The sequence below is a fragment of the Saccostrea cucullata genome, unplaced genomic scaffold (assembly GCF_032062105.1).
Source record: "Saccostrea cucullata isolate Sc308-1 unplaced genomic scaffold, CSIRO_AGI_Scuc_v1 ctg220, whole genome shotgun sequence".
NCBI classification, from domain to species: domain Eukaryota; kingdom Metazoa; phylum Mollusca; class Bivalvia; order Ostreida; family Ostreidae; genus Saccostrea; species Saccostrea cuccullata.
This window is the reverse complement of record NW_026931323.1, coordinates 158144-229562: the sequence shown is the minus strand read 5'-3', so window position 1 is coordinate 229562 and position 71419 is coordinate 158144. Positions and strand designations below refer to the sequence as shown.

General features: G+C 32.2%; 1 protein-coding gene across 1 annotated transcript; it reads right to left on the bottom strand.

Moving 5' to 3' along the window:
• Window positions 1-14861: 14861 nt before the first annotated feature.
• On the bottom strand, window positions 14862-42311 carry LOC134232183 (alpha-1A adrenergic receptor-like). Its single transcript, XM_062714128.1, has 4 exons — window positions 42203-42311; window positions 37944-38140; window positions 36379-37510; window positions 14862-16270 (listed from the first exon to the last, which is right to left on the bottom strand). Exons 3-4 carry the CDS (start codon window positions 37250-37252, stop codon window positions 15813-15815), a joined length of 1332 nt encoding a protein of 443 aa, XP_062570112.1. The 5' UTR covers window positions 37253-37510; window positions 37944-38140; window positions 42203-42311; the 3' UTR covers window positions 14862-15812.
• Window positions 42312-71419: the final 29108 nt, after the last annotated feature.

Below are 71419 nucleotides of genomic sequence, written 5' to 3'. Positions count from 1 at the left end.
AATGTATTCTTTAAAATATGACCTGCTAAACGTGTTTATGTCTCCCAGCTTATTTACTGCTCAATAGTCAACATCTTTGAGTTTGAACAAAATTGAAAACGAGGCAACCCGCTCACTGATAAGTTGATTTTACACGGATTTTAACATCTTCCATTTTAATCAGCATTTTATTAATTGAAGGTTCACTTTTTATTACCTTTTTTACAAATATAACTTTTCAATAGGCCTTCTTGGTTGTCATGTTTTATACATTTATACATGGCCTTTGCTTTTATAACTTAATTGATTACGAATTTTTTCTCTTTACCTGATCCATGGGGCTCAAGATCAATCCTCTTGTCTGATCATACCTATTGTATGGCCTTCGTTTTGATATCAAATTTGATGAAGGAATTTTCCATCCACCTGATAGATTAATAGGGCTCACGGCGGACGTGAGCGGCTAATAGGGGATGTTTACTCCCCATAGCTTGGCATTGATCTGATGTATGCAGGTGTGTTCTATGGACTTTTATCATATTTGCATTGTTCATAGATTTTTCGAGAAAATTCACAATTCGTTAAAATCACCTCTTTTAATGTCATAATAAAGATAGAAAAGAAAACCATGTACTCTGTTAAGCCCCAGACACACTGTCACGATTTTAGATCACGGTAAGCTACGATCTAGGGATCCGTGAAAATTGTTAGACATCCGCAGTCAGTCTGTTATTATTATCGTGGTGAGCCCTGTTAACTCGGATTACTCCTGAACGATCCATAAATTGCTACGACTGTTTTGAACTGTGCAAAACAGTCGTGGAAAACCACGATGCAACTTCATTTCTTGTATATCGTAGTTACCCCGTACTGTATGCCCACCATAACCGTGTGACCACCGTATAGAATTTCGTCACGTTTCGGGGTCATCCGTGACACGTAGGTCTACGCTTACGCAAGGATTTCGACGAATGCAGTAGGGAAAATATACGAATATAATCCGTAACTAACCGTAAGCCCGGCACATTTTGTCTCGGTTGTAGTAGGAAAAGACAGGGAAACAATATACAGACTCACGAAAAATGGCGGCAAACCGTCTTGTCTTACGTTGTAATTACGGCAGCAGTAAGAGTTTTGACGTCTAATCACTTGTTTTAACGGTACTTTTACGGTTGGATACGATAGGTTACGATTTTTTAGTTATTTATTACACATTTTTGTCACAATGTTTGCTTGTTATTATTATCTGTTGTTGTAAACCTATAGGGTTTAGCACAGACATATTGTTTGAACATTTTAAACTTAGACAATATTAATATTATAATCATTTTTAGTTATTAGTAGTGAAAGTAAAATGATATAAAGGTTTATTAAATCAGAATGTATATCATTAGTGACGCAAATTCGGTGACTTTATAATTGGAAAAAGGACTTTAAATTTGTAAACAATTATTATCTTGTCAAAACAAATTGGATTTTGTTGTTGTTCCAATGCACTATAATTTGGTAGATCATTTTGTAATGAAATTGATCCGAATAGACCGATCAAGCCCATTGATAGTAAGTAATAAAATTTGAACGGAAATACAATGGTATTATTAAGAGTTTTGACTAAGAGCAATAAAATTGGGAACTTTGAAGTAAATAAGCAAAAGATCTTAGGGCTAGAACTCCTGTGGTGCAGGGATGGGGACTGAGCCCATAAATATTAGTAACATGTATTTACCTGCATTTGAGGGTGGTGCCATGTTGGGTTTCATAGGTCAACGGACAGACTTACGGACAAGGCGTAGGTGGTTGGTGATGGTGAATTAGCCAATGAAATGCATTTTTATATCCGGGACCATGGATACCCACTGAGCACAAAAAACCCTGTTTTTGGTCAGAAAAGTGCATTCCCGCTCTCATTACTTTTCCTGTTCTTATTCCCGGTCTTATTCTGAAATTACCAACTCTCTCTTATTCTATTTTTGGGAATCATTCGTTTGGACTTTTGTTTGTTTATTCATTTGGAGTTCAGTCTTAAACTCTTTATATTTTGGACGGATCCTTTAAACATTATATCAGTGCATTGGTTTATACGGATCAAATTTCAAATTTCGAAAACTATAAAAATCTATACGATCACGGAAAAATTGTAAATTGGATTTATTTAATAAACTTTGAAAACAAAGATAAGTTTTCTTCATTGGCTTACATTGTTCATGACCATGAACACAGGATTCGACTTCTAAATCTGCACCTGTAGTTGAACAGACAGAATGCACAGAACTACATTATTGTGGCACATATATTTTTTATACCAGGGAAGACGGAAGAAGGAAAAGAAAGAAGAAAACAGTTTTGGGTATGATGAGTTAAAACTGGTATAACCTTATTCCTTGCATCACTGGACAATTACAACTCATTTAAGTATAACTTCAGAAATTTTTCGGACACTTTCTCTCAGGTACCCGTGAGATTTGTAAAGTCATCATCCAAAAATAAACCGAAAGAGAACGTGTCTACCCATCACCTCCAATGAATGGAAAACTATTGCCGATGGACCTTCGTGTTGATGGCTGTCAAACCATATGCATTGTATCGATGCGATTTAATTGATGACAAAGGTGAAGCAGTTACTATGAAAGTATTAGGAATGATTCCCAGCAACACATGCAATCCCAGCTAATGAAAACAAAAAGGTCTTAATTTGTACTTTCAGATGACCATATTGCCTTGAAGATCTGGCTCATTAATTGATTTTCCAAAGTTCAAAGTTTTAAGAGGAAGAGAATATTGACAACTACCACTGTTCGGGTGACTTGTCTAGAATTCTGGTTGACAGATTACAGTGTCCTGACTACAACAGAACCGCTTAAAGCTATATATGCCGTATTAGTGTTTTATTTTAAAAGTAATAAATATATGTGGTGTCTCATCAAGTTATATAAGTTATATACTTTCTGCAAATAAGACAATTCCACTCCATCACTTTTAAAAGTTATGAAATATTGTTTGGTAAAAATTATTTTCTCTCCGTGTCGGATAAAAAACCGCCTCTTATTGAAATATTCATGATCACGTTGTCTCGCATGTTTACAGCAAACAATGGTCCAATCTCGTGAATGAACCGAAAAGCATGATGGTCTACTACGTTTTTACTACAAACACGTGAGTTAGGGATTGTCAATATTGATAGCACCTAAGAGTTGGTTGCTTTTTTGTACCGAGGAATAATCACGTGCAATTGTCTTTTCGATGGACATTTTCGGTTGGGTGAAATTCTACAGCTGTCAGCGACTATGGATAAAGAAGTGTGGAAACCATGTTGTGCCAAAATGAAATAACCAATACAAACAAATGATATAATTTGATCAATCAAAATGGTTATTAGATACATTTGATTCTGCATTTCTTAATGGTTCAAAACAACAAAAAATATTCCACAGAATATCATGTATAAATCTGCACAATATACCGAATGCCAAAACCAGAATACTACTAAATAATATAATTATATTCTTTACATATGAACCACAGTATTTCTGACCCCTTGAAAATAATATAAAAAATCTTGCAAGTAGGTTATCAGCATTGGCTCGAGCTAATTCGAAAGTGAAATTTGGAGTTTGGCAGTACAGACACGTAGCATCGTTGAAAGTGTGGGGGTCCTACCTGAGAAAATTTTGTTTACTTACCTAAAAAAAAGTTGACAAGCCAAAAAAAAAGAAAAAAAAAAGGATAGTCAACAATTGCCCAATCTCCAAAATCCTATTTCGTGGGGGGGGGGGGGTGGGGGGGGGGGGTACTGGCCAACTTTTTTCAAGGCCAACTTCCTTTATACCAATTTTCCCTATATTTCCTTGGTATAAATATACTGTGGTAAAATGTGGGGGGGGGGGGCAACCATCTTTTCTATGAATATTTTGTATAGTAAAGGTAATGTTGGGGAAAAAAGTGGGGGGCCAGCCCCCCCCCCCCCCCCCCCCCCCCCCTGATGGCGTTCATCGAAATGCTTGGTTGTGCCCTCAAACTGGAATAGTTTTTAGAGGCCTGGAATTCCTTGACCAATTTTATTTTATTAGCCCAACTATATTTCTAAGAAGGCAAGATGTATGGTATGTAAGTTTCATCTACATATGTTATGTAGTTCATATTAAAAAAACAAAAGGGATTATTGACGATATCCCATTCAGGGTGTAAACATAGTAGTTTAAATTACTTTCCATAAATTGTACTTGACATAAATTATCTTTTGCGCATAATGCGCTCCATACTGAAGATCCGTAAATGTTCACCCAACCGAAAATGTCCACTAGCAGTACAGCACGGGGAAACTCTAAACAAACGGACCTGTACAATGGAGTGGGGAAAACTTTAATTTTCATCATTGTTAATAATTTGTATGCAAATATGAGCATGGGATTAGTTGATAATAATGTTCATAATGCATCAAGTCTTTCCGAGAGCGATTTAAAAAACTAGCCTTTCTGAAAAACACATGTAGTATTTTATCATGTTTATGCAGTAACCCATAAATGCAACTCATTGAGCTGATTGGTCTATTTGTGTCCCTCACTGAACAGACGTCACAAAAAAATATTTTCCTCGACCTGATGATTCTCGCGATACTTTTCCCACGCACATGCGCAGATCCAGGATAAACGTCAGTCCTTTATAAATATGCATGAGAATATCGTGATCTTTTCCTGATCAGTACTTTGTTAATACCGAATAAAATTTCGTCGAATTTGCAAGAATGCTTCATTTTTGGTAGCTTATCATATTCCAGAAATTTTTGTTCGGTTTCAGCTGTGCAAAAATACTGTTTAACACGGCATACATATCTTTAATAGTTCTATTGTGCTGACCTGTATCTGCATAGACATTCAGAAGAACCTTGAGTATCCGAAAGCACAGTGCCTTTCCTTAATCAAATCGAATATCATACCCTTATTACTTAAAAACAAGTTTATGAAAATAGAATATCAACAGTCTTGTTTACAGTCATAATTTCGTAAGTTATCTAGTCAAAATAACGACCTTGTCAGAAAATGCAATCTATCATTAAGTCATAATCTGATTGACATTTTTTTATACTTACTGTAAGACTATTATTTACTCATCCAATTGTCGACGGATTATTCCGTTATTTGCCGATCAAATCAAGGAGCACACGGCGGGTGTGACCGGTCGGTGGGAGCTGCTCGTTCCTTCATAGCACCTCATCCCAGCTCTGACATTTTAGAGGTCCATGTTTGCTTTGCTCCTGGTTTGTATGTTTGAATGGACTTTTGAGATTGAAAACCGTTCATTATCTCCATATCTTTCATCCGTTATATCATTTCTACTTCTAGATTGTTGAGAGATTACCAAATTTTGGTTTAGGCAAATGATACTTAGTAGTAGTAACCGCATTCCGCTGGCAAGTTAAATCCGAGTATATATCAGGACCCTAGCTACTACACTCAATTACAGGAAAAGTGTTTTGGCAACGTAACTTCATCTGAATATAAATCATAAAAAAACTGAAAGAAAACACCTTGTAAATGATTTTTGTGAATAAACAAGAATGTTAATATTGAATAGATCTAGAAATGTTGAATAAATTTTAAAAAGCTTTTTACACATCTGCATGTATTTCTCATATATAACAGTTATCTGAAAATAAGCCAACTTTTATAAGGATTTAAAAATAAAAACAAGCCACTTGTATTTTAAAATAAGAAATGAAATAGTTACATTTGATTTCTCAATGATTCCGCTTTATATCGGTATTATATTATTGCTGGCGTCCATGTACAGAGAGCCTTGATTACAACTGAATTTTTCCTAATGTCTTTTACTTGCTAAGATGTAAAATGTCTTTAAAAAACTTCATCATTCGTGGGATTCTCGTACAAGAACCGAGGGGCGCTGTAAGATTAACTTGATTGGCCTTAACCATAGCTTAGCAATCACTAGTGAGACCGTTGCATTATAATGTATCATTACGGGATACCGTGGTTGTCCGTAACAGTGTCCGTGGTGTGAATGACATGGTCCTTGATGAAACCGTGTCCAAACCTTGTTGAACCGTTCAATAATCTTGAAACAACTGCTTCGTTTGTTTTTCGCGCCAAAAAATCGTATTAGTTTTAAGATTTCATACGGTTTATAAAATCGGGTTGAAGCGTTGCAATCCGTGTCTATTACCGTGACAGTGTGACCTAGGCTTTACTGCTTTGTCAAAAGTAAACTCCTTTTGATGCATTGCTAATAGAAATTCTTTGTCCTAATACTCACGTTTATTTTTTACATTTCCTTTGACGATAAAAGAGATGTCTAAATAAAGAGATCTTAAGTACTGTCTATTTTCTTTTAATTTATCATCTGTCAAATTTAACAGATGGCATAATATTCTTCTTTGCATTTTTACCTAGTAGATGTTTTTGAGAGGTATAAAGAATTCTATGTTTTGATTTTAAGTGGCCATCAATTTTGCTTCTTTAATTAATAAGCTCAAAGAATTACGAGAAAATTATGTGCAGAAAAACAGATTTGTTCTCCAACAAAAAAGAGCACAGTCGTAAATCTCTCTAACAAAAGTAATAATAATTTTAGCTTTTCTTTTTTAAAGACTGTTATTACTTCTTCTTTGTCTCATTCAAACGAGAAAGGGTTCATAAATGGGATATGTGAGAATAGCGGAAACAATAACTGTGTAAAGAACTCAGTTCTTCGTGACTGATACACGACTCCGGGTTTTTAAACTGACATATTTTGATGTGTTGATGAAACCAATAATACCGAATACAGTTTTATTATATAATTTGTAACATACTAACTTTATTTTAAATGTATTTCATTATTTTATATTTCATTATCTATTGTTTCATCAAGGCAGCTTAAAAGTCTATTTTCATTGTTCAATTTCAGATTTATTACAATAAATTTGTTCAGTAAGAACCATGCTTTTTTACAATAATATTTCATATCACATCAATTGCCAATGCTTGTTAATTCTCTCATATATTCTTAGGATCTTTTTCAATCAATGTTCATAAAAAATCAACAACGTTGTCTGCCATTGAACAAAAAAATCTGATCAGTAATAATTTGCTATTACCGTCTTTTCAAATTAAGGCTGTAGACCTATTCTGGGAATGGAGAAAATTTCACTGTCAAACACACAGAACTGTGACATGGTGGAACTCTGAGCAATTATTTTCTTCCAATATTCACTTCGTCCGGACATCTGAACTAATGATCATTAGCTTACAAGAATGAGCATCACTTCACCAGATGAACATGGAAAGAGCAAAAGTGAAAGGAATTCCTGTCAATCACGGCCCCAGGGCGCTTATGGAAAGCAAAATCTAATTATAAGTAGCTTTCGTCTTTTATTTAATCTCCTTCCTAGATTTTTTAAGTAGGGTTGGTGTTCATGGAAAAAAATTAGCGTTCATTCCGAACATTTCAAAGAAAAGGACACAGTACATTCAAATCAAATGCAAAGTTAAAAAATGAATTTGATAAAAAGTTAAAAAAAATTAATTTAAAAAATAATTAAACATCACATACACACAGATTTATTTCTCTCTGTTGATGCGATGCACAAGAACATGCTCAATGTTTGAATAATTACAAAGATGAGGTATGTTATTGACAACAGGTTGATGACACAACAACATCAACAGTCTCGTTTGAGGTCATCATTTCGAGAGTTCTATGGCCTATACAAGGACCTTGTCAGCAAACAAAATTTATCAATATTTCAAATACTGACAGACGTTTTTCTTACTAATTGTTCAAACCATGAAGGATATAGAGATAATGAACAGTATTCAATATCAAAGTCTATAAAACAGTTCAAAATAGGAGCAGAGAAATCACGGACCTCCAAATCATCAGAGGTAGGATCAGGTGCCATGGATGAGTGAGCATCCCCTGCCGACAGGTTACACCGTATGTTCCTTGTCAGGATTGGGAAATAACGGAAAAATCCGTGGTCAATTCAGTATATAGATAATGGACTAACAATTAGTATGAAAAACATCAATCAGCATTTGACTCAATGAATTTGTCATCTACGTTTAACATTGGTTAGAGCCTCTGCGCTAGAGTCGCGGAGTAAGTAATCAATCCTTTTTTGAGGTTTCGAATTCCATTGTTGGATGTGGAGACCAGTGCCATAGATGCGACCCTTATAAACCGAGATCCCTTCTCGCAATAAGTGTGTGTACAAAAAAGAGTACTAATTGTTCAATGGATCTGATTGCCAAGCATACTACAAAATTTTCAGCTATTCACCGGTATGTCGTTTTTACATGCGTGGAAAATTCTCCAGAGGTATGTTAAGCAACAAAACCAAGCAAAAATCTATTGGAGTTTCCATGGGTACAAATTGCGCCTAGTTATTAGCTGACCTTTTTTCGTATTTATATGAAGCGGAATTTGTGCAAAATCTTATGTGTGAGAAGAAGAAAACACTTGCTGAGGCCTTCAACTAGATGTTTAGTTATATTGACAACCTATAATGTCATTTAACAATGGTTAATTCCATTCTCATGTCGATACGATATATCATGGTGAGCTCGATTTAAAAGAGTGACACATCTGTTTCATATTTGGACATTTCGCTTGAAGAAAAACTTAATGGTAATCTAACAACTAAGTTCTATGATAAACGTAATAACTTTACAATCGTTAACTACTCTTACTTATGAAGCAATGTACCTTTCATCACCTGCATACGGAGTTTATATCTCTCATTTGATTCCATACACAAGAGATGTTTTACGTATATGTATGATTTCTAAAATAAGGTACATGTAAATTATTAACATGAATGTTAATGAAAAAAGAATATCAGCAGTCTTTTTTAAAGGCGTCATCATTTCGTAATTTCTATGGTCGATACAATAATCTTGTTAGCAAATACAATTTATCATTGAGTCAAATGCCGATTGACATTGTTCATACTAATTTTCTGTCAATTTTTCATACTCTCAATTGTCGACGTATTACGTGATCATGACAAGGAGCAAACGGCGTATGTGACCAGTCGGCAGGGGACGCTCAGTCCTCCATCGCACCCTATTCTACCTTTGATATTTTGGAGGTCCGAGTTTGCTCTGTTCTAAATCTGTGTTGTTTAATGGACTTTGAATACTGTTTGTTATCTCAATATATTTCTTCAGTTAGGGAATAACTATCTTCTAGTTTGGTATTTGCGACCGTTAATGCTCATTTCACAGTCACAAACTGAGTTTTATTTTACCGGCGACGCGTAAGCGTTAAATCGGCATTAACGGTCGCAAATACCAAATTAGAAGATCAGTTATTCCCATTCTAATACAATCCATGCATTTTGTTTGTTGTTTACATCTTATTTTGTTGAGTTTCGTTAAATAAAATACGTCACGGAGCATTGTGTTTTTGCGTCGCTCTATTATGACGTCACAATGAAAAACTTTCTGCCTCGTTAATGCTCGTTTTACTGCATCAAACATCAGTGCATTAGCCAATCAAAACGTGTTTTACAAAACAATTGCATTAGAATAAGTTTTTTTTTTACATGTGCATTTCTGATAGACTTGCATTGAATGGGTATAAATTCGAAGCTTTTTAATCAAATCCCTTTCTCAAAGGATACACAAGAAAAAGCTTTAATAGATAAAAAGAACTGAAGGATGCAAAGATAATTTAATTCCACAAAGAAAGGAATCACTAGAGAATTAGATAACTCCGAATCGTTTGCAATGCAGCTTAATAATATCTTTTTACAGGGCTTAAATACAGTTCTATCAAATATTTCTTGAATTCTTGAATATATATTGATATACCTAGAGACTTAAACGGAAAATAGGGATTTCTTTTTTTTTTCCTTAATGGCTGCATTCTCAGATGAAATATCTGTGTTAACATTTTATCAACATCAGGTGTAGGTTAATGGGGTATTTGGCATTTGATGGATGTTTTATGAAAATACGTCCGGGGAATTCGACCGAATATGCTTCAAACAATTATCATGTAATGGTTGCTGGAGGAAAAAAGTAAGTTACAAACGTATCTACGATAAGTCAAAGTTAAAAATAAACAGGCGATTGGAAGTAAATGCAGGATTTCAAAGCATGTGAATCCGACTGGCAAGAAATGTATTAATGTATCATTATACAATGGTTGTAAAATGAAAAACAAAACAAAACCCAAACAAAACAAAAGATGACATGCAACACATATGCGTTATATGTCAAAGTTTTATGATATCGTTCTTCGACGCAAAGCTTTGACAAAAAGCATTATGTTAAATGTTGAGATGATTATTACACGTGGGGATCATCGAAAATCAGACAATGAGAATATATATTTCACATTTGTCATTTCCAAGTGGACTAGAATATGGCGATAAGTAACAATATTTTGGCTTAATGTACATTGAAACATTACAAATCGTTAGCAGAGCAAACAACGACCCCAAAAAGCTTTTTAAAAAATGTTATTTGTCAAGTTTAACCGTTTGGCAAGAACATCACAAATCATTTTCATTGTGAAGATAAAGAAAAGACATTTTTATTAATGCATATAAAACTGTTTTATCAAGGCCATTATTCACACTTCAAAATAAATTTCACAGAATATGATTTAAAATAAATTTTGGGCAAAATTTCTGTATTTCTGTATTTTCAAAAAACTCTAATTAATTAAATATTATCAGTATGTTGATATCGCTGATGGAGAGGTACGGAGCACGACAAAAAATCTGAAGCAAAGGCATGCGTAATCCAAAATTTAACTCATTAATTTTCTATAATTCGCGATATTTTTCGACAATTTTCTCAAATGTATCTATAAATTGTTCTGTTATTATAATGTACTCAGATTTCTGACATGATATTTGAAGTACTAACAGAAATAAAGTGGTTTTTCTCCGATGCGATATCCGTGAAAACATTGAAAATGACGTCATATTATTGACGGCGCACCACACTTTTGTAAAATTATGTATTATGCTCGAGAAACATCAACAAAATCGCTTTAAAAGCGCAAAACTAGGGCATACCTTACTTTGTTTTACAGAAACAAAAGGCTATCAAAGGACGCAGGATATTCCAAGAAAACTTTATCCGATATTGTACAAATGTTGAGAGTGCAATATCTCACTATATCTATTTGTGCAGTTTTTGGTTTTAAAACAAAAAAAATTCTTTACTTTAATAGATTTTAAGTTTGGCAAAATTTTTATCAATGTTGAGAAAAAGCAGGATTTTTACAGCAATTTTATTAATTTTAAGAATATTCACTTTAATATTATACATTTTATTTTAATGCCTAGTGAGGATAGATTTTGCTGCTCCGTGACTTGATTTTGTTTAAATCATGAAAATTGATACCAATTTACAACATTTTGATATGAAATTTTGAAAACCATATAATAAAGATTCTTTTATATTATGTGTAACATTTTGCATTATTAAACTATTTTTTCTGTATTCCGCGTAATTTTTGATCATAAAATCAATTTTATCAAGGCCATTCTTCATACATAAAATATACAAATTATAAATTTTCAGTAGCTTATTTGCATAAAATATCCATATTTAGCCTTAACTCACTTGCGTATGCAATGAAAAAAAGCATATAAATTATTTTTGATTGTTTTGTTAAAGCAAAACAAAGCAGCTAAACATTTTATTTTATTATTTTTAAGAAAAAAATTGATATATAAAATGGATTTAATCGTCACTGTTAGGTTTTAGCACGATTCATCGAATGAACGACTAAAGCACAGGCAAAATCCAAACTTCGCAATATTGATTGATTTTAATGAACGTTCGTTAACGAATATGACAGACGAAATGATGCCCTTTTACGAAATCATATCAGACATAAATAATAGGAGTTCTGGAAATGCTTTCCTGTATAAAAATGTATAAAAATATAAATGTATAAAAATGCAGATAAAGTCACGAATTTTAACTAGCGTAAGATCACGAGATCTAATAAATGTGAACATTGTGTTTACTCATTTAATGGAATTTTATTCTAAATGTTCTTATCGAGATCTCACAATAGGAAAAAAAAACATCTCAAGTTAATTATTTGCCGTAGTTACAACGTGTTTCTAATGTTCCGTAAACGGCTTCAGCATATCCATTAATGCTCGTGCGCCTTACCTGGGTGTAAATAGATGACGGCGGAAATATAACAGTTTATCTATTTCACCTGTAGGTTATATTTAATGTTAAGCTTGTTTGTGAGTTTATTTGTGTCTATGTCCAGTTTGACAATTTAGGAAAACTGTCAATAACATAATGACGTGTTTGAAAAAATAATTGTATCACCTTCATAGAAATAGTGAATGTAATTCTGTTTATTGTTTACCAAACGCTTTTGTTTGACAGATATATCTAGTCACAAATGGAATGAGAGATAACAAATGGAATGTTAAACTCTTAATTTTTCTCCTGGCTGTCTATTTAGCAGATCCCAAATAAAAAAAAATGTTTGTCAAACAGTTGATAAATATTTTATGTACTCAAGTCTGTAAAAATATCATTAGGGCATATGGCACATGTATGGATGTATAGCACAAATTGATGATACTGAAGATCACTAAATTTTCACGACACCTTGTTTTCGCGAGATATAATAGTCATTGGGTCTTGATCACCGAGACAAACTTTTCAGTTGTGTATTCCTCTATTTAATCTTAAGGAATACCCGGTACTTTAAAAATTTAATTTTGGCGAGCACTCGCGTTATAACGCTAAAATAAAGCTCTCGTGAATAAAGAGTGCTTTACAGTATTGATGTATGATGTTTTTTTTTAATGAACTGTTCTGTAATGATAGATAAACAAAAGAGAGTTCCTTTTTTGTATGTTCACCGTATGACAATTTCCAAAATGAGGTTAGTTATTGACAAACAAGTTAAAGAAACAAGAATATCAGCAGTATCGTTTTTAAAGCAATCTAAATTTTATTCTGTTCGGTATAATGATTTTGTCGGCAAATACAATCTATCATAAAATCAAATGCTGACGTTTTCATACTTGTTGGTATGAATCTTTAGCAAATTTTAATCATTCTGTAGATATCTTAATTGTGAAATAGAGTCGCAGGAATGAATTCCCCGATTGTGTCATTTGTGTGACATAAAAAATCGAAATACCTACTCAGATCATGAACCAAATGTCGACTTTATTCTTTGAAATTTCATTTGGCAGGGCAGTGAAATCAAAGATCTGTTGAAATAATGAGACTTTTATCCTGGATCATCCACCATGCTTGACTGGAATTAAAGATTGATGTTTACACAATTCAAATGACAGTTACATCCTTAAAAGCACAGCACAGAAGTTGGCAGGATAATTTTGTAGGTCGATTCCATCTATTCATAAAATGGACGCTTCAGACATCAAGGGAAAATATGAAAAAGAGTGTAGAATCTGCTTTTTGCGGGAGAAAAATGACGGAAACTGTTATTGCCCATTGAAAAAGAAAATGGTAATTTTTTTTTCAACGACTGTACTACGCTTTTCAGAGTGTACCTGTTGAAGTCATTTGAATTCATCATAACATAGTCGTGAAAATCTTTGCCGAAAGTAGACAGGTCAGGGGCTGAAATAAAAAAAAAAAGAACTCCAGTTGTGACTGTATCAATATCACAATGAATATATATTTATATAAGCGATGTAACGTAACCCCCAGATTGTGATAGCATCAATATTAAAATTATCTGTCGCTCGCGTGGCGCAGGTGGTTAGAGCGTCTGCACTAGAATTGCGGAGTAAGAAGTTGATCCTTCCTTCGCGGGTTCGAATCCAACGGTGGGACGTGGAGCCTGGTTCTTCGGATGAGACCGTATTAACCGAGACCAAGTGTCGCAGTAATTAAGTGCTGGCACGAAAAATATCCCTCCCTCCTCAATGGTCCTGAGTGCCGAGTATACGACAAAATTTGCAGCTCTCCATCGGCAAGTGGTGGAGTCTCCATATGAGATCCGCCGTTTATATATTAAGTGTGTAAATAATGGACTAACAATTTGAATGAAAAACGTCAGTCAGCATTTGACTCAGTAATAAATTGTATTTTGTTTGTATTTGTCATATTATATAATAATTTACCTCATTTTAGAAATTGTACATAGCAATACGTAGAACATGCTATTGCATATCGAATCCTCTGAGAGATATAAATTCTGTATGCAGGTAATGAAGGTACATTCCTGCATAAGTAAGGGAAGTTGACGACTTAAAAGTTAAGGCTACATGTTTCAAGTTTATATATTGTTCATAGAGCTTGGTTGTTGGATTACCATTAACGTCTTTTTCAAGTAAATAATCCAGGAATGAAACACATGTATCAGACTCAGTATATTTTGTTATCTCAAGCTCACTGGGATATATCGTATGGTCATAAGAATGGTAATGGCCATTGTTAATGACAATACTTCGTCAATATATCAAAATGTCAAGCTGAAGGCCACATCAAGTGTTTTCTTCTTTTCATGTATAAGATTATGGACATCATATGAAGACGAAATAGTTGGGCCAAATAAGTAAGTACCCATGAAAATTCCAATAGATTGTTGGAAGACCTGGTCTCCAAAAACCACACATTTTGTCAATCAGACACTCAAGCATCTTTTTGATGTCAACTTACGAGTACTTGTGTGTACAATCAGAATGCTTTAAAATAAAATAATTTTGCAGAAGACCAACGAAAAGGTAATCAAATGTACGAGTTCTATTTATATTGAAAAAGCAGATGTCAGTGACATAAAAAAGCCTGGGCATCTTATTTACACCAATTCTCGCATATATTGTTGCACTATACTCTTGAAGTTTTTCCTTCACATATGTAAATATCTTAGTGAGGAGTAAAGAAAAAAGTCTGGTTGAACATTTAATCGAACCCGCTATGTATCTAAATAATGATCTAACAATTAGTATGAAAAACATCAGTCAGCCTTTGTATACAAAATAACATTTATTGGAACTTTTTTTCAATCGCCACCATTCTTTTTATTTCACAAAATTAGTTCTCTTTTACGCAACACTTATGGTTTTACAGAATCTTAATTCTAACAAACGAATTCGTTTGAATGAAGGATATGGAGATGAAGAACAGTACTGAATAAATTTATTTTTTTGTAATAATTAGTCTAATCATAAATGTTTGTTGAATCGATACCAAGTCTATTGTTCATACATGTATATTTGTCAGAACATGTTGGATTAGTATTTCATGGGATTAGGTGATTTGCATTTGAAAGATAAATATTAATCTTGTACAGGTTTATTTCGTTCTTCTTTTCATAAGCTTATAAAACTGTAATTGATTAAGTTACTTTTGGAAGAAGAAATATTCAGAATTTGCAAATATAATATATAAAATTTTTGAATCAATCAAGAAAAAAATAATCCCATATTCTAACTTGTATGAGTAAAGTAAAGCGCCATAAAAATAAGTATGGGATAAATGAGAAGATTTTCGTAATACGTTATTTCCATGTTGTTCATAGATTTTTTTATTTTGTGGCTTAAGATTTTGTGAAAATCCAAACACAGTTTGATAATTAACATTTATAAACATGCATGTAATCGGGCAAAAGACGATTGAAACCTCACAAAATGTTGTCAATACCTTTGTAATTTAAGATGACGTCTTATAAAATTTCCCAAAATTTCGAAACTGGCATTAATATTTTTCATAAGAGAAACTTGACAAATTTTATCATTACGTATGAACTTTAAGATGACGTCTTATAAAAATTCCCAAATTTCGATGTTGGCATATTTTTTTTCCATTATTGAATCGTGACGTACAGGTATATAAGATACATGTATATAAAGTATTTGTTCTTCATTTTTCAACAGGGGATCGTCGCTGCTCTTGACGTAATTCTTCCAAAACATGGTCACTTAGGGACACAGAATCACTATCAAAACTAGGGGGGTTGGCAGCAAGGTAACATTTACCAACGGGTGAGTACTCTGTCTCAGTATTGCAGCTCTTAGACCTCAATAATTCCCCGCTAAGACGCTCATCTCCTTTGCCACTTCTAATTGATCTTGATTTCTCATTCTGACAAGATAAATTGCTGTTTGATCGTTCTTTCTGGTCGTAAAAAGAATATCTCTGTATTAGCTTAAATCTATCGGAGTTTCTGCATTTACAGCTGAGAATGTTTCTAAAGGCACGTTTGAACTCTTTACTTGAGAAGCCGTAGATCACGGGGTTCATCATGGAGTTGCAGTAGCCAAGCCAGAAAATCACCTTAAACACGTTCTCTGGAGGTGAGCACTTACTGCAAAGGGCACCTATAAAAACAAGGGAAAGAATGGACATAGGGTAAGATGATACAACATAGGTAACAATAAGGTAACGATTACACTCGACCTATTTTCATACATTTAAAAATTGTAATCCTGCATACCTCTTTGGAACAATGAAATTGTAGTTGAAATGCCTAAATATTTCCTTTTTCTGGACCTAACAGAAACACTAAGTCACACTGCAATAAAAACTAATACTTGCTATACGAACCAACTAAAGTTTCTTTTCATTTCAATAGTGACCTTTGTTTAATAATAATTCATCGAAATAGCAGCCGGTATTGAAATAGTTATTTCAGGAGAAAAGGCCATTTCCGTTTAGTGTTTAGTACCTGGTTTTGATATTGAATGCATATGAAAGTTTTATCAATAAAAGGAGTTATTTTTAAAACGATTGCAAGATGAAGATTCCATTGTTTCTTAGCTGCTAGAGTTTTTGCTTTTCAATTATCATTAAGAGTTCATATATATCAAAGCGCATTTTCTTTTGCAACAATAAGCACGAGGAAAAAAAATTTAGATTGGAAGTTAGCGTTATGGTCTAACTAATTGCATTTGCCATAAAATTAAACCGCAGTCAGCATGATCTTAGAACTTCAGAAGCATTAACCAGCATGAAAACTTTTTAAGTGTTCATCAAATCAGCATGCCATGGAATTTGATAAATGTTACTTTTGTGGATAATTTTTGTGTAGTTTTCGTTAAGTTTTAATAATAAAAAATTTTTCTCCTCAGTGTAGTGACCATGCTTACTTTAAAAAAGAATTTCTTTGCGAAAACAGTAGGAAATATCATGGGGTTTTCTGAGATTAGTACCTCTTTTAAAGAACTTTTCAACTGTGAAAAAAAAGATTACTTTTCGGATGGATTGAATAAATTTAAAGAAGAAAATTAGAGTTTAATTATAACAATCAATCTGGTCAATTGAAATTTCTGGGGATACCAAAAATACTGATGTTATGTGTCACATGATATCTGAAAATGCTTAATTAAAATTGAAAGACATCGTAAAGATACTATTAGAATTTAGAATTATGACAAAGAAAAAAATAACAATATTTTTATCAGACAGTTGCCCCATTTTCTGTAGTAAATACGCCAATGATCTATTTAGAAACAAATGTTTTAAAAAGTAGAAGATTTGACAAACTTGCGTGATAAATGACAAAACATAGGGACAATTTTATATAGCCGAAAATAAAATCAATAATAAGAAATGTGGTATCAAAGAAAAGATGTCATTTTATTATGGTAAAGAGAAGAAAGGGCTTCAAGCATGTATTATTATACATTTATTGAATGATAGCGAGGAATATATGAAGATATACTAGTATTCAGCCAAGTAATATCATATTCCCCGAAGGTTTCGCCTGAAGGGAATATAATATTTCTTGGCTGAATATATCTTCACGTTTCCGAACATTCATGCAATGTACTGTTTGTTATACCATAACAAGCATAAACTGTGACATAAACATAAACTTTCAAATTCGGCACCACTCTCAAATTAACTTCCATTTACGTAGAGTTAATGAAACCCTTTGACACATCACTAATCATCAATTTTGTGACGTAAAGCAGACTAGTGTGACGTCCAGTTTTTTTCTCTTGGGAGTTTTTTTTGTACGAACGATAACTATAACGGGAAAATGTACAGGTATCTGAAAGGTGGAATAGGACGAAAAGCATGCTGACAACGTGAAATATGAAGTTTTATGGCCCGATCACGTGATTGCCAGAACGAATGAGATAACGCGTCGTGTAGAATATAATGAGGTAGAATAATAGTTTTCGTGTAATAAGAGAGATCAATTAGAACATGTACATACATCCAAATAAAGGACTAGCAGTGCTAACAGTTATGTTCCAATAGCATTAAGCAAAGATAAAAAGATTTCGTTAGTCGAAATTTCCGTGACCAGGTTATTTTTCCTGTGGTTGACAACGCCGTTGAATATAAGCTTAGGGTAATATATAAGATTTTGAAGAAAAGGGAGTAAAGAAAGTAAACAAAACCTTTCCATCGCTCATATTAATTATATCTAAGCCATTATGAGTCCATTCTATTTCCAACACACATGAAAACAATCAAATGAAGATTGTACAATGTCAGATATGTCATGGGAAATGACATTTTCCTGTGTCTTTGGGCATTCTTAAAGATAAATATGCTGAGGTTTTCTGATCATGGTTACAAAGACCTTAGACATTTGTAAAGGGTAAAGGGAACGTCTTATAAGGGATTCAAACATTTAAGAATATGAATGACATGCTTCTCTTATCTTAGATGACATGTTGGATTATTTATTACTTTCGTAATCAGTATGTTCGGAAAGAGAACCCGCTGCACACCTGAATGAAAAATGCTTTGAAGACTTTATAAATACATTATGACGGCATCGTCGCAAATCACGGCCAAAATGTATGATTCTCTCCTATCCCGGTAGGAGAAAGCTAAATGCATACTTCTAGCCGTGGCTTGAGACGATGTTATAAAGGGTATTTGATCAAAATTTGCTTTCTCAGTGGGAATGTTTTGAAGACCGCCAAAAGTAATTCGCAAATTATTTTCATCCCCCTTTTCAATCTGTACACGTAAAGCAATACTCTTGAACTGAATACAATACACACGCATAACGAATTGCTGGGGATGTGATTAGTTTTGTTAATGGATATACAGTTACATCATCATGGACCAATCTCTTCAAATACCATCGCAATTTATACTGGTCCGTAATCAAAGCCACAGGAAATCATTTACGTGTGAGCATTAAAAAATTCATCATTTATTACGCTCTATGTGCGCCGGTTTAACTATAAATTAAAAAAAAAAATCAACATTCTGCTTCAGATATTTGATTTTAATTTCATATAAAAGGAGTGAAATGATTTCACAAGCATTATCATTTTTTACCAAAAACATATTTTCAGAAAACGGTGTAAGATTTTATGTTGTGTTTAAGTCACAGCAGGGCCTAAATACGCCTGATTTTATTTTTGCATTTCATCAATAAAAATTATTTAGACATGACAAGTTTTGTGGCAACAAAAATCAAATTTATCTCTTCTTTCAAATCCCCAGTAAACTAGTCGTACAAAAGTTTGAAATTGTCCGTAAATTACTTTCTTCTTTTAAATCCATATTGAATCAAAAGAATTGAATTATCATCAATATACACTATGGTCTGAAATTTATTTTATTCTGTACCACTCTTTGATTATTGTTTTATTCATAAAATGCCAATAAAAATGTGTAATGAATATGAATCAAAATACTTTATTTATCCAATTTATTATACTTCTTATGCATGGTTCACGCCCGAATGAAATAAAAAAAAAATGCAGCCTTTGATCACTTAATACTACAAAGAAGCCTTTCAGCTTTCACTTAGAAGCAATATAAAGTCTTGTTACCCATAGAACAGAATCGATCTCAGCACTCGTGTCTTTGAACTGATATAAAACATCGATAAATATTAGTGTCCCTTTAAAATAGAGGAAATAAGAAAGGGAATGTAAAACAAAGGTCATAGGCTCAAACGCAAGTCCTTGTCGATGAAATTGTGTTAAAGACTGCAATCAAATTATTTTAGGATTCTGGATTTTTTTGGTTTGTTGATGCCAAATATATCGCGCAAGTTTTCTGAAAAAGAAGTCGGGTATTACCAGGTTTTCAAAGAAAAAGCTCGTACTGTATTGAATTAAAATGATCTTCATATTTTGCGTATAGCAATAGTCCGAAAAAAGAAGAAAGAGGATTTGCATTTGTTCGTTTTTTGTTTCAACTGTATGCACTGCAGATTTTTATATCAAGATATCGCTATTATAGAGAAATGATTGAAAATATTCTTTTTTACAGAATTAAAGCAGAAATTTAGATTTTTTGTGACATTCCCAACCATATTTTTCCCCGACTGTAATAAAAAACCTCGCATGTCTTCATGAAGAACATGTTATACGTATTTCTTTAAAGACCTTTCGTAAGTTCTATGGTCGATTTTTAATTCAATGAGTTTGTCAACAAATGCAATGTATCATTAAGTCAAAGGCTGACTTTTTTCATCCTGATTGCTAGACCATTATTTACACAGTGAGTTTTCCATGGATTTTCTCCGTTATTTCCCGATCATGACAATGAGCACATGACAGATGTGACTGGTCGGAAGGGGATGCTCACTCCTCAATGACAACTGATCCAACCTCTATTGTTTTTGAGATCCGTATTTGCTTCACTCGTATTTTGTAATGTCAAACGGACTTTTTAGCGTTAATACTGTTCATTTTCTCCACAAACGTCATACACATCGAGCACTAATAGCTCATATTTAAAAACTACTTTTCCTGTTTTCTTTTTTTTTTTTTTTACTTCCACAAGGCAAATTTATAAGTTTTTCATTTTTGATATCCTTAAACTACTTATAATACGGCACCACAAAATATGCCAAAATTAAGCTGGAATTGATTAAAAATTTTAATATCTCAGCCAATTAAAATGTGGGAAAAAAAACACACGACATCCTTGCTTAATAAAAAGCAAACATTTATTGACTCTAAAATGCACGGAACAGTTTACCCGTATTCTTTTTTTTTTAAAGAAAAACGTTTCAATTTATAAATCATTCCTATTTGATAATCCTTTTTAAAAATTGAATAGTATTAAATATTCATGATTAATTGTATATTGTTTAACTTCCCACTCGATATTTTCCACACATGTAGAAGTTGTTATGTTCATGTTATTTAAGATTGTCTCAACTTATTATAATTAAACACATGCTTGCTTTGGTAAGCTTTCCACGCTGATCTATTTTATTTTGTACGCTTCTTTTTTTAAATAAAAGTTTATACGTTTTTATATCACAAAAAAGAATTAATCAAAAGGAGTGAATGACAACATTTAAACCCAAGTGCTAGCACGTTTTCCATATCACATATCACATAGAATAAATGTAATACATGTATATTACCAACAATCAAAAGGAGTGAATTGCGATGTTTAAACCCAAGTGCTAGCGCGTTTCATTTCTTTAAAGCCTCTTTTTAAGCTTTAATGTATTAAATCAAAAACAAAAAATCAACCTTTTAATCTTTGAATTTAGACATCTAGTCGATGCGTTGTAAGCAAATACTAGTATGTTTTAAGAAATATGACCAAACAAGAAAATTAATGCCTAGATACATGTAAGCATATATCTTTGGAACGATTATGGTTGTTAACACTGTAAATAAAATTTTCCTATATTTTAAGCAAACTTTCTATGAGGTTTAAAATTCTACCTTTCTGCATATTCTAATTTTTGTCACTTTAAATTTCATAATTTGAACGTATTAAATGAAAATTTTAAAAGAAAAACATGTTTGGAAACTTATGTATTTTATCACCTTTACAAACATTATCCAAGTTTTATTTTCTCAAGATTCTTCTCACTACAGTTGTGTCATATATCCTATAGTTTTTACATCATGCAATAAATAAAGAATCTTTAATTTCTTACATCTGAGTTTTTTTCCGAAGCAATAAAAGTTCGCATCATGCATGCAGAATATGCAGAAAGCGTAAATCCATGAAAGAGTTCCTTGTGTTTAGCAGATTTCTTTTATAAACAGTGTTATGTATCTCTGCCATTTTCACCACCGCGAAACGAAGTTAGACGAAGTATCATAATGCCGAACTTGTTGTGTGTGTGGTCTAATGAGTGCGTGTGAGTGTAACTGGAGCTACGCAAATAAGAATTTACATCGGGATCGATATGCTTGTTTTCGAGTGGAAGTTCCGCTTTGGCATACTCTTTTACTGTTAAAATTCATGATTTTTATGCCCTGTAAACGAAGTTTCGGGGGTATATAGTTTTTGTCATGTCCGTCCGTCTGTCTAGTTGTCTGTTTGTCTGTTTGTACGCAAAAACATTAACCTTTCCCATAACTTTTTAGTGGAGCTATGATTTTCACATTCAACATGTGTATTCCTTTTGACAAGGCCTTTCTTTGGGTACCACCAAATTTGACCTTTGACCTTAACCTTGGAGTTTGACCCACTTTTACACAAAAATTCCAAATTTTTACTTCGGCCATATCTTTTGAGCATTAGATAGCAGAACTTTTATACTTCACATATGTAATTTCTGTGACAAGACCTTTTACTGGATATCAACAACTTTGACCTATTGACCTTTACCTTGGAGATATTTTGTACTTGTGAAAAAACTTTAACCTTAGCCATAACTTTTGAACAGTATGATCTAGAGATTTCATACTTCACATATGTTATTCTTGTGGAAGACCCTTTATTAATTACAAGGAACTTTGACCATTTGTCCTTGATCTAGGAGTTTGACGTACTTTCAAAATACAACTTTGATTATAATTTTTGAAGGGTTAGGACAAGGTCTTTCACACTTCAGATATTTAATCCTTGTGACAAGACCTTTCATTTGACATCAAGAACCTTCACCCTTTGACCTTGACCTTGGAGTTTTACCCATTTTTAAACAAAAAATCGAAACTTTTACTTTGGTCCAAATTTTCAAACGGTGGATACTAGAAATATCAATTCTTTGTGGCAAGACCTTTCATTTGAAACCAACCATTATGACCTTTTGACCTTGGAGATTTTCGTACTTACAAAAAAAATAATCTTGGCCATAACTATTGAACGGTAAGGGTTAGGAATTTCATTCTCCATAATTATATGTAATCCTTCTGTCAAGACCTTTCATAGGATATCAACAACTTTGACCCTTTTACCTTGACCTTTGAGTTTGACCTACTTTTTACAAACATTAACTTTGGCCATAACTTATGAACGGTAAGGGCTTTCTTCCTTCCCATATGTAATCTTTGCCACAAATCCTTTCTTTAGAAAGCAACAACCTTGACCCTTTGACCTTGAACCCGAAGTTTGTCTTACCTTTAAAAACTTTAACTTGGTCATAACGTTTGAACATTTGGTGCAAGGGTTTTATATTTCACATTTGTAGTTCTTGTGAAAAGGCCTTACTTTAAGTACCAACATAATTGATCTGCATTTGAGAAAGTTGGGGGCATAAGTGTTTCACAAACACATCTTGTTATATTTGTTTTACTTTCTTTTATAAATAGTGAGTTATTTGATTGAATTTTACAATTTACAAATCAGAGTTAATACTGACGGACTCTATGGATAAAATAGAATATAATAGATATTAAGCTTCCAAATTTTCAACATTATAAACAAAACGAAACCTCTTCTTAAGTTCTTTTTCTTAAATTCTTTGAAAGCAGCAAATCTTTAATAATTTAGTTTATGAATGTCTGAATATTGCATAAAATCAATCGAGATCTCTATATTCTTACGAACTCCCAGTTCCATTACGTTTAAATGTGATCATATGCTGCTGTTATCAACAATAACGATTATTTTGATACTGTTGATCGTTAAAATTTGGGACAGGGAGTTCGATATTTGTACGTAAACAAAATGTGGCATTTCTCTTGGGAAAATACTACAAAAAGAAGCAGAAGATCTAGTGTGTCAATACTTTAATTTACTTATCGTTCAGAAGAATGTTAATACGTGGATACGGGTAAATCAATAACCATTGCTTCCTCACAAACAATGACGATTCATTAATATCTGAATAGTCCTTCTTTAGAAAAATAATTTATAACTAAAAAACAAACATTTTTTCTCGTAAATACCTGCATTTAAAAAGAGTCCAAAAATGATTTTTTACATTAATATTATACTTTTCAATTTTTAAATGGATATACATTTATATATAAATGTAACATGTGACTTGAGTATTTTCTCTTCAAAATACTTACTGATGATTTAAAAAATAATTTTGCTAATTCTAAAAAAAATGTTAGACGGCGTGTTTTTTTTTCTAATATAATCTGCAGCTTGTAATAAGATATTTTCAAAACTGTTCAAAGAAAACATTAACGTTAGAACAAACTATTATAGGGAGCAAGAGATAAGTTGCCTGTGGGGATGTAAGTGTAGATGCATAAATATAACAGTTTCGTCATTTTTCTCAAATGCCTCTTCATTATTTCCTTTCGAATATACATGTGTATTTGAATGGAGAAAGGCCAGTCTCAAATAAGATAAATGTCGTATGATTACGCAGATTTTTGCAAATATTTGTCTTTCATTCTGTTGAAATCATCTGATCTAATTTCGCTAAAACTAACATTTATGCTATAATTTGAAAGGTTGTGTCGATATATCTAAGGAATCGACATTCATTTATACGCAGCTGCTTACCAATGATTTTTATGTTTATCAACATTTCAACTGAAATTCTGAAAAGTATCAAATTTTGTTTAATAAAAAAAATACAGTCAATTCATTTGAACAAGGACTGATCCATTTTATAACTGTTTATATGATTTAGTTGTTGTTTTTCTGTTATTTCCACTGTAAAAAAAATCGTAAATAAGCAGCTAAGGATTGAATTATGTAAGACACAAACATTATTCCTTAGAATATCGATATATTACTGTACGCCTTTTAAGGGCGACTATTGGCATCTCGACTCAAAAAACAAACAACAAAAAAACAAAAAAAAAAAAAACAAACAAACAAACAAAAAAACAAACAAACAAAAACCATAAAAATAACTTAAGATAATTTAAGAATAAAACACATAAAAAGAATTATGGTTAACATATTTATCGAAAACAAAAAGAAGTTAAAATAAAGTATACACTGTAACGAAGCCTTACTTATTGAAATATACTAAAGGGATAAATGAATGACCATATACTGATACACCTGTTATATTTCAATGAAGAATCTAAGAATTAATTCGATCGTCACAATTTGTCACAAATTAAGCACAGATTTATTCAATTTTGAATCGAACAATTTGATATTCATTGTAAATGACGGACAGGAATAACGGACAGAATTCAAGCTCGACTCAAAAAGCCATAGAAATCCAGTTTTGAATAGAACAAACAAGGATTTCAAGAAGGTCAGAGATGAGATCAGGTGTCATTAAGGAGAAGACATGCCCCTGCCAGCGTGTTACACTCATGTACTTCTTTATATATCCAGGAAATAACGGAAAAAATCATTCGAAAATCCAGTGTGTAAATAATGGTTTAAAAATTTGTAGAAAAACGTCAGCATCTGACTTAATGATGCTCTGTACTTGCTGACAGTTATAGTGCTGTACTCGAATTAGCAGAAGTTTCTTTTCGCTAACAGTGCCATAAAGAATACACGGCCAACTGTAATACGTTTACAGTTTTATTGCGTCATGAGTAAGGGATGTTGACGATGTGAATAATTAAATTCCTCACGTTAACCATTAAGCATAACTATGTTGTAGGATTACAAATAACGTGTTTAATTAGTATAAAGATATCAAATATATCTCGACATGAAACGTGTTAGATATTTCAGACACTGTGGTACATGTATCTTTTATTTCCGATTCATCAGTATATAAATTATTTCGACATAAAAAATAGACATAACCATTGGTAATTGACAAAAAGACGTCGTATATCTTCATGTCGAGTTGAGGGTCCCAATAACTAATATACGCATTTTCTTCTCTTCACATATATAAGATTTCGAACAATTCTACTGCATATGAATACAATAAAGGTCTAAAAATAATGGGGCTCGATATTAATGGTAACCATAGAAATTTCAATTATTGCTTGTAGGAAAATCAAGTTTCAAAGAGCCTCATAGATATTGTCAATCAGAAACTCAATCATCTTTTTGAAATCCAGTTCTGAGTTCTTGTGTGTAATAGAATGTTTTAACAAAATAATTTTTCAAATAAACATTGACAAGGTTGGTAAATTTACGAGTTCCGTTTTATTGTAAAAGCAACTATGAATGATATCAAAAAGGTATGCAAAAATAAAATTTAATTGTCATTAACATTTTCTTTAGCGTGATAAAATGGAAAGAAAAAGAAAAACTTGTAGATGTATTCTGTTTTAGGTTTCGTTGAATAACGTTGAATCGTTTATAATTAATGTTTCAAGCTTTGCAAGGATTTATGTGCATTTTCCTACATCTCTCTAAACGATGAAAGAGGTAAATAATTACAAACAACTCGAGTCGTGTTTTTATTTTTTCAATTTCAATCATCTTCACGATTTAATAGGAGGCGCCTTTCTCTACTTTGCATTTTTGTCAAGTAAGTGTTTCCAAGAAAAATAAAAAGAAAATTAGCGTTTGATTTCTAAGCAGTCGCCAATTAAGCTTTCTTAATAAGCTCAAAGAAAATCAAGGAAATTGTGTTCAGAGAAACAAATTGTTCACATTCAAACACAAGGTGCGTCGTAAGTATTCTACTGAACAAAGTAGTAATAAATCAAGCTCCAATATTTTTTAAGATTTTCGTCGCTTTCTAGCACTTTGTTTTATTTTTTTTAATATGATAGGTGAAGATAACGATCTAAAAAAATCAAATGAATGACATCAAACATGGAACCCTGTAAATTCAGAGGCAGTGTCAGGTGGCCAGACGAAATCGTTCCCCTGACAACCGGTCAATTCATGGCATGAAGTCATAACAAGGAAACACAAAAATATTCGAAGATATTAATTCTTCAGGAAACCTCAATTGTTTATGACTAATATTTACTTCTGGCCTCGAAAATTGCGATTTTGATGTGTAAAATAAACAATATATGGGATATGTAATGTACGTCTTATTGTAGCTGTGTTTACCGTTTTCATTAAAAAAAAAATTCATAATATCTTGGTCCTTGTTAAGTATAGTAACTTTATAGAGTCTATGTTCATTTTACAATATGACAATTATTTTCATAAATGTATTCAGTAAAACTCATTTTACTTAAACATTATCTTTCACAGTCTTTCACATCCATTGTCAATGCTTGTCTATTATCAGATTTTTTATCAGTGTCTTTTTTAATCAAGGTTCCTCAGAAAATCAACGACTGCTTGTCGTTGTCTGCTCTTAAATAAAAAAATAAATGATCATCGATAATTTGCGATTACGGTCTTTTTTTAATTAACGTTGTCGACCTATTAGAGGAGGACAACATTTCACGCTCAGACACTCAGAGTTGTGACGTGGTAGAACTCCCAGCAATTATTTTCTTTCAATATTCCCTTCGTCCGTACATCTGAACTTATGATCATTAGCTTACAAGAATGAGCATCACTTCACCAGATGAACATGGAAAGAGCAAATGTGATAAGGATAGCTGTCAGTCATAGTATCACCGGCTCTAAGAAGATTAAAGATAGTTAAATCTAAAGGGCTCTCGTCTTTTATTTAATCAAAGGTCAAGAAATCTTCAACAGATTATTTTTTTGAAACGTATATTACTGTTTATGAAAATTAAAATGATACACTAACATGTATGTTTTTTATCTTAATATGTAAAATGTAAGAAACAATTATAAAAGAGACACTTCTATTTTCATTTCATAATAAGATCATCAAATATACAAGTTGCTTAACTAAGTAAGAAATAGCTAAGGAGGAACTTTATTTTTTACGTTGTTTTATTATCAAATAAATTTACTTACTTGGTCATTGGTCATTTTCAAAATTATTTTGTTAAAAGACATTCAGATTGCACACACAACTACTCTGAAGTTGCCATAAAAAGATGTATGAGTTTCTGATTGACAATATCTATGTGGTTTTTGGAGACCAGGTCTTCCAACAACCTAATGGAATTTCTATGGGTACCAATTGCACTCCGTATTCATATGAAGTAAAATTTGTGCAAAATCCTATGCGTGAAAAGAAAAAAACACTTGCTGTGGCCTTCAACTCAACATTTAGATATATCGACTACGTATTGTCGATAAACAATATATGGATATTTTACTTGAAAAACACGTTAATGGTAATCTAACAACCAAGCTCCATGATAAACGTGATGGCTTTAACTTTCCTATCGTCAACTTCCCTAACCTATGCAGCAGTATACCTTCATCACTGCACACGGCGTTTATATATCTCAGTTGATTCATTACGCAAGAGCATGCTCTACGTATGAACTATTTCTAAAACGAGACAAATTATTGACAAACAGGTTGATGAAACAAGAATATCAGCAGTCTCGTTTAAAGTCATCATTTCGTAAGTTCTTTGGTCAATACAATGAACATGTCAGCAAATACAATTTATCATTGAGTCAAATGCTGACTGTTATCCATTATTTTTACACTGAATTGACGACGTCACGGATTTTCCCGTTATTTTCCGATTGTGACAAGGAGCACACAGCGGGTGTGACCGGTCAGCAGGGATGCTCACTCCTCAATGACACCTGATCCCACTTCTGATGTTTTTAGAGATCCGTGTTTGCTCTGCTCCTATTTTGTATTGTTCTATGGACTTTGATATTGAATGCTGTTTGTTATCTCCATATCCTTTATTTCAAAAGATAGAGTTTACTTTAATCGCTTAATGAGTACAATAAAAGCTGAATAAAGTTCAGTAAAAAAAATGACATTTCTGGTGCACCACAAATTGATCAGATATGTTTGCAAAGCTTTTAAATCAAAGCCCTTTCCCGAAGGATACATAAAAAGGCCTAAATAGACCAAGAACTCATGAATACAATGTTATCTTAATTCCACAAAGTAAGAAATATGTAGGGTATTAGATAACTCCTAATGCTTTGCATTTTAGCCTAGTATCGTTTGTAGAACTAATTTACAAAATTATCACATATTTCTTCATTTATTTATACACCCAGAGACAAAAAGTTTGATTTTATCATATCCTTTACAGATGCTTTCTCGGATAAAATATTTATGTTAATATTTTAAAACTTTTCGTATTAGTTTATAGGGTATTTGACATTTCTGTTATATTATTAAATATACGTTCGGGAAATTCGACCCATTTTGTATCAAAGAACGATCATGTTTTTATGGTGAGAAATAATGTTGTTTTGAAACATTAAATGTACTGTTCATAACGGAAAAGAAAAAGAAAGAAGTATTAAAAACGGGGAAAAATTAAAGTCTCTGCAACTGACTTGCAAGATATGTTTTAGGGCTTTCAGAAAAATACTTGTACGATAAAACTAAAAAGGTATGCATATGACATTCATACCCCCTAAAATGGTTGATTTCTAATTTCCTAATCCCCGTACATGCATTTAGAAAATAATCAAATTGATTATACGACTGAATAATTCCACTTTCTCTGATACAGGTGACCCTCTAGCTGAATGTAAATATTCATTCTCTCTACGTTAGTCTAAAAAAAAGATAGATTTTCAAAAAATGATACAAACATATAATTACCAGTATTGGAAAGCCATTTTACTTGCTCTTAACTTCCAGTTAGGTAATTATAAAATTAGGAAATACATAGTTTGAAGATGATGAAGGGGTGCAGGTAACCTCGGAAAAAAATTTTGTCTGAACATAGATTTTTACTTTTGTATAGGCCTGAAAATATTCGTTAAAAGGATGGTCTCCCACTTTTGGGCTTTAAACCCCACCCCTAACCCCAAACAAAAATTGAAGAGAATTCTCTTTTCGTGACAGACTTACAAAAATATTTTTCAGCTGTCTCTTTTCCCCTGATAATGCCTCCCTTTTCAAATCAATCCTTGAAAAGACCCTGACATATTTTAGGAATGTAGATTTCAAGTCCCAAATTAATACGACTAGTAAAGTTTTTCTAACTCCGCTTCTCTCATGAGATTTTCCAAAGACTTTGACAAATGAAAAAGGAAATCAAGACACCTGAACCAACATCTGAAATGCCCAGGGGTCCATATTTGTGTCCTCTTAACAAATGTTTGAGATCTAGTCACTGTTCGTTATTATCATTTTTAAATTAAGTAATATATACCTTGTGGTAAAAATTAGTAAGGGTGGCCTGTTTATAAAAAGAAATGATACTTAATACTTGTGTTAAGAGATGAATTAACTTTGAAAAAAATTCATGAGGACATGAACTACGACGCTTTACGCCTGCATATTTCAGTAATCTGACACACAAAATGATGCTCTTTTAGATATATCAATTAAATCAGATACAAATGATAGCACTTTGGGAAATGATCTTCTAAATACATGTGTAAAAATGCACAGAAAGTCACCATTACTGATCATAAAATCACAAGATATACTAGATATGATTGTTGTATTTACTCAGTGAATGGGAGTTGATTGTAATGCTTCCCAGCGTCCCCTCACAACAGTAGAAAACTTATATAATGCTCATATCGTTAATGTGCCGTAAAACAGTCTGAGGGTTACTCCGTGTTGCTAATGTGCCGTAAAACGGTCTCACCATTACAAAAGATATTCGTTCGCTTTAAGTGCAATGTAAATTGAATATGATAGTGAAAACATAACAGTTTATTTGTTCACCTATAGGTTAAGGGTTTCTCCATTTCCTTGTCTATTACCGCGTCTTTTTCCAGGTTAATATTTCAATACATTACCATTGACGTAATGAAATATTAGAGGGAACGTATCTTTTTTTTTTCTTAACAATAGTAATATTACTTCTGTTTGTTTGTTTCGACTACGTGCTTTATGTTTTCTCTGAATGCTATATATAGGGTATAAATGTTTTAAATATTTGTTGAACTTGTCACAATTTTTTTTACCTTCATTTTCATACATATTCAAATTTCTAGATATATCTATCGCTACGAAGGATCATTCAAAAATACTATAGTTTGCAATTCATACTTAAATCATTTCTAAGAATGGCGTATTTTTGTATATCTGAAAACAACCAGAGCTCTAGATCCCTTTAAGCAGTTTGACAAGTAATTACGACTATGGTGAAATGCTCCTCAGACGTTATATATACATGTTAGATATTCCTTATATATTTAGGTGGCGTGGCGAAGTGGTAAGACCGTTTGGTCTAGAGTCGTGGGATAGTGAGTCCATTCTTATATCTTTGGTACAGATGGCACTGTAGCCTATGGAAAACATGCAGTCCATCGAATGAGTCCGTGCATTTATGTTTATGAAAATTATCTACCACAACTGCTAGATGTGCCCCAAAGTCGAATACAACATTACAAGCCTCAACCAGAACGTGAAATATTCTGAAAACTTTAGTCTCACTTTAAGATACATTTCATAGTTTCCATATTTGTTACTAGGATATTATTGACAGTATTATGGCATCTTACTACTGGCATTAATGGCTTTATGGATAAGTAATTTTTATGTATTTGCATATAGCATGTCGATATCTCTGGATAAAACGAGCGGCTGCCCAGCTATTCCTAGAATTGATAAGATGATTTACTCCTCCTGGGCATAGAGTATTAAACAATAAACCGCACGGATTCTCAGTATGTGAAGTTTTGAAATATTTTTTTCGTTTACTTTGCAAAATGTGTTATTCATTAAGGAGAGCATTTTTTGCCACACTGAAAAACAAACATAGCATTTTATCGATAAGGATCCACGGTAAGTGACAGAAAGAATAACACACCCTCCTAAAAGTTACGTAATGATTTATTTGACTTGGTGTGAAGTTTAAAGAGTTGAATAAGCAAATTTGAAATCATGATCAAGAAAAAAAGAATTGTCGATTGTTTGTTCTTATATCATAAGGCTTAGCTCAACTAATCAACACAAAGTTGTATAAGTCTAACTGTCCATCCTATTATACCAAATTATTCCTTAATTACTCACAGTTCATAACAGAAAATATTTCAAATGTTGGTATGTTGGTCGCCCGCAAGACGCTTGGGACATAGCATTTGTTCTAGAGCGCATAATAAGGAGTTATTTTTTTCATCGCTGGTTAGAATAACACTGAATAATCAGGACGTAAAAATCAAGATTTCGATCTAGTATAAATCGTGGTTTATAGTCGCAGTAGGTGCTAGCACAAAATATCTCTCAATGCTATAAGGCTGAGAATACGTCTAATATCATGTACTTGAAAGTGGTTGCACCCTAATACCGTGACATCACTAATTTTCGTGGTTTTCAAGGTTTGCAGAGACTCAGGAATTTATGTCCACCACGAAATGCAATTTATCACATATATTACTACTGAACAATTCTTCAACCACGAAATCAAATCCCCATGAACCAAAATATTTTCCTCAAACCACAAAAATTTGACCCCTCAAATATATGCGATTTTACAGAATGGGTGAAAAATCTCTAAGGGACGTTGACCAAACAATTAAAGAATACATATATATTTCTTAATCAGAACATTTAATTAATTTATCAGTGTCATTTGCACAAAAATATTATTCTTAAACAAAGGAGAGAATAATATGCAAAATGTAATGCTTAATAGGGAACTTTATAGTAAAATGCAAAATGATGTCATTTTTAGGAAAAATATGTCTTTATTATGTTAGTAAGACATTTTTTACCACTTGCAAGTTATAAATAAATTAAATACATATGTAATTATAAAATATGCTGTGTATTTTTTGAATACTTGATTATCCTTAAATTGCTAGAAAATTTATACTTCTTTCTTTACCTAAGTTTGACCAATCTGAAGAATGGAGATAAAAATTTAGGACACTATTTCTGATTACAGATCATCTAATGAAATGATACAGATGCCAAGCATTCTACAGAGAGAGGTTTATTTTGGTTGAATTCTGCATTGTGACCGATCCGTATCTATTATCAACAAACTCTCACTTCCATCTGTTATTTACAGTGAATATGAGTGTTTTCTAATAGCAAATAAATGTACGAATCATGCTTGATGAAAAACGAAAAACAAATCATCCCCTATTAAAGGGGTCGTCCATCTGTTTTCTAGCCAGTAAAACATGTACAAACAGAGGTCAGGGTGCGGAAATCTTATTTTTTACAAATGCATGACAAAGGGAAGAAAAAGGTCAATGTTGCACAGAACGCGAGAAAAAAAAAAGAACAGAAAATCAACGCAAAAGCGTTCTTTTCTTGTGATCGGGATTATCAATTAAGAATATTTTATCAAATTCCAAAGAAATTATATGTATGCTTTACCTTTGAGACTCACAAGTTTATCTTCGAAACATATCGTGTTATTTTTGCTTTTTAAAGAATTACATTAAACATGCATGCCATTTTATATTATGGAATATTTCCACCCTCAAACTTTTAAATAAATTATGATTAATACTGCATGCCAAATAATAACATGTATGTTATCATGCAAGAAAGCAATCTTTTATCCAGAAACTGATTTTCATTTGAATTGGGTAAATTTACTTAAAATACATTGCCAGCGTGGCGCAGTGGTTGGAAGATGTAATAAAAAAGAGGTCTGCTCTAGATTCGCGAAAATACGTTGCTGGTTTAAATCGAACTGTGGGACGCGGAGACCGGTCCTTTGGACAAGACCAGATAAATCGAAGTCCCGTGTAGCAGTACAGTGTACATGTAGGTTTTGGCATGAAAAAAAAGATCCAAAACTGTTGAATGGCACTAAGTGCCTCGTATAGGGCAACGCCGATCCCCACCGGAAAATGGTGACGATTCATTTGAGTGAAAAATTCCCTGGCATTAAGCAACAAACAATTCCCTTGCATTAAGCAAAAAACAAACAAATAAAAAACACAATGAATTTTGATAGATTTTCAAGATCGCCCTTTGACAATCTTCAGTCATCAAATTATCAAGTAAATGTGCTTATAAAAAATGAAAAAATTGAACCATCAATTTTAATTGTGACTTTATACATGTACAATCCTTTAAATCAGACCTAAAATAACTACTTTTATAAAAATGACGTCAAGCCGTCTGTTTAGCAGTACTCAAAACAAGTGAATAAAATTGTGTGTTGTTATTACATGTAGTTGATAAAAATAAGGACATTTCACATTTACCGTATCACAAAAGTAGAAGCATAAAATGATGCTTTGTAAGTGTTCGTCTTAGAATCGCGTGAGTATGGAACATGTATCTATCTAACTATTACGTAACTTCAATGTCTTTCACTTGGCTCGAGTATAAACATTGCTTCATTTACACAGCTAATTTCAGATTTACATAAGTTGATGGCCTCGGCAAGTTTGATCATAACAAATGCCATGACGAGGGTCTCTTGTAGATCTTAGGGCAAGTTACTAGCGTAACAAATGATGTTTAAAATTTGTGTAACATTGTGATCAGTAGTTTAATTTTCTTTTTTGCTATAGACGAAATGTGGCGATCACGAACAGTATTCAAGCTGAAAATCGATTTACATATAAATGATACGAATCGGGAGCGATGCAAATATTGACGTCCATAATATCAAAGACTGAATTAATTAAATATCGTAGAGAAGAAAAATTTCCTATCAAACGGTAACAACTGTTTTGTACATCTTGTTATAATCAGGTAGGCGGCGAAATCTTTGACAATTTCTATGTGCGAATAATGGCTTCACAAATTAAATTTGACGTCCATTAGTATTTCAAAGATTTACAGATTGTGTACTTATGAGGTCATTTATCCACAAGATAACATGAGAAATAATATTTGTTCATTATGTCATGTTCTAAATTTTGAATTTACCGGGTGGGAGTAAATACAAAATTTAGAAGTCATGTTCTAAATTTTGTATTTACTCCCACCCGGTAAATTCAAAATTTAGAACATGACAATTACCATTTTTTCTTCAAGATGGTAAAGCATCATTCTATGAATTTTAAATTATCTGGTTGGCGGTTAAACAAAAGTTAGAAATTGTCATATGCATACGTTACATATGTTCCATATATTTTTTTCATCATTTCATAACCACGTACCGCTTGTACATATAAAATAGAGGTACCATCATCCCTTTTTAAAGAAAAAAAAATCGTCACCTGTGAATTGTTAAATTGATTAATAACTGTCACTGATGATTACAGGTCACGAAATAAACTGTGACAAATGAGCTAACTTTCGTTTTTTTCTCTTGAAATCTTTTATTCTCTTGTGTAAAAGATGTCTTCAAGCATATGTCTTAAAGAGAGCTTCATTCTGTATCAACCACCATCCTTAAATGGAATCGCAGATTGGTGTTCACGCAAATTAGATGACAGCAACATAAAAATTATTAAAAAGGTGCAATATGCAGGGGAATATTCTTTTAGAACATCAATTCCACCTGTTAGCCAAATAAACATTTGTCTTACATTACAAATATGAAAAGACAAGTTCATCCTGGGAATCAACACTGAAGAAAAAACAAAATAAAACTCAAAAACAAACAAACAAAAAAAGCCATTCGCTACCCGTGGTCACTGAAAAAGACTTGAAGAGTTATGAAGAAAACGAGGTTTCAAATGACTTACAGTTTAAAGAATATCATGGAAAACAGTTTTTACAAGTCTCGGAAAAGCAGAGACTGGAATGAGATTATATCATGAAAGAGAAACGGTCATAGAGTACTGTCAATCAAATCTAATCTTATTAATTAATGACATGCTGACTTTATCGATATGAAAAACGTGTGACTACTAGTACACCATCAGCATATACTTTCGGTAATTATGATGGTAGAACAATGATAATTTGGAACTGAAAATTCGGGATTTTCAGAAAAAAATTATCAAATGATATATTCAACAATATTTTTTATAGCTTTTCTGTATTCGATGTTGAAATTCATGGGGATACGACTTCATACGCAGTGGGGAATTGCATTGAATTTAAACGTACAGATTTAATTTGAATCACTTTCCCACGTAGTTGTTTTTCTTTTGATCAATACGGTAGTTCTACTAAATGCATTCATTCTAACAACATTGATTTCTTGTTTATATTTTTATCAGAAGCCTAAATTGAATTTTGTCTGTACAGATACTAGTATACAACTGTATACTTGTGTGCTATTTGAAAATATTAGATAAATCCTTAGATTTTCAAATTAATTGCAATTAAAAGCTAAGTTGTTGTATATGTTGTTTATTTCCTGGGTTTATTGGTGGATGGCATTATTCGTTCATTTTATTAAAAAAAAACATTTGCAAAGCAAAAATCTTAGTACAGTGCATTTTAAAATGTGTCCAAAATAGAAATTTTTGTGTGAAATGATTTTTTTAAACAAAACGAAAAAAGGCTCAGTTTTATATTTAGGTAATCAGAAATGGTAAAAAATGCAAAATGTAAAAAGAATAATGTTTGAACAATAATCAACTTCTTTGTGGAAATATATGCTTCTTACCTAATGGCAGGACAAAGAAGAAAGGGAACCAGCACAGGATGAAAACCCCAACCACGATTCCAAGGGTTTTAGCAGCTCTTTTCTGCTTGTTAAACTTTATCAAACGTTCCGACATATTCTGTTTTGAGTTTCCATTTAATGTTGCATTGCTACTATTCCGACCTGTATGAACTCGCAGCTTAATTTTCTTGGTGGATGAATTTCCAAAAGTAGTGACTGTCTCCCCTTTTGCTAAATGTTTGTTATGCTTATTCACCTTTTTGAAAATCCTATAGTAGACAAAAACAATGACAAACATCGGGATGTAAAACGATCCTGTCACAGAAAATATAACATACGCTGGTTCCTTATTCACATGGCAGCTAGTTTGAACTACTTTCCGGTCGTGCCTCCACCCAAACACAGGACCTATGGAAATCGCAAGGGACGCAACCCAAACAAGGGAAATAATCCAGCAAGCTCGTTTTTCAGACATAATAATTCCATGTTGTAAAGGTTTGGTAATTCCTATATAGCGGTCCACACTTATAACACACAGGGTAATTATAGATCCCGTACACCACAATACATCCACAGATGTCCAGAAAATACACATGATTGACCCGAAAGGCCAGTAGCCCAAAATATCTAACGTAGCCGAAAAAGGCAGCACTGATATTCCTAGAAGGAGATCTGCGCACGCTAAATTAACTATAAAATAATTCGTTGTATGTCGTAAATTTTCATTAATGGCCACTGCAATTAAAACTAAGAGATTTCCAAAAACTGTCATAAATAAAATACTGAAAAGCACAATTCCTGTTATCACAGCATAGGGTAAATCTAGTCCCTCCGGGCCATGGTACATGTCCAAAGTCCCGTTGCTAAAATTCATATTGGATGCTAGAGAGGAGGAACTTATTTGCTCCGTGGTTATACTTCTTGCTGATCTTGTGGTTATCTTAATTTCTTTATAAACCTCTGCACGATATACTCGTGATGTGATACGCTGGTCTAGACCTTCGTCAATATTCGATATTTTCTCAACTCATCTCAACGACTTCTCGCGCTTAATTTGGCAAACACTAGAAAAAATCCTTTTTGGTTAAGATGTAACTATGTTTAAAGCTGAATTCGTCTTCATTAGAAAAATCTGAAGAAGATTCATTAAGATGGATAAACTTGCTTCATTTCCCTGCCAGAACGAATTGGGTAATTTTATTCACATTTATGAGCTGTTGCTTTTGCATTTCTGTAGGCGATAAAAAATCTACTGCTTGCTCCACACAAACATATTATGAATGGATAAATTTTGCATATCATTCTATGTAACAGGGACTGATATTTCTGTCTGGATTGGCTGAATGTCCATGAATCATTGAATTGCAAGTATGCATGAACTTATTTATAATTAAAGCATATAAGCACATGAAGAGAGAGAGAGAGAGAGAGAGAGTTTTCACACTCAATTCTGAAATGTTTTATTAGAACAAACTGGCATAACTGAAATGTTTCTGACCTTCTCACTTTTGATGAATAAAAAGACAACTGAATGTTTTCACTTAGAAAAGACAAGAAAAGCTTACCTGAACTATACTGAGTTCCTGTATTGTCATGAAAGTTAATGATAATATACTTTCATCAATATTTAAAAAAAGGTTGCGTCGTTTTTCGTCTTTCTCAATACGACCTTTCTAGAACAGCGTCAGCTGGATAAATGCATCGACTTCAATTTATTGTCATACGCTGGTCATCTAAATAACGCCAATTAAGCTGTTTCTATCTGAAATCGAAAAACAGAGATACATGTTTGTATTTGAGATAGAAATATACTTTGAAAAAGTAGAAAAGAAAAGAAAAATAGAAATCGAAGACAAAGAGGCTATAACCAATCTTTATTAAATTCCATTTTGCCTTTCTCGGCCCCATTACTCTGTTTCTTCATAAATTCTTCACTTAAAGAGTCTTTATATGAATATGCAAGCAAGAAACTAGCATCTTTTAATATTGCATTTACATTGTTACTTTCTCTGTAATTGATCTTTTTTTTTAAAAGCATTCCTTTCCCATACCTTGTTAAGATGTGACTTTCTTTATTGTTACCTCGTATGTGATCAACAATAAAATGTATTGACGTAAATAGGTTCCTCCTTAATATGAGATTTTCCTTTCAGTTGAACGAAACTGAAGACTGAAAAACATTTTTTTTTTCAGCTTTGGACAACGATGTTATAACTATTTCATTTGAGTCGATTCCTAGAAAAGATTTTCATCTCCATGCCAAAACCTGAACTGCTGACTTAAATTTCATATTGATTTTATGGCCTGCCTAATAAGTCACAAAGGATTTTTATAATATTAAGACAGCAGAACATTAAATGGCAAGATTGGAAATATGCAGCTTACGTCATTTCTATGTTACAATCAAAACATTCAATGATAGGCAATGAAATGGGCGGGTACAATTCGACGCGGACGTGGGGAAAACATTGAATTGAAATTCTAGTTTGAAATTCATTTTCAATCCACCTCAGCTACGCTAGAAGGCACATTATAATATTACTGAGTGACCCAGAGAACAAATATTTTCATTTTTCGGTATAGTTTGAAAATAATATTATATTAATCAGAATTTTCTGTCCAGCGTTTTAAAGAAATATATGAAGGGACAATCTGTTTGGTATACGTGGTACATGTACATGTGTAATTTATGTATGACTTTTGTGTGCGTTTTTTTTTTGGGGGGGGGGGCTTAATGATCTTTGAAATAAATAAGAAAGTTGTTTCATTTTTCATTGAGACAAAACTAAAAAAGCTCTTTTCATCTTAAAAATCAATTGGTACAACTGATGATCTGACTCGACAATTTTTTACACCCCTCTTCTAGAATCCAATGGCAGTCTCCTAAAAAAATGTCTTCAATGACTTTTACAAGTGTCCTTAAGGATATCTTATAGGCTATAAACTCATAAATGTATGAATTTCAACTAACATGTACATGTATTTGGGAACTGAAATTATTTCTTTTGGATCATACATTCACACTTTGCTTTTGAAAACTGCTCAGGTGGATTGAAAATGAATTTCAAATTACAATTTCAATCCAATGTTTTCTCGACCGTCCGCGTCAAATTGTAGCCGCCCATTTCATTGTCTATCATTGAACGTTTTAATTGTAACAGATAGAAATGACGTAAGCTGTATATTTCCAATCTTGCCAGTTAATGTCGTTATTCTGGCAAAATCACAAAAAAAAAAGAAAAAGAAAACGAAAAGAAACAAGGAACAAATACATGTATACTTGTATTGTGGAACCATTATTAGATTTCGATTTGACTAAATTTTTATGAAATTCGTTGGTACCTCTTACGTGTTTTCTCGAATTAAAATTCTTCGCCAAATAAAAAAATACGATTTAGTCTTAATTCTTTTCTATAGTAATACATAAAATGATGTTCCCACGAACCAGTTAAATTCAAACAATTATACCCAAAGAATTTTCACGACTCAACCTTTCAAGAATTGCCAGATAGTCTGGCGAAAAAAATTATACTGCTTTTAAAAATTAATCGACATGCAGTTCTGTATATTTCATACTAATTGTTAGTCCATTATTTATATACTGAATTGACGACGGGTTTTCCGTTATTGCCCGATCATGACAAGGTGCACACGGCGGGTGTGACCGGTCCGCAGGGGATGCTCACTCCTCCATGACACCTGTCCCACACTCTGATGTTTCGGGGGTCCGTGTTTGCTTTGATCCTATTTTGTATTATGAACTTTATTATGGGCTTTAGAGATTAATTATTGTTCGTTATCACTATATGTTCTGTTATCTTCGTCTTTTTCATTCTATCTTAAAAAAAGAAGCTAGCCGTGGGTACAGAAGGGGCATTGTTTCATGAGTCCTTATTGATGCAGAAAATTTTCACAACTGACTTCATAGACATCTAAAGGAATGATTCTTAAAACTACGGGAGAAAGAGTAAGATCTTATATATATAAATCCAATCAATTTTGTGTCGTCCAGTACACTCGATCAACGCTTTTATATCCTCAAAATCATTAATTTGTCTACTCCTAATGAATGAATATCATAAAACGTTAACTTTGTAACAAGGCGCACAGGCAAAGATCGATAATTATGAACAATGTTCGCGGATGTTTTTCCGCTAAATTATGCAGTTTGTGCTTTGGTCCAGTGTGAAACATGAACATAAATATCTGACATTAAAGAAAGAAAAAGGAAACACATTCATTTTCAGACTATTTTTGACAACTGTTCAATATAAATGTACTGTTAATAAATGGAGACATGGATATGGTTGACTAACTAATTTTAATGGATACAGATAATTATTATTGATAACCAATTAAAGTCTTGAATGAATAAACTTACAAGCCTTTATGTTATGAGAACAATAAAAATTTTATCAACTGTTAAATATAAATGTACTGTTAATAAATGGAGACATGGATATGGTTGACTACCTAATTATATAAGTATACTAGGTCATAGAAGAATTCAATGCACTCGTATGAATCTAATGAAAAGAAGGTATAAAACGTAGAAACAGCCGTATTGTTTGGAAAGAAACATTTATTTACATGCAAATCTGGGTCAACAACTCAAATAACGCAATTCTGAGAGTTTAAATATTGCCGAATTTCAATATTGCAGAACACTGTGATGTTTATGCATAAGCAAGATTACGTTATGCAGTATTTTGAATATGTTTTTAACTTATTAAACATTTAGGCATTGCTATTTAGCAAGATATTAAATGAAATATAGTTTCACAATAATTACTTTTATAATGCATTTAATGGGTAATGATGCCACATTTCTAAGCAACCTGGTACCACAGTTTGCTTTGTAGCATAATCATAATGATATTCTGCCAAATTGAAACAGTAATAACCATAAAACGTGTTGTTATACCTTTAAAAATTTGTTCCTATACAAATCTATACGAAAAAAGTCCTAGCATTTCTAATGTTTTACGAGAAGGCATTAAAAAATCGATGTCTGACTGTTGAGTGAAATATTGGACCGCTCGATGAGATGTTGGACAGTTTACGTCACAGAGTGGGCGGAGTTTAATCTTATTTTCATTTGTTGGTGTTCAAAAGTAACAGACCTGCGGTGCATCAGACAGTTCTAAATATATGACCAAAAAAAAAAAATAAAAAATAAAAAGAAATATAAAACAAAACATGTATTTACTAGGTTCTCGGGCAAAATGCGCTTTGTCGACCCTCGAACCAAACTATCTGCCTTCAGCCTAACGACCTTATGCAAACAGTTTTGTTATTGGGTCCGACAAAACGCATGTTGCCCTCGAGCAGTCAATAAATATATGTTTCTTGAAACTGTGGTAAGAATGAACTCGTGCATTTATCTAAGTCTGTATATCAATAGAACCAAAATTGAATGCATTCATATATTGGTTGATAACAAAATTTATGAACCTACACCATTCACACAACTGGAAGGTCAATAAAAAGTTTGCCATCCAGTTGAACAATAAAAATAAATGAGTGCTTGTTAATTTTGTGTGTAAAAGAACTCTTTCCCATTTCAATTATAATTTTTAAAAAAATATACAGCTAGATACGTTTAATGGGTAGGAAGAAAAGTTACAGTAAACGCTTAATAACATAAAATAAAATGTTTCCTACCTCCTCGTCTTTGATAAATGAAGATAAACTGTGTGTTTACACTAAGAAAAGTCAACAAAGTCTTACATATACCTGAACAAATACAGCAATACCTGCGTTGTCATGAGATTTGTGTGCAATAGATTTTGATCAATATGAAAAAAAATGTGCTGTGATTTACCTTTCGAATCCATCTTGTTTAAAACCGCGTCAGCTGGATAAACGCATCAATTCATTGTCATATGCTGGTCAGTCTAAATAACCTCAATTAAGCCATGTCTATCTGAAATCGAAATTAAATGATATAATATTATAGAAAAGGCAAAACTTTTCAGCGGCTAAAATATAATTTGAGATATTAAAAAAATACTTTGCATCCATAGATACTGCAAAAATAATTTATGAAATAATTTTTTCATTACTTTTATCAGATTATTTTTAGATTACACATGTATTCTTTGCATATAATGAAATATATGGAGATAAGGAGCATTATTCGAGATCAACAGTCCAAAAACAATACAAAATAGGAACAGAGCAAACAAGGACCTAAAAATCATAAGATGTGGGATCAGGTGCCATAGAGGAGTGAGCATCTTCTGCCGACTGTCCCCACCCGCCATGTGCTCCTTGTCATTGTTCGGGGAAAGAAAAAGGAAAAAGTTTGTCAATTCAGTGTATAAATAATAGACTAACAATTAGTATGAAAAACGCAAGTCAGCATTTGACGACTCACATGTAAAATGTATTTGTTGACATGGTCATCGTATCGACAATAGAGAGTACGAAATGAAGACTTTGAATGAGATTGTTAATAACTAACCTCATTTTAGAAATTGTTCATATGTAGAGCATGCTCTTGAATATCGAAGCAACTGAGAAATATAAACGCCGTATGTTTGTGGTGAAAGTATATTGCAGATAAGTAAGGAAATTTGACGATTGTAGAATTCAAGTCATCACGTTTATCATAGAAAATGGTTGTTAGATTACCATAAAAGTCTTTTTCAAGTTGAATATCCAAATTTGAAACAGATGAGTCAGACTCTGTTCTATCTTTTATCTCAAACTTATCAGGATATATTGTTTCGACAAAAGAATGGAAATCATCATTGTAAATGACATTACGTTGTCAATATATCTAAAAGTCGAGTTTTCTTCTTTTCGCGCATACGATTTTGCATAAATTTAGCTTCATATGAATTCAAAAATAGGTCTGCTAATACAAAAGGTATTTCAAATTAAACGCAGTTTATTTTTAGCGATATATGATTTTGGCGATCTCAGAACCCTCGCTAATAATGCCGAAATTAAATCCTCGCTAAAATGCTGCTTATACGTTTTCTAAATATCGAAATGAAAGCCAAACCATGTATTTTTATTTTGGCGTATAAGATTTTGGGACAATTTCTGCTGCATATGAATACAAAAATAGGTCTGTTAATAAAGGGGCGCAATTGGTACCCATAGGAATACAATAGATTATTTGAAGACCTGGTCTCCAAACACAACATAGATATTTTCAATCAGAAACGCAAGCTTTTTTATATAAAACCACATAGATATTGTCCAGCATAACCTCGAGCATCTTTATGATGTCAACTTCAGAGTACTTGTGTGTACGATCAGACTGTTTATTAACAAAAAAAATTTTGCAAATGACTTTCATTTTTATTTAAAAATGATATCAAAAACCTGGATTTTAATTTATTTTGGGACATGGTTGTCTATAAAGTTGAAAAGTTGTAAGTTGTTGAGCTGTTGATTTTGGTAAAATCTTGTGATTTCAAATTTTCCAAAAGTTCCTTGGATGTTTTAAGTATACACATTTAACTTACATCCCTTTTTGAAATAGTGTTTCAGAGTACTCTTGAAGTTTTTCCTTCACTTCTATTTATATCATAGTGAGGAATAAAGATAGAGGCTTGGTTAAGCATTCACTGGAACCCGGTATCTTTGTTTGTAAGGACTTTTATGAGTTTCGGAATCCAATATATATATGGTAGTTCAACTTCAATTTAGTTCTTTGGGATCTTAAAGATATTCATCACTGACAAATGATTCTAAAAATTTCTTCTTTAGAAAGGAATATATGAGTATAAGTCGGATTTTCGTTTGTAGAAGTTCTTTTAAGATACAATGTATATTATAAACCTAATAAACGAAGACAATGTTGTTACCTGCTTTGTCAGAAGGGACCAGTACAAACTGATCATGTAATCTTTTATTTTTTTTTTTCAATTCTGGATTGTTGAGTACAGAAGGAAAGATGGTTTTCATATTGTTCCTTAATCTTTTAATACAATTATAATATATATCTGAATCCATTCTCATAAACTCTCAACGTCTCCCTTTTCATATTTACATCCAGTGTAATTTTCTTTATGAAATCTATTAGAAATCCACGACATTTAAATCTCTATATAACACACGCGAAACCTTGTCACCGCGCGTTAGAATACACATGCAGTAAGAACTGTAAGCATTTTCAATACTCTAAGAACACCAAAATGTACAATGTTTTGATTCAATTTAATAAAATCTGTAATCCTGTTAAATTAATGTAAAAATACAAAAAATGTGCATTTGAAATTAATAAGCCACTTCTTTTCCTAGCAATGTTCTTTGCGTTATTTAACTTTGCAACGTCACAAACGGCTATTACGTCTATTAAGCACGTCAGTTTTAAAGAACGCTAAATTCACATTAAAGATTTACAAAATAAACAATTATGAAGAATGAAAATTAGAGAATGTAATGTAAATATGAATATTGAATTCGTATTTTGGATGTCTTTGGTCCTTTAACACACCTGGCCATGCAAACAAATTATCATACCGCACTGTAAAGCGCTGTACTCAATATGTTGGCAGGTGTGTTATAATACCGAAGACATCCAAAAAATATGAATTCAATGCTTAAATATCTAGGTCATCGCCTGGCGTAGTCTTCTGAAGAATCCGTAATATTTATGAAATTCTAAAGCCAGCTGAACGATCGGGTTCCCTATATTAAGGAACTTTTTATGATATTGATCTAAGGTCCTCATTATTAACTATATTAACATCACCTATAATAACGTGTCCAGCAGGAAGAAGGATAGGTAGATAACGAACAGTATTCAATATCTAAGTCTATTAAACAATACAAAATAGGAGCAGAGCAAACACAGACCTCCGAAACATCAGAGGTTGGATCACGTGCCATGCAGGAGTGATCATCCCATGCTGACCGGTCATATCGCCGTGTGCTCCTTATCATGATCGGGAAATAACGGAAAAATCTGTCGTCAATTCAGTATATAAATAATGGATTAACAATTAGTATGAAAAACGTTAGTCAGCATTTGACTCAATTATAAATTGTATTTGCTGACAAGGTCATTGTATCGACCAGAGAACGTACAAAATGATGACTTTAAACAATACCGCTGATATTCTTTTTCCATCAACTTGCTTGTCAATAATTTATCTCTTTTTAGAAATTGTTCATACGTATAGCATGTTCTTGCATATCGAATCAACTGAGATATATATATACTCCGTATGCAGGTGATGAAGGAATATTGCTGCATAAGTATGGGAAGTTGACGATAGAAACGTTAAAGTTTATCATAGAGCTTGGTTGTTAAATTACTATTAACGTCTTTTTCAAGTAAAATATCCAAGTATGAAAAAGAATTGTTAGACTCTGTGGTAACTTTTATTGAAGCTCACCAGGATATATTGTATCGACGTAGGAAAGGAAATTACCATTGTTAATTGTCAATACCTCGTCGATATATGTAAATGTCAAGTTGAGGGCCACAGCAAGTGTTTTTTTTTCTTTTCACGCATAATATTTTGCACAAATTCTGCTTCATATGAATATAAAAAGTTGTCTGCTAATAACGGAGTGCAATTGGTACCCATGGAAATTTCAATAGATTGTGTAATACATTGTCTCCAAAAACCACATAGATATTGTCAATCAGAAACTCAAGCATCCCTTTGATGTCAACTTCAGAGTACTTGTGTGTGCACTCAGAATGTGTTTAGAGAAAATAATTTTGCAAATGACCAATGACCAGGTAGGTAAATTTACGAGTTCCATTTTTATTGAAAAAGCAGCTGTCAATCATATCAAAAAGCCTGGGCTTTAATTTATCGTGGAGAATGGTTGTGTATAAAGTTGAAAAATCGTAAGTTTTTAAGCTAAACTATAGTTATAGGACTATAGTTATAGGGTGAAGAAGAACATGAACACGTTGGAGGAATATGTTTCAGATATTTAATAGCTAGGCTCTGTAAAGTTTTCTTGCAAGTAAAAGGTTTGAAAGAAAGAGTCGATGTAAATTTAAAGGAAATAGAAGGTGTAGTCTATAACTTGAAATATGGTGGAATAAAAATTGGACCCTCTTTGATTAAGGATATAACTAATATTTAGCACTTGTACGTCAATTTCTTTGTAAGCATATTGAAGTTTAAGGAATAGACAGTCTGTTGTAGCTGTATTTTCATAAAGTGAATTGAAATCTACGGCATTCAAACCACCATAACACGGAAAGGGGGTCAAGAGGTTAAAGTACGCGTTTCTTAAGTCAAAATCGTCAAACACCAAACGAGGAAAAGCAATGCCATAGAGAAAAAAAAATCAAGCTCAGATTGACCAGACGTTATCTTAAAATCGCTAAATTTACATATTTAGTCAACAAACTAGGTCTTGCAGCTGATGATAAGCAAATGTTACGCTTATTGTAATTAAACATCAAGAATATTTAGCATTCACTTTTCCATACTTTGTAAATATGTCACTTTCTTTATCATTGCCGCATGTATTTCTTATCAAACTTAATCTAATCATTTCAGCAGATGCCCCTGGGAATCTAATACCGTCAATGGGTTTTGTGTGTTTACTGCTCTCTTCGCATGTCTACATTGTCTGTTCACAGATTTGCAAAATACGTAGATTTTTTTATATCGACAAATCTATTCTTTCTCTTCACCTTTTACATTCTATCTTGAATAATAATATGATGGGACGTACGTGGCATGGCGTTATGAGCGTTACTTGATGGACACCAATTTTACAGCTCCTAACTTTTATAAACATCTAAAAAAACTAGAGGTACTGTGAGCAATGAGCTCACTAAATGATACCCCCCGCCTCCCATATGAATATATTGGCAGTATCCACCTTTTGCTCTGGAAAATCCAAAATATATGTCAGATCAAAAAGTAAAATAGGAGGTGCACAATGGCAATATGTAATAAAGATTCTGTGAAAGTTTCATTAAATTTCCTTCAGTGGTATGAGAGGAGTTGCGGATACAAAGCGTAACAGACGGACGGACGGACAGACGGAAGGACGGACGGACAGACGGACGGACGGACGTTTTAAACATACCCTCCCGCTTTTCAAGCGGGGGGTATAAATATTGTACAGTATTCAGAGTGAACACTTACTACAAAATTCTATCATCAAAGGGTCGAACAGTGCGCCAGGGGTCAGCGCTTTGCCATTCGTAGAAATCATTCAATTAAAGATTTTTTTACGAACGAGTATCGTAAAGATTCAGCTTTATATAACGGGGCAAACAAGAGATGATCGTTAATGATGAACAGTGTTTGCAGATTTATTCTGTAAAATTATGCTGTAGTTGCGCTTTTGGCCAGTACAAAAAATGAACATAAATATATAGCTTCATAGAAAGAAGCCCATTCACTTTTTTACTATCATTAACAGTTCTGAAACAGAAATGTGCTATCAAATAAAAGGAAACATATTTGACTATTTATTTATAATGGATATGACTAATTATTGATATCCTATTTAAATTACAACGAACTTCCACTCCGTGATGTTCTACTTGACAATAAAGTTTTGATCAATAAGAATAAATAATCATATACACTGTAATAAATAATCATCATCACTGTAATATTCAGTGATTCAATGATGAAATGAAACCGTTATAAATGAAAAAGGTTTCTTAAAAATGAGGAAATCCCAGTCGCGGATATTAAAGTTCCCGGACTAGTTCTTCATTGCTGATTGGCGAAAAAAATGTCGCATATAATAATTGGTCCACCGTACGAGGATCATTATATAAGTAATGCTATAGTATATCATAGTAAATACTGTGGCATTTACTTTTATTTTTTCACAGTTAAAAAGCTACTTTAAAGTGGTCCTTAACACAAAAAACCCATAAATTTTCCTATTGTCCCCACAAAAAAATTGACTTTTAATGTAAGCATCGTCACTACACTCATGCAGCAGAAAACTGTTTATAACTGATCTCTGCCAAGAAGATGAAAATACTAACGTATGTGAAAATGCTTTTTACACAAATCGCCAAAGAACTCATTTGAGATAAAATTTTAAAATAAAGAAAAAAAATATCTTTTGCGCTGTATATTCTTCAGATGGATTGAATAATTCATGAGAAAAAAAGGAGAGTTTAGATATAACAGTCAATATGGTCGATTGAAATTGTTATGTGCAACATGATATTTAAAAATGCTAATGTACATGGAAAGATATCATTAAGATACTAAACATTTTATAGAATTCTGACAAAGGAAGAAATATATAACAATATATATATCGGTTAAGTGCCCTATTTTTTTTTTATAAATGCCTCAGAGAAAACATTCGTTAAATGTACCAACGGTCTATTTAAAAACAAATGTTTTTGTAACAGAAGATGTGATAAACTTGCTTGATAAATGACAAAACATAAGTGCACATTTTTATACCCAATAAATAAAATTAATAATAAAAAATGTGGGATAAGAGAAAGGTGTCATCATATTATGATTAAGGGAAGGAAACAAAAATGTTTTATTAGTTTTCGTGTATTTAGAAAGGTCCATTAGAACATGTACATACACCTCAATAAAGGACTAGCAATGGGAACCTTTAAGATCGAGTTGTACCATGTAAAGTTAAAATAGATTTTATGCAACTGTAGTCCAATTTTTGGGCATTCCTAAAGATGGGCATGCTGAGGTTTTCTGTTCATGAGTACAAAAAGCAAAGGCATGTGTAAAGGGTAACAGAGAAGGCCTTGAGGGGTCGAAACTATTAAGAATATGTATTACATACTTTACTAATTTGTAGATGACATGTTGCTTTATTTGTTGAACGACCCTCGTACTGGTTATCTAGCATATAAGGTTCATGAAAACGTTATGACTTTAACTTTTCAAACGTCAGCTTCCCTAACTTGTGCAGGAATATACCATCATCACCTGCATACAGGGTTTATAATTCTCAGTTAATTCGATGTTCTACGTAGTACGTATGTACAATTTCTAAAACGAGATAAGTTATTGATAAACAATTTGATTTGATGAAACAAGAACATTAATAATTTCGTTTGAACTGATTATTCCGTAAGTTCTATGGTCGATTCAATGACATTGTCATCAAAAAAAAAAAAATCACTGAGTCAAATGCTGAATGACATTTTTTCGTAATACATTGTAATTGTTTGACCGTTATTTAAACAGTGAAACTGAAACAGTTTCCGTTGTGTCCCGATAATTAAAAGGGGTAAGCGGTGGGTGTGACCGGTCGGCAGGAAAGCTCTCTTCTCCATGGCACTCCAACCTTCAACTCTGATGTTTTAGAGGTCCCTGTTTGATCTGCCCTTGATTTGTATCTGAATACTGTACGTTATCTCCATATGTTTCATTAAAAATTCGATCCATTATGTGCAAAATAGAAAACGCATATGAAATAAAGAATAAATGCACAGATAACGAACGAGATTCTAAATGTCTACCACAAGTTTAATTAATAATTTGTATTCGGATGAAACGGAATTGGAGGGTGTCATTTTTATGCCGAGTGATCCACTTTAAATTGTAAATGGAAAAGATCAAACCCAAATCCCGAGGTCGAAATTTCTTTTGTTTATAAATTGCATGTAAATTAGTTAGTCTAAACTCGATGCAATCGTTAAAACAAATGCAAGTCGTAATGTCAGACTACTAGAGTGTTTACATTATTAATTGCCAAACGAATTTGAAAATAATCTTGTAAAGCAGCTGCTTAGCATCAAAAGAAACAATGAAGATTTTTTCTAAAGAGAAAAATATTTGCAAATGTTTCCACTTTTTTAATTCAATGATTTTCCCTTTATTCTATGTGTCAGCTTTATGGTGTAAATCTTCTTTTGTAACTTATGAATAAATAAATCGATTTGCAATTCCTTTTTTATCTTCAATATAACTGAAAAGATTTATTTCCTACAATCATAAGTGTTTTTCGTTCTCCTCCTTTCAAAATGTTGTCATTGAGTTATGTTTACATGTATTTGTCTTGTTAATATATCAGTTATTTATAAATGGTCTATTACTCTTGTTAATTTGCGGAGTACCCACCTTCAAACATCTGCCTTTCGCGTCTATTTGGTAAAGATCTATATTGAAGCTTTGGTATATAATAGGTGTCTGTATGAGTGATAATTTCTTGAAAGGGATATAAAACTGCATACAATTGTGTACTGAAAAAAATATGTTTAATATATCAAAGATTTTAACAAATACAACGGGCTTTTCAAAAGTTCTGGCAACTGTTTGATAAAAAATTAACCGTTTCACGGAAATTATTGAGTTTGATATCATTGGAAAGATCAGAAAAAATAAAAAGATATTGTGACGTCACGTCATAATTTTTATGACGTAATAACTCCGAAAATGACCTCAGAATAAAGAAAGTTTAGCATATTGAAAAGTCTCGTTTTTATCGAATTTCGCTCAAACAGTTGCGTACAAGAGACCTAACTGTGAGAAAAAGACAAAGTTGACAGTAAAAGAAAATTAGACGATCCTGCTACAAAATTTGATGGCATAATTTCGCCATGTCTTTTTACCAGATTTCTGCTTTCGATGAAAGTTCAAGAGAGTTAAGTTTAGTGTACTTAATATTTTCTCGTTAAATCCAAAATGGCGCCGACGCAGTTGTAACTCAACCATACCTTCACCTATTCTCAAATTTTAATGCATGGAAAATAAATAAGATTTTACATGTCTTTGTAACTTATAATCCTTTTTTGGAGTCAAAAGTCAAAACCAGAAATAAGTTTTTTGGCGCCGAAGTTGAATTAATATGAAAAATACGCACAGAAACAAGTCAGAGGGGCAAGACTTTTGTACATTTTCTTCGTAAATGGTAAAAGTCCTGTTACTCAAAATATATTTGTTGAAAACTGCATTAATATACTTCAGTTTTATACAGGATATGTTTTATATCATATAATTGAGAGCTATTTAAAAGAACGAAAATCCAGCCATATCATGGAAATAAAAAATTAAATGAATGTCGATGATACCTTAACCGGACATAAACCGTGATAGTAAACACACCATACAATGAAATATGGAAATGCTGATACATAGTACCATAGTCCTACTCTATCTCTTTATAAATTAATTTTTCTTTCAAATAAGCCTTTGGCAGCACTTTTACGATCGTCTAATGTGGACAAAAACGGGACTTTTCAGTATGCTAAACATTCTATATTCTGACGTCATTTTCGGAGTTATTACGTCATAAAAATTATAACGTGACATCACAATATGTTTATTTTATTTTTCTGATCTTTCCAATTATATCAAACTCAATACTTTCCGTAAAACGGTTAATCGTTTATTAGACAGTTGCCAGAACTTTTGAAATGCCCCTCCGGTATATCCCCATGGCTAGAAAGTGTTGAATTGAGTGTAAATTATCTGAATTATGTCATTCTATTATGCCTTCTTAGATTAAAAAAATGAAGATAACGAACAGCAATCGAACTCATAAAAACTAAAAACAACATAACTCTGTGAATATAGCATAAAAGTTGATCCCTGTACTAAATTCTTTAGTTTGAATCAGATGCTTAGGGGAGTAGTAATCCCCTTATGACGGCCACTTCTGCTGAGAGGCCGATGTATTAAAAAAAATTCTATATTCTTATATCTTTCATGTCTAATGTTGAATTCTATTCAAAACAAGTATCCAAATTTGTTAGGATAAACAATTTTCGATGGACCTTTTTTATTTGCTGTAAATGAATTTTGTACGAATTCGAATATACCGTAAAGAGGCCTATAAATAACATGTTGATCGTCATTTTGCACCCCCAGCAAATGAATGATGCCTCCATACCAAACTTTAAATTTCTCCTTAGGGAAAGACAAAAGAAAACAAGAAATGTTTGAAAAACACATATGCCCCCATTCCCAAAATAATTGGGATTCGCAGGAACATATCTCTGTCAAAAATGGCTTGATCCTACCCAAAAAAGAACTTGACCTCGATATTCTCATGATCAATCTGTATACAAAACTTCATTTTCAATATGTGCAACCTCTGCAAAGAAAATGAAGGGAACTGCAAATTATTGGAATTCTTCTAAGTCCAAGGGGTGTATAACGCTGTCCAAAATTGCCCAATCATACTCAAACAGAACTCTACTAAATGTTCTTATGATAAATTTGTATACAAATTAAAGTTTACTTCAATATGTGCAACCTCTTCGAAGAAAATGAATGGAAACTGATGGTGAAGCTACAGAGAGACCGACCGACCAACAGAGAGCAGGAAAGCAATATGCCCTCAAAGGGGGGCATAATGATTAAAGTATGTATGAAAAAACAAATCAGATAAAGTAAATATTAAATTTTAAATTCAATATGGCAAATAAAGGAGGGGGTTTCAGTGTTCATGAAACAAGATTTTTCTTTCGTGCTCTTTTTACCTTCCAAAGTTCGTGAGCGGATTAGAAATCTTTATTTTTTTCCCTTTAGAATGCAGGCGTCAGTGACTTAATTATCTTAATGTACATTATGGCAATGAACATACTAAGGGAAACTATTTCTAATGCAGTTATGTCTTATCAATGATATACACGTACTACATGAAACAAAATGATTCATAAAGTATAACCAAAAAAAAAAAAAATCTGGCATTATTTATATTCAATGAAAATTTCAAACTTGGACTGAATTTTGTTAATAAATATAAAATGAATTCAAAAGTCTTATCAAGTAGGCTCTCTAATCTGACTATTCCCTGACAAATACATTGCAAACATTAATAGTTTTCGCATCAAATTTAACCACATTGGCCATATTTTACTGATTTATTTCCGAGATAAAGTACTTTGAAGGGAATTCGAAGGTATTTTGAAATACTTACGTTTTAAGAATCTGTTTATGTACTAAGTAATTCCTTTTAGTTTATCAGAGCAACCGTTATGTGTACATACACAACGTATTAATGTAAACATTCTGAACAATATATGTACGAGTATAAACAGGTGTATTTACGGTATCGCGCTAGGTCACCATCATATTTGTACTGGATAATGAAGTTATTTTTTCTGCAATTATGAGTTCAGACATGTAGATGTGCTAAGGTCATTATACCCAATTTTTCGTCATTCAGACACACTTTGTCAAATTTTGCGTAGTATATTTAATTTATCTCTGGACCAAGGACGTCCCAATTTACTGTAGATTTTTTTAATATGCATTTTCTTTCAGTGTTTTTTTTTCTTTCCTTTCGAAAACTATGTAAGTAATAAACATTGTGATCTAGATATCAAGTATCAGTTCTGTTTAACCATGTCATGCCGATTTATTAATGTAAATTGGACAAACTTATTATAATATTTATACATGTGATCTTAAATCAAGTAATAAACATGTTTAATGTCCAGTGTCTCATCCAACGGACCCTAAACTTTCACGAGCTTAGGGTGAAACATTTGCTACCTATTTTACATGTTTTAATTGACTTAAGTACTTTGCGGCCATTAGGTCTTAAGCTATTGTTTTAAATTTCTTATATCATATCTTTTAATGATCATTGATCCAGCATATCGAAATAAGTACACGAAATGAATTTCCATCATTTTTTTTGCATTTTGTATTTTTGATTCTGGTGGGATCTTTATAGTCTTCAGTATCTGGAATATGTCAATTCCTCTATTCTCTTGTGGCTTAATCTTCTGTTCATTTAATTTTAGGGATGGCAATCGACTGTAGGATTTTCAGTCAGTTAACCACAAGAGGTTCTAACCATTAAATATCGGTTAATCGCACCAAAAGACACATTTTCTTGAGATATTTTTTTTTACGAGTAAGTTCTATTCATTTTTACAAAAAGTTCAGAAGGACATTATTTTATGTCAAAGATCGAACAAGATACATATATTTCGTTGTTTCAATGTCGAAATCCAACAAGGAAAATTAAATGAAACATTGAGATTGTCATGATTGTCTGTAAAATTAATAAGACAAGACACTTTAAAACTGACTCTGCGTTGTCATAATTTAAAAAATATACTTTAATGTTAATTGTATGCATAACTTCAAAGGATAAACAAAGTAAAATTCCTTTTATGATATTGATATTAGTATCATTAATTAATACAGAAGAGTCTTGGTAATCACAATTCACTTAAACAGTAGATTGATTTATTGTATGTTGTTTATCGTCCCTCTCGAGAATTTTTTTACTCACATGGAAACGTCACCACATGCCTCCGGAGAGCTGCAAATTTTGTCCTATACTCGGCACTCACATCGTCGAAAGCCCACGGCTGATTACGCTTCGTTCCTCTCTCCAACTCACTGAAACATATCATGCATATTATGGAGATAACGAACCGTATTCAAGATCAATTGTTCATACGTAGAGCACGTTCTTGCGTATCGAATCAACTGAGATAAATAAACTCTGTATGCAGGTGATGAAGGTATATTGTTGCATAAGCAATGGAAGTTGACGATAGAAAAGTTAGTCATCACGTTTATCTTAGAGCTTGGTTGTTAAATCACCATTAACGCCTTTTTCAAGTAAAATATCCAAATATGAAACCAATGTATCAGACTCTGTGGTATCTTTTATTTCAAGCTCACCAGGATATATCGTATCGACAAAATTACAAATTACAATTACAATTGTTAATTGACAATACGTCGTCGATATATATTATTATTGAGTTGAAGACCACAATAAGTGTTTCTTTTTTTTCACACATGATATGTTGCACAAATGCTGCTTCATATGAATACAAACATAGGTCTGCTAATAACGGGGGGCAATTGGTACCCATGTGAATTCCAATAGATTGCAGGAAGGCCTAATCTCAAAAAACAACAAAGATACTGTCAGTCAGAAACTCGAGAATATGTTTGATGTCGACTCCAGAGTACTTGTGTGTACTGTGTTGTAGAAGTTTCACTATTCAATAAATTGCTCTGGTATTCAAAAATGAAATGAATACACAATCATCAATCAACAATCTGTATATTCGAATCAATTCCTTTATATACTGTGATATCAGAAAAAAACAACAGAAAACAATTTTGAAACCATTTTGATAATTATCCATCGCATTTGGCTTTCAATTCTGTTACAAAAAAGAACCACAAATATTAATGAACTATATACGCTCAAAAGTGTGTTTACATAATGACGCTATTATTATACAATGTGTAATTCTGCAATTTGCACAATTATCGGTTCAGTGATATAACAAGAAGAGAAATTGCAAATATTTGCAGTAGAATGTGAACATCCTAGGAATAAGATAGGTATGAAAATCATTAAGAAAAATTTGCATTGCGTACAGTGTACTTTGTGATCAAGGGATTAGATATCATAGCGTGACTGAACCCTAAAAAGACACAATGCTGATGAATTCTTGCTTACATATTTTGCTAAGAAAATGGATTCTGAAATTCAATTCTGTGATAGCGTGACAAATATATAACGCCCGACATAACTCTATATCTTATTTTAATCAACAAATATTCATTGCATGTTCTTTTACTATGAAAAAATAATATGAATAAAATCATTGAAATACAATTTTCTTTCATAGGCAGTAGATAGTTATTCAAAGAGATGTTGCTTGAAATAGACGAAACCACGATGTTTGGCTTACATTTACATACTTCGATAAAAATTAAAATAAAGTAATGTTCAATATAAATAATTGTTCAAATCTTCATTGAATTTTCCTTAATCTCGTGAACGTGAAAAAACATGAACAGCTGAATTGTATAAAATGAGAAACTTTAGTTTTTTTTCTCCGCTAAAGTTCTGAATATTTCCTGTTACAGTGATTATAAAGACCGCTTGAAGGAGAGTGGTTATATAGTGATCGGGATGTCCGTCCGCCCGTCTGTTTGTCCGTCTAGGTGTCTGAACGTCCGTACGTCTTTTGCGCTTTGGTGTACCCATTTCTTTTCCACAAGTCCTCCTAAACCTCGGAATAAAATTTAATCGTACTTTCACGGATTCCTTATAACATAATGCCATCTCCTTTAAATTGATTTTCATGTTAACCAGCAACTTTGCCATGTGATTAGTCTCATTTGCAGTTGGGATAAAGTTCTGAAGGCTACATTAAAGGGTATCTTAATTTCTGTCTAACATGAGTTTTTTCGTTTGAGAAGTAGTTAAGAATTATCAAAACAAGATTGTAAATCAACTAATCTGAGTAGCGTAAATAAAGAACAAAGGAATATCGTTTCATGTACATCAGCTATAACATGCTTTGCAAGTGATCTATGAATGTTGCCATTTCCCTTTTTCTCAGTTTGATCTGAGATAAATATTAAAGGTTAATTTCAGTAACAGCGTTAATTCTTCCCAAAAAGAATTGATGGTAAGCACAACTCGTTTAGTACGAACACGGATATTGCGAATTTACGGATAAAGCGAAGTCTTCTTGGATCCTCAGCTTTATAAATTTAATGTCTTTTTAATACGGTTATAATAAATTACAGATATAGCGAAGTAATTTCATAGGTCCCAGTGACTTCGTTATAACCGAGTTTTACTGTATATCATTGATTGAGATCTTGGCAGAATACATGTACATGGAAAAATATTGGACTGAATTGTGAAAAAAGTATAGAGTGTTTTATACATGTAGCGAAATTTTGACATAAGAAAATCTGCAATATTGATTGTTTAACAATATAAGCTAGTATTGCTTTTCTTTCTTTTTAGTATCATTTTGTCTGAGTATTGCAATAATTTACGAAATGCAATGCTACCTTTTTTTTTAAATATCAGCTGAAATTTGAAAACGAGGTTATACCCAATTTCTTGTTTAGAAATTGTGCTATTGATTTGGCTTTCAGTATTTCAAAAAAGTCAAAAATCCTGAAACATTTAAAAAAAAAAAAAACTTTCATTGACACATTTTATCGACGCCGATTAGTTTTTTACCATTGGCTTCTTGTCATACATCCATTTTCATTTCTATTTATTTTAAAAGGACACTAATGTTTATTGATGTTTTGTATTAGTTCAAAGACATGATTGCTGTGATCGATTCTGGAGAATGGGTAAAAAGACATTATAAAGCTTCTAATTAAACGCTGAAAGGAGCCTCTGTGGTTATGTATGGTTTATGATTTTATTCAGAAAGAGAACTTTATGAAATTAACCAGTGATATGGCATGAATAAAGAAGTCAATGCTGTACACAGGATGCATTTTCGCCCATTCTATTTTTGCCCTTTTGCAATTCCTAACAATTTCGCCTCATTTTAAATTTACCCAGTCATAGTTCTGTTTAAGAAATTTACCCTAGTTTAAATTCGCGTAACCATGAAGAGAGCAAAAGGGTTGAAAATAAAACGGGACGAATATTTCAGTGCATGCAGTAAATGCATGTATATAATTCATTTGCCAATTTAGAGACACAAAGTGTCATAAGTAATTAAATCTGACGAAATGCAATGCAATGAACAGATTTTGGCAATAAAGACACTAAAAGTAGTGACATATAAATGATAGTTGACAGCTTAAGATATCATAATCGTTAAAATCTACGATTATGTACTACGATATACATTGTAAATGCATATTTCAATGTCTAAAAGATTATTAATATTACAAAGAAAACAAATTTTGGAATGTCGAAAAAATAACTTATTATACAGCATCTTCTAATCAGTATATCTCATTACGCAGGTCAATTTCCTCTTGCTTACAGAATGTTTAAAGAACAAAATTCTATCCATTTTATCTTTTTCTGTCCTCTACCTCTCCCCCCTCTCCCTCTCTAGTTCTCTCTTTTTTTCTTTTCTACTCTCTTCTCTTTCTTCCCTTTCCTTTTAACTCTTTTTCTGCCCTTACACGTATTTCCCTTCTTTACTTTTTTCTATCTATATCCCTATTGCCCGTCCCTCTCAACCTCTCTTTCTTGTCTTTCTCATTTTATCTCCCCATTCTCTCTTTTCCTTTCCCCAACCTCTCTCTCTATTTCACCCTCTCCTCCACCCCCTTCCTCTCTCTAGCTTTCTCTCCCCTTCCTCTCTAATCCCTTCTCTTTTCTCACCCTTTCTAACCCTCTCTTTTCCTCACTCTCTCTTGTGCGCTCTCTCTCTTTCTCTCCAGTTTGTCATTCTCTCTCTCTTTTTTTCTAAGCTCTTTTTAGGCACTTAGTTAACTGTTTTAAAGACACGTATAAAGTACAACAAATTCGATTAAATCAATTACTGATTTATGCCATATAATACAAGGAAAATTATTTTTGAGCAAACATGAATTTAAATTACTTAGACATTCTAGTGATAAATTTGTATACGAAATTTTATTTAAGTGTGTGAAATCTCTGCGAAGAAAATGAATGGAAACTGCAAATAATTAGATTTTTATCTAAGTGCAAGGTGTAAAATCCTGTCCAAAATTGCTCTATCGTATGAAAAAACGAAACTTAACCTAAATATTTTTATGATGAATATGTATACCAAAGTTCATTGCAGTATATGCAACCTCTGCGAAGAAAATTAACGGAAACTGTCGGTGGACCGACAGACAGACAGACAGACAACAGTAAAGCAACATTCCTTTTATTCTCGAAAACGGGGAGGGAGGAATAATAGGAAACAGTAACGGATAATTCTATCGTTGATGCATTTATTTTATTCTTCATGTTATTAAGATATTTCTCTCTTGCTACGATTGTTAAATGCATTTTATTTATATCTATAGATGTTGGGAATTGTATACTAATTCTGCTCAGAAAGAGCATTAATCAAATTACTTGACATGCTGATTCGATAAACCTGAAGAGTTTTCATGCTGGTTTAAGATTGGTACGCTTTCAGATCACGCTGACTGATGATTATGTTTATGGCATTATCAATTTTATGTTCATGTTAATTATAAAATGATTTTGTTTGCTCCTGATAATTTATCAAAAGGTAGACATGCTTTCTTAGATATGTGAAAACCTTAATATAGGGTAAAAAAAAACATCATATGCTAAAATTGTGATTTGTTTTATGTTTAAAGACAGCACTGCATTCTTTTCCTCATGAATGATGCTGGAAAATATTAAATAATGCTCTAAAATAAAATGGTAAAATTTCCTTATATTGAATGCAGAAAAATAATGAATATAACATTTAGAAAAGAAACATATATCCTTAATTATTTTTCTGCTAATTTCCGTACGGTGTGTATTATTTTCCATTCATTATGGTATTGTTCATTAATTTCCATAGTTTAAATGTCTATCTTATATCCGTATCAAAGTAACTGTTCTTAATCATATTATATACAAGCCCTAATTCTGAAATTTTTAAGATTAGTCTGCAATATTCTGTGAGATTTTGTTTCAATGTTTTTGCATCTCAAATTCTTATAAGCTTTAATTTGTTGAAAATTTGCCAGATTGAAAGTGATTAAAATAATTTAATCAAATTCATTCTACATGCATGTTCAGTGTCTATTTCAGATAAGGACGCATGTTTGTTTTTTTATTTGTACATAAATGCATCAAGCGGTTTTCTCGTAGCTACATCTGTCATCCTTAGAATGTACTTGAGTAGTGGTCTTTATCTCTTGCTACTGGGTTTACATGCTTAATTAAGAAAAATGGTTTGTAAATACTGTAATAAAACTAGCGCTTCAGAATTATATATCTTTACTCTCCGCTTTACTCTAAATAACACTAAAATACGATTACTCAAAACTGTTGAGTGCCTCAGGACAATATTGCAGATTTAATATTTTGCTCTTTTTCTTTCTTTTTTTTTTTTTTTAAATATAAATAGTTTTCAAATATATGGGGTTGTCTTTTTAATCAATTATTTCGCAGTTTTCTCATCGGAAAAAACAAAATAACAAAATATCTAGATTCTTCAATATAAAATATTTTTCCAGAGATGTACTCCAGAAAACGTGTCTATGATAATTTCCTGGATTGGTTACTATAACTCAAAGGTAAATCCTGTAAAAGAGTTCAAACGTACTACTGGAAAAGTTTCGGTCGTTAATTAAGAAACTCCAAAAGATTTAAGTTTCTATAGAGACAGCAATAATTTGTATGAAAGAGAAATCAAAATAGTTTAAAAGAAGCAAATTTTAGCATATGCTATAAACCGATTACTCACCCTTTGGTATATGTTACCTTATACTGCAAATCACCCCCCTTTTTTATAGCTATTGTCTGGCCCTGTCCAAACGTGAAAGGAATTACAAGTACTTTTGAAGCACCGTCATAATTTTTACATATTACATTTTACAGTCAACAAATAATAAAACATTTGTCAAAATAGGCACAAATATTTTAAGAATGATATATATGGAAATATCGAACAGTATTCAAGCTCAAAAAACAATAAACAATATCAATTTTGGAGCATTGCAAAATCCATGCATCAAACATTAAACTAGAACATACATATATTGTTTCCAGGTGTTTAGATTTGATTTTTTCATCAATTTTTGTTGTAAAATATGTTTAGTATTTTTAAATTGACATGGTAATAAACCAAAATAAAATGAACATGATGAAGTTACAAAATGATTCAATTTCCTGTGTTATTTTTTTTTTCAAGATATCTGTATCACGAAAAGGAAAAAAAAAAGATTTGACTAACCCAAATGCACAAAAGTGCAAGAAAAGGCTACACACAATTAGAGCTGAAAAAAAAGGTTAAACACAAGTTTTTTATCGTGCATGCAAAAGTCACTTAACTTTCTTTTGCATAAACTCGTAAACATTGAACTGGATCATGTAAAAATGAGAAAAATGTTTTAATTGATGTTGTTTGTAGATTGCGTCAACATTCTTCGTCTACCGGCATCAGACCATGGTAACTTCTTCATATTATCTGAAAATCTGTAAATAATAAAATTACACACGCCTACAAAACGGAGGAAAAGAAAAATAGTATCGGAGTTTATTTCTGAATTGCGCAATGTAAGAATTGATATTTTTTTTCCTACATAAAACCTGCAACTTTCTGCAACCTAGTTCTTTTAGCAATTTTCACAATATTGTATTAGAATGTTGCTTTGGGAAATTAGGTTTTGTCTAAATTCATCACGTTAATCACTCTTTGTTGCACTCGTTACTGCTTAAAAAAACAAAAATAAACAACTTGAAATGGAGATATTTTTTTAAAAATTGATTTTGAAAAAGCTATATATCACTGGGAATTATTGCTAACGGTATCCCATACATGTATTCAAAGTCAATAACTTAAATTAAAGGTCATACGCATGGCGCAGTGGTTAGAGTGTCTGCAGTAGGTGTACATGTAAGGAGTCAATCCTTAACTTGCAGGTCCGATTCCCACTGTGGGACGTGGGGACAAGTCAATCAGATGAGACTTTAACTTTTCTATCGTCAACTTCCCTTACTTATGCAGCAATTTATCTTCATCGCCTGCATACGGAGTTAATATATTTCAGTTGATTCGAAACGCAAGAGCATGCTCTAACCTATGAGCAATTTCTAAAACGAGTTAAATTATTGACAAACAAGTACTGGAATGTCTTCATAATGAATAAAAACAATGTAGACTATCTTATCACAATATCGTGTCAACATTGTCGTCATTGCGATGTTGACAATATCGAATTGATAAAGTGAACTGGATGTGAATGGGACGAACTGAGCCTAAAAACACTAAATTACGAAAATCATCGAACCGGAAGTGACGTCATCAAAATAAAAAAAGTATCATAATTTTTCAATGTTCTATCAGACTTGAAAGTTTCATAAAAATAGAATGAGCTGTTTCCGAGGAATCGAGTGCACAAAATCGTAAGAAAAAATAATAATAAAACAGTGGAAAAGAAACCTAAGAACAACTAGTGCTAATTGTAACGAGGACCGTTACAGATGTTCCCCAAACGCTCCCCAACTCCCTTTTGTTGCCATATTCCCTTTAAGTTTCATTTAATAACACAAACTCTATGCATTTGAGATTTTAACAATGTTTACCTTTTAAAAAATTTTAGCATTGCATGTGAATGCATCTACGTAATGACCATATCATCTTGTCTACACAATCTATATATTTTAATATACTAAATATTAAAGTATTTAATCTAAAAGTATTAAAAAATTCGCTCATTCAAGTGTATTTTTGATTTTACCCAATTCACGTGCACATGCAAAAATGGTGATCATATTTTTTTCATTATATATATCTACATGAAACCTCTCAGATACTTCCTGTATGCAACCTAAGATGTCCATTATATATATCTATGTTCCAAATCCCATCCTGTTTGGAATTATTACTGTTTAAAGTTTTAAAAAAATGTATGCATGTGCATGGTCCATTTTTTGTAGAAGTCAATATATCACAATGTTTTATTTTTGATTTGCCTGATATTATATTATATATCATGTTGTATATCCTAACGTGGCTATGTTCAAAATTTCAAAGGATTTCCTCAAAAAACAAGACAGATAGAGAATAAGCAAAGCACACGTTGCGCGGTCTTGTTAATTCATATTGTCACGCTATATATCATTATGAGTTTCAAAGCATTGTTACGCATATCTTAAATCGTTTTTACAGATTTTTTTTAAATAAACAACTTAATATAGAGACTTTTTTAAAATTGATTTTGAAAGAGCTACATGTATATCAAATCAACTCACAATGTTTTATTTTTGATTTGCCTGATATTATATTAGAATTCCATATTTCATATATCTAAAGTTTTTTTTAAATAAACAACTTAATATAGAGACTTTTTTAAAATTGATTTTGAAAGAGCTGCATGTATATATCAAATCAACTGGGATTTATTGCGAACGGTATTCCATACATATATCTAAAGTCAGTAACTTAAATTAAAGATCATCCGCATGGCGATTGTCTGCAGTAGGAGTAAGGAGTCAATCCTTAAGTTGCAGGTCCGATTTCCACTGTGGGACGTGGGGACAAGTCCATCGGATGAGACTTTAAATTTTCTGTCGACAACTTCCATTACTTATGCAGCAATATACCTTCATCACCTGCATACGGAGTTACTGTGAAATCTTAAATTTTCGTGGGGGGTTAATTTTCGTTGTTTCGAGGTATAACAAGACCAACGAATTCATGTCCACCACGAAATATAAAATGTTACATACATAAGTACTCATTGATTCTTGATGCACGAAATCAAATCCCAACGAACCAAGATATTTTCCTCAAACCACGAAAATTTGACCCAACGAAAATATGTGATTTTACAGTAATATATTTTAGTTGATTCGATATGCAAGAGAATGCTCTACCTATGAACAATTTCTCAAACGAGTTAAATTATTGAGAAACAAGTTGATGTAACACGGATTTCGCCTGTCCCGTTTTAAGTCATCATATTGTTAGTTCTTTGGTCGTTACAACATGTACAATGACCTTGTCAGCAAATGCAATTTATCATTAAGTCATATGCTGACTGACGTTTTACATACTAATTGTTAGTCCATTATTATTTATACACTGAATTGACGACGGATATTTCCGTTATTTCCCGAACATGACAAGGAGCACACGGCGAATGTGACTGATCGGCAAGGGATGCTTACTCCTACATGGCACCTGGTACTACCTTTGATGTTTTGGGGAGTTCGTGTTTGCTCTGCTCCTGTTTTGTATTGCTTTATGGACTTTTGATCTTGAATACTGTTCGTTATCTCCATATGTTTCACCGTATTAACCGAGGTCTCGTGTCGCAGGAGGTGGTGTCACGATAATGCTCAATGGCTCTAAGTGCCGAGTATATTAAAACAAAATTTGCAGCCCTTCACTGGAAAGTGGTGGCGTCTCCATATAAGTGACAAACATACTAAAGTAAAACATTTAAACACTGTTCGAAGGAATTATTACAAGGTGCATTTGTGTACCGTCATGTACATGTATACATGTATTTATTTTTTCTGAAGCTCTCTAGTTCCCCCAGGAATTTATTATATCAAAGGTAAAATGTATCTATTAAATGAAATATTGATATGCTCAAGTAGATCGTATGTTAATAACTTAATGCTTTTATTATTTTTGATGCAGCATTTTTGCAATTTTCCATTGCAATAGCATACCGAGTTAAACAAAAAGTACCTTAATTATGAATATATCAATAATTAATAGCTATAATATTTAGAACAAAAAATATGATCATGATTAATTAATTTTATGAAACATCGAAAAGTTTGATTCCAGAAATTAATCACATTCTAATTGAATACAATAATGTTTATTACGACAAGAGAAAAAAATGAGGGCTTCTTTGAAAATAACAGCATACCGGTTATTGTTCAACATTTGTTGATAAACTATGTTCAAATTTATCTTCACAGTTGTGCCTAGTCAAAGAAAGATCAGATATTTGGACAAGTCAAAAAAATATTTATCTCGGAAGTTTAAGAGCTGATGTCGACGATAAAACAAACATTTTTTTAGAAGAGCTCATGCACAATATCTGAATATAATCATCACAGGAACATGTTCCACTGATCTTGGGATAGATGAAAAGAGATGACAGACGCTTTCTGCATGAAAGCAACTTTCTTTTTCAAGAATTGATGTTGTACTTGCGCAGTGCACATTTTTATGAATTAAAAAAAAATACTAGAATACAATTTTGAAAAGAAAACAATCACATGGTGAAACACTACAGTTGTTTTTTTTTTTAGGAAAAAGTATTTTAAGAAAAAAAATGATACAAACCAATCGTTTAACTTTAACAGCTTCTTAATCATTTAGAAATACATTTTTCAAATCATTTACAACTACAGTTGACCAAAAATACATATACTAATTCAGGCATGCATTTTTGCTTGAATCTTTTGTCCTTCAAACTTTTCCATCAAAATCCCAATAAAGAAAGGACTGTGAATCATATAATTATGTAAAAATATGCTAAAAGAAAAATAAAATTCCACTGATGAATTTCAAGATAATAAGTTAATAGTCGAACTATTTCCCCCTAATGTTTAGAAATTACATTGACGTTTACATAGAGAGTATTGCCGGCGCCTTTTCTGGTAACCTTTTATTAAGATATAGCTTCATACATTAGAGCTTGCTTAGAAAGCTAAGAAAGATAACCATTGCGCTTGTGTCTGTTATGCCTTTTGTGGAATCTTATCTAGCATTTTTTCTTTCCATAAAACACGAATTAGAAACTAATTAGTTCTAGGTGCGTTAAATTTATAACTCGAATATTTTTTTTGCAAGTAAAGGGGCAGATTTTTTCTTCAAGGTGGATATTCTTTAATTTTTATTTTTATTTCATTGGAATCATTGGTGGTACGGTTCATTAAATATTTCTAAGAAACATTAAATAAACGGTGATGCAATTTAAATTAATTCTTCCTACCCGAGTAAATGCAAAAATTGGAGTTATTGCCCTTTGACCTAATTTTGACCTGGATTTTTAAGATTTTCTACGAAATGTTAGTAAGCTTACACTCTGTTCTTATTTTTTTGTGTGTTTTATAAGACATACATTTTTGAGAAAAAATTTAAAATTTAAATTGACAAAGTCTGTCATTTTATTGTGTATTTGATTCCTTTATTTTTCACATAACGTAATGAGAGGGAAAAAATGTAATTAATATGTACTGTATTTGAGAATTGTTAATATAATTTAAATTTGTCGAAGCTAAAATCTGGTGCATTTTTATTTTAGAAAGAAGTATGTGAAGATAGTAGCATTAGTTTAGAACAGATGATATGTTTCTACATGATACATAGTTTTTCCCTAGATTTTATCATTGAAGTACTGTACTTTTACAAGTTGTCTCACAAAAAAAAAATTAAGGTACCTTAACAGGCATTTGTATAAGATACCCAAGAATGTTGTTGTCTATATAATCCTTTACGAAATAACTAAAATTGCCGAAATAAATAAAAGCATTTGTAAAGACAATTAGAAACCAGTATAGAATTCACAAGGTAATAATTATTAATTATGTTTTATATATATTACGAATATATACAAAACAGATAACTGAGGAACTTGTCATCTGACCTTAAGCTCTAAGGTCCATAAAGCAATAGAAAAAATAGTGCAAATAAAACACAAACCTACAAAAAATTAGAAGTGTGACAAGGAATTATGGAGAAGTGAGTATCCCCTGCCGACAGTCACACCCACCGTGTGCTCCTTGTCATGATCGGGAAATAACGAGAAAAAAAAACCGTCGAAAATTTAGCGTTACTATATATTTGCCTAAAAATTAGTATGAAAAATGCCAGGCAGCATTCGACTGAATAATAAATTGAATTTGCCGACAGGGTCATTGTATCGACCAAATTAAAGAACGTACGAAATGATGACTTTAAACGAGACTGCTGAAATCCTTGATTCGGCAACAAAATTGTTTTTATGTAAAACATGCTCTTGTGCATCGAAGCAACTGAACAAAACAAACCCTGTATGCATTGCGAAGGTATAGAGATACATAAGTAGGGGAAACTCTCGATTGTAAAGTTAAACTAATCAAGTTTATCATAAAGCTCAAAAGTTAGGTAACTACCAATGTCTTTCTTAAGTTAATTATCTAAATATGGAACAGATGTGTCTGACACTGCAGTATCGTAAGTTCTAGCTCAACAGGATATATTGTATTGACATTAGAATGGATATAATCATTGTTAATTCACAACACTTTTATTTATTTATTTAAATGCCGAGTTGAAAGCCAAGGCAAATTTTCCCTCTTTTCAAGTACAATTTTTTGAAGAAAAAAATTGCCTCCTATGAATACAAAAATAAGTCTGCTCGATAGTAATATTTCATTTAAATTTTCGAATGTTTCTAAAAAATGAAATTAATTAATTTATTTGACACTGTTTGTTAGATCATTGCATTGTATTTACACACTGAGTTGTACATAGATTTTTCCGTTTTATTTCCGGGCAAGATAAGGAGCACACTGGAATTGTGACCGGTCTGTAGGGGACACTCACTCCTCCTTGGCAACTTATCCAACCTCCGTTGTGTCGTAGGTTCGTATTTGCTCTGCTCCTAATTTGTATTGCTGAACAAGATTATAGAACATATACTTGAGGTACTGTGAGCAATGAGCTCACTAAATGATACCCCCCGCCTCTCATATGAATAAAATGGCAGTGTCCATGTTTTGCTCTGGAAAATCCAAAATTTATGTCAGATCAAAAAGTAAAATAGGAGGTGCACAATGGCAATATGTAATAAAGATTCTGTAAAAGTTTCATTAAATTTCATTCAGTGGTATGAGAGGAGTTGCGGATAAGAGATGGGTACCCCAAAGCGTAACAGACGGACGGACGGACGGACAGGCGGACGGACGGACAGACGTACAGACGGACGGAATTAACGATTACTATATACCCTCCCGCTTTTCAAGCGGGGGGTATAATAACAAGATTTTGCATATATATAACAAGATATTGCAGATTCATCACAAGATTATAGAACAAAACATCACAATATTATCAAACATACATAAAAAGGTTTTGAATATACATAACGATATATTCCACATACATAACAAGATTATAGAACAAACAAGATTTTGAACACACAACACATGATTCTGAACACACATCACAAGAATGTGAACGTTTATCACAAGATTATCGAATAAAGCAACGTTTTACACGCCATAGGCAAACGATATATAAACAATTAAAGTATAACGTCAATCAAAGAAATACATCGTGGAGCAGATTTAAAAGGTGTTTAAAGTATTTTAAAATGTTTCTGTGTGTGCATTCTGTAAGGATTTTAACATATTAAGTCTAAAGAGTACCAAAGAAAAGGAACGCAAATTTTCAAGTTCAATTGGTCCAAGAAATGAACCAGAGAACAATATATATATACATTTTTATTTTTTGATTAAATCCCTTCCATAGATTGCAAACAAATTGTTGACAACAGAAAATAGAACTAAAACATCAGGAGTGAAATCAGGTGCCATGGTTTGCGAATGATGATGGAATATTGCTTCAAAGATATGCCTGACACTGAATCATTTTTTTCCGTAAATAAAAATATCGTTTCTGAGAAGACATATATTAGTGCAAGTTTACTAACATTTGTGCATAGCACGTTTTAGTCATGTAAGCAGTCTTTCTGTAAATTATTTCTTTTAGCTAAGAATCCATAAATTTTCTCTTGTGCAATTGCATTGTGTCCCCATCTTTTCTAACCTTTAAAATTCCGCTCCCGCCTGTATTGGAAAATATCTTAAGCCTACTGCATTCTTTAAGGAATTCAAATGAGTATTTTGGAAACTTTTTTCCAGAATCATGCAAAATAGATTATTTGAAAATATCTTAAGCCTACTGCATTCTTTAAGGAATTCAAATGAGTATTTTGGAAACTTTTTTCAAGAATCATGCAAAATAGATTTCTCAACAATAAGGGAAAATTTCAATCCTGCAAATGCAGGGAAAATAATCGGTATCCGATTAATATTTCTTGAAACTCATTTTCCATGCAAGTGGGAAGAGAACCTATTTTTTTATTCATCTTACTTTCCTACGAGATGAAGCAGTTGCTGGTTGTATCTTTCCGTGGGATAAATTACAATCAGTCGTGGGTGTAGTGTGTGATAAATAGACATTCCAAGGTCGGAATTTAAAACGTTGCAAAATTATGTCCCATAAAATGAAGATGAGTCGGATGCTTATACATTTGCATTAGAAGCTCTCATTACTCTTTCCAGAATTTCTAGGTGCTTTTTGGTTCATTCCCGCAACTGCATACTCTATGAATTCTAGGTCCTTGTTTTCCAAGAAAAAGATATGAGTCATGAATGAAATACTTTAAATTTTCTTCTTACTACACTCATCTGGATATTTAAATCTTAATGTATGTGACCCATTATTATCACGCTTATCTTGTTTCTTCTTCATTGGCGATTTAAATTCATCACATTTATACCCTACAATGCATTTTACGATTCGTCTTCTTTAAAGACATATTGATCTACTTTACAAACTGCTATGCTGACGCATATTCAACATGATCTTATCTACGTGTACAAGATACACGTAACAATATTCTCTTTCATATTCTTAATTCCAGTTGGCATTGTTTCGTACTGCTGGCAGAAACACGTCATCATGAAATAGAGTCATATATTATAAATGTTTATTTAAATTTTCAAAAATCTGATTTCTTAAGGGGGGGGGGCATTAGTTGGATATTCTTTATATGTGTTTTATATTGTATTTTACGTTAAACACATCTTAAAAATGTTAGTTTTTAAGACTGCATTTATCTTCATTCATCGACTTCTATATAAATGTATATCCCCGCATGCAGACAGATTGCAGTTTAAATATAAAGATTTTCCATACCCGGGTCCTTTCTATTGAGTTTTTGGAGTTAATAATTTTTTTTTACCCTTGTTTACATTTGAATTTATGTGAATTTACACCTGTCACCTTTTTTTTTTGATTTGAAAATAAGTGTGATCATTATAAGTATACTTTGTGCAAATTGAACGTAAACATCAGATGAATTACGAAAACAATTAAAACAAGCGTCTGAACATAATACATATTTTTTTTCAGATAAAAAGGATCTATGTTTAAACATTCAATGAAATACCCCTTGTATTACCAATCTTTAAGAAAAATAAACCACATTTTCCTGTTCCATTTTTTTCTCTCAGCAAGTGGTTGTTAGTTTGACAGAACAGGAATTAAAAATATGGACAAAACTCTTTAATTTCAAAAATCGCCGAAATTTGAGCGCATATCCTCCATGTCATTTTTCTATCCTAGTGGCTTCCTAGTTACGATAGTTGTTATGCATTGACTGTCTTAATTTGTAAACAATGCTTTATTTTCAATGAATATGCTACCTAGAAATAACAAAAGTGTAATTTTTTAAAGATAAGAAAAAATTCTCTAAAATAAATCATTAAATTTTCATGAATAAATACGTGCCTCTTTGTTTTTTACAGAAATGTATATTTAATTCACATATCTTAATAATTAATTTTCACTATTACTTTAATAATTACTTTTCACTTTTCTATTCTTGTTACCTGTATCGAAAGCTTATTGAGCATTCCTTAACACGGAAAAAGAGGGGGAAATTGGTCTCAAAACCATTGAACACCATACTACTTAGTGTAACGTCATGGGCCGATACAAAATTCCTGGCTTTTTTTATCTATGTTAACTTGCTCATTGGATAATAAAGGATTTTTCTTTTCAAAGAAAACAAAATGCTTTTGAAGACAAAATAAAGATAATATAAATATCAGACTTTGTTTAAAGTAGTTCCATAACTGGACGGTGTGTGTCAAGAAAGTTCAGTACTTGCTAATGTACATTGCTCATTTTGTTTGCACAAACCACAGCAGTTACTTGTAGAAGAATAAATCTCTTTAAAAGTGATAAGTCAGCGCTTTGTATCTGCACTTTATATAATTTTAACTTTCATAACGAAAGCAGCCCTAATATCAAACGTGATAAAATGTGCATTGATATTGAGTGAAACCATATTAAGACTCGGCATCGTATTTTCATAATAAATATTTGCACTTTTTCAAACACTTTTTGTATCGTATTGGTCACAAGCCAGTAGTTAATTATGGTAACACCATCTAATCTAGGAAGAATAATTCAAATGAATAGCAAACATCAAGAATGGGTCGCGGTCACTGAATATCACCTGTTTTATAGGCTTATGAAATTTCATTTTCTCCTTAATTGTAGAATACAAAAAATGTTTGAATCCTTAGAATTTTCACCCTTTCTTTTATCTTTTGTCTTCTAAACAATATAAACAATGTGAAAAATTCAAACTCGGGATAACCTCTGGGTAACAATGGTATCAAATTTATATTAAAACCAAAATTAAATGCAAATGAAGATAAAATAAATCGAAAATCTTCCCAAATTTTCAGAAAGATGCAGTTTCTTGAAGTTTCGGTCCAGCTAAAGAAAATTCCACAAAAGGTGTGTTTATAATGTTATATAAAAGGTCCCTTATTAGAAGGCATTTCACTAGAAGGCCTTAAAATGAACCCAACGGTACTTTTATGTAAGTATTTGGATATCGAGTGAAATTTTATTACATTTTTTTTAATGTTTCGTACATATTGTTCTGTAACATTATCAAAACTAATATTTATTACAGCATTT

Bases quoted from the DNA above. Each gene is read 5' to 3' on its own strand.
- LOC134232183 (XM_062714128.1), bottom strand. From the start codon at position 37,252: ATGAATTTTAGCAACGGGACTTTGGACATGTACCATGGCCCGGAGGGA. The intron at 16,271-36,378 runs GTAAGAAGCATA...TTGTTTTTATAG, and splicing joins CTTCTTTGTCCTGCCATTAG to GTGCCCTTTGCAGTAAGTGC.